At 33.5% G+C, this 72,089-nt stretch overlaps 3 protein-coding genes and 1 pseudogene across 3 annotated transcripts; 2 read left to right on the top strand and 2 right to left on the bottom strand.

Annotated features, from left to right (window-relative positions):
• Window positions 1–4,754: 4,754 nt before the first annotated feature.
• On the top strand, window positions 4,755–6,450 carry LOC120122649 (transcription factor HHO5-like). The gene is made up of 5 exons (XM_039141767.1): window positions 4,755–5,007; window positions 5,092–5,324; window positions 5,411–5,750; window positions 5,911–5,987; window positions 6,087–6,450. The coding sequence occupies exons 1-5, from the start codon at window positions 4,776–4,778 to the stop codon at window positions 6,315–6,317; spliced, it is 1,113 nt and encodes a 370-aa protein (XP_038997698.1). The 5' UTR covers window positions 4,755–4,775; the 3' UTR covers window positions 6,318–6,450.
• A 26,839-nt stretch (window positions 6,451–33,289) lies between these two features.
• On the bottom strand, window positions 33,290–37,338 carry LOC120122744 (annotated as a pseudogene).
• Window positions 37,339–53,861: 16,523 nt separating this feature from the next.
• On the top strand, window positions 53,862–54,776 carry LOC120122593 (cell number regulator 1-like). The gene is made up of 3 exons (XM_039141722.1): window positions 53,862–54,134; window positions 54,215–54,424; window positions 54,687–54,776. The coding sequence occupies exons 1-3, from the start codon at window positions 53,900–53,902 to the stop codon at window positions 54,758–54,760; spliced, it is 519 nt and encodes a 172-aa protein (XP_038997653.1). The 5' UTR covers window positions 53,862–53,899; the 3' UTR covers window positions 54,761–54,776.
• Window positions 54,777–54,845: 69 nt separating this feature from the next.
• Window positions 54,846–55,564, bottom strand: LOC120122592 (calmodulin-like protein 30). The gene has a single exon (XM_039141721.1). The coding sequence runs from the start codon at window positions 55,505–55,507 to the stop codon at window positions 54,944–54,946; it is 564 nt and encodes a 187-aa protein (XP_038997652.1). The 5' UTR covers window positions 55,508–55,564; the 3' UTR covers window positions 54,846–54,943.
• Between the last annotated feature and the right edge of the window lie 16,525 nt (window positions 55,565–72,089).

The following is a 72,089-nucleotide window of genomic DNA, read 5'->3' as shown; positions in this document are numbered from 1 at the left end:
GCTCCCGGTGATTGTTGTGGCGCGGTCTCGTCTCTGACAACTGTGACATTGAACTTCTTTGGCTTCTTGTGTCCAGAATGAGTCCAATAATTAATCACATCCAAGAATTTAGCCAAATGAGAACTCCATCCCTTGATAATATCTCTCAAATCAGACAGTGATATGTAATTTATCATGCTGTCATATACTATTATCTTCAGGGATGAGAGCTGAAGTTGGACGAGAAGCCAATGATGACGTTCCAAAATAGGGATAAACACCTACAATCATAAGTAATAATTCATTTATTTGCGCACTTATTTATGAACACCTTTAAAAAATTTTAAAAATAAACACTAACCTTATCGACCTCCCACCATGCAGGATAAAGTTTAGCTTGTCCATTGCCCGACGAAAATGATTCATCTCGTTGATTCTTCAAGTGAACTGCGTGAAAAGCCACCGGCATTATTGTATATCGCGAATTTTTTTTATTTTTCCTAAGCTTCCTTATTATTAGAAGACGTGACACCCACGCATCGATATGCTGTTTTACAAAAAAAGACATATATTAGTGAATTACATTAATTTTTAAAAAAATTAATCAAAATCATATATAAGACAAATATAAGACTTACCTCCCCATCGAAATAGCCACTGTCTTCAACCCCTAATAACACACCCCACTAAGATCGATTAAGCAACAAATACATCTCATCGTTGAGTTTGCTTATGTCAGTATAACACCCTTGGCTCCGCTCATGTAGATAAAAATCAACTGCGGTCTTAGCCCAAAGGGTATTATCCAGAATTGTTTCCGGTAGTTGTCTCCTCTCCACTTCAGATACCGGAAGGGTACTAGCCGGTAACTCATACGAGAGCCAACTCTCATCCATCATGTCCGGCAAAAGTAGGGGCTTCTCAATAATTCGATATATTACCCCATTTGAATCGGGCTCTGGAATGGTGGGAGGGACCTCTTCAACGATGACAGTGGCCTCTTGAACGGTGGGGGGGACTCTTGAGGGATGATAGGGGCCTCTTGAACGATTGGAGGGGACTCTTGAGGGATGACAGGTGAGTCGGGCTTCTTCTTGCGGAGTCTTCGCACCATTGGGGTGAACGGAGACGTAATAGCACGTGCACGCCGTCTGATACGTGAACTCCGTCGTGCAAAGAAAACCCGACGTAAAGCATCCACCTTATCGGGCCGCTAAAAAAAATTAATACATAAATCAGTAAATAAACATACATGATATTAAACAAAGACAAATATGTTTCAAACTTGAATTGTATTCACCCAAGTCATTATTCTATCATAGTTCACAAAATGCATCAGATAAGATTCCAGAAGTAAGCACTTATATAAACATTTAAAAGGACAACATATATAAACATTTCAGAAGAAGAATAGTTTACTTTTGCTACACGAAACTTACTTTCGCAACGTGAAAATGACTATCGCAACGCGGAAATGGCTATCGCAACGCAGAAATGGCTATCGCAATGCGAAATGAAAATCGCAAAGACAAAATCGCAACGCGAAACACAAATCGCATTGCGATTTTCATTTCGCGTTGCGATTTTGTCGTTGCGATTTTCATTTCGCATTGCGATTTTGTCGTTACGATTTTCATTTCGCATTGCGATAGCCATTTCCACTTTGCGATAGTCATTTTCGTGTTGCGAAAGTAAACTATTCTTCTTCTGCAAATTGAAACTTGAATGGATTGCATTACTTCAACCAAAAGACAAAAACAAATACTAACAAAAACAGTTTAGCAGTATTGGCAGCAACTGAATGAAATTATTAAGCAATCTAAGTGAAATGGTTAATCTAAGTGAAATTACGAGTAAATTTATCATCAAGTTAAATATGAAAAATCTTAAACTTACCTCGTTGCGTAGAGTATGAACCTCATTTTGCAACGATGCTACCATCTCACGTAGAGCGGCTACCTCACCGCGTAAAGTAGACACCTCAACACGCCATGCACCATCGTCTTTGCGTAAAGTACCGACCTCCTCACGCAAGGCATTAACCTCATCACGTAACTCCCCTAACTCATCCCGTGGAGGTGGAGGTGGAGAACAGGGAGATAAACGTCGTGGCTTCTTTGCCGGTCGCCTATCTTGCGGTGATGGTGGAGAAGAGGCTCGATGATGTGACAGAATAGGTGATGGCTGTCGTTGTGGAAATGTATAGTCGGGTCGATCAGGTGATGGCTCTGGGTGAGGTGATAGCTCTGGGTGAGGAGATGGCTCCCGAAGTGGAGGCTGCTCATCATCCGTGCCATCAAAAAAACGCTTACTAGCTTGCCACCAATCAGTGGCAAGCTCAGCTTCCGTGGGTGTCAGCCTCTGTAATGGAGTGTTGGCCTCCTAACAATATAAAAGCTCAAACAAAGTTAAACGTGTACTAATAATAACTTGTTTATAAACATATGGTAGTATTTATGTTAACTTACATTATTTATTGTCGTATACCGCAGTAAATCTTCCCATTGCAAGGTCCGTTTCCTCTTCCAGGAAATAGCCCTGGGAATATCATTTGAAGTTTTTATTGCATATGTCTTCATGGCGGGAAAAGCCTCAAATATCCAAATCTACAAACAATATAATAACAAACATTAGTAATTGTTAAATAATTACTTATAATTTTGGAAACATTATATAAAAATTCTTACCTTAAAGGCCCAAATAAAGCCTGTCAAAGTGTATTTGGAACCATCGCCATGCAAACTTTTTCGATCATCCAAGGCAGACGATAACTTATTCCATGTAGCTTTCCATAAATACGAGCCCCACGGAAACAGGTTCCACGCATTTAGGTCTTCTACCAATTTGATTAGATCATTCGGAATAGGTTGTCTGGTCTCTCTGCCTAAAAAGCCGGCATGCAAAAGTATTAGAAGGCATACTCGGACAACATCGACGTCATCCATCTGAGTAAAACCATCTTTCTTATTCAATAATCTCGTCAGGTCTTCCACGTGTAGATTCGGCCTCTCCAGCTCAGGAAAAACCCAGGATAACCATGATGGGTGGGTAATGTGTCTAGTGTACCGACCTACATCATCGTGTCCTAAGCGTAGACCGGTGATTAAGCAAAACTCCTCCCGCCCAAAACATGTATACGCCGGTAGAAAATCAAACCATATCTCTTCATCACGACGTTGTATAGTATATGGTAGATCGCTAGTCATGGTTTGAAGAAACAGGTGTGTCAACATCGCATCTCCACCGGGATGTTGTACTTTCAGCCATGGCCCGAAGCAAGTATCCTCAAACATTTTTCTTTATGCAGGTGAAAGCTTCGACACAATTGTTTTGGCCAGGCTGACTTTATTTCTTAAGGTCAATTGAGCCGAATAAAAGTTCTACAAAAACAATAAACATACTAAGTTAGATATACCAAAAACTACACTGTGAAGATATACCAAAAACAATAATAAACATAAAGAGTAGTAGTTTATTCTTCAAACTTAAATTTGCAACACTGTGAATTTCTTATTTGTATTTGTTTTTTGGTTGAAGTAATGCAATTCATTCAAGTTTCAATTTGCAGAAGAAGAATAATTTCTGAAAATGAAAATCGCAACACGAAAATGACAATCGCAACGCGAATTTGACTATCGCAACGAGAGAATAAAATCGCGTTGCGATTTTGTCGTTGCGATTTTCATTTCGCGTTGCAATTCTCGGTTGATTTAATAAGCAATCTAAGTGAAATGGTTAATCTATTATTGAAATTACCAGTAAAGTTATCATCAATTTCAATATGAAAAACCTAATAATAATGCAAAAATTTCAAAAAGAAAATAATTAAAAAAACTAACCCTCGGTGGTTGATTTGGTTGATTTTCCATTTCTGATTGTGAGGGTGGCTCTGAGAGATGGAGATAGACGGATTTCGCCGGAGATGGGGACGGATTTCGTCGGAGATGGGTGAGAGAGTGAGAGATGGAGATGGGACTGAGTTGTGATTTTAGGTTTTAGGTTATGTGTTGCGATTACGGGATATACTGTGGACGGTTCAGTGTTCCAATATATTAATATTCGTGTTTAGAATTTGAAAATAAAATACGCTTTGCGATACTAATGGCGCTTTGAAAATCGCATTGCGATTATGTATTATCTCGTTGCGAAAGTCAGTATTGCGTTGCGAAATTAAGTATCGCGTTGCGAAAGTCAGTATCGCGTTGTGATTTTGTATTATCGCGTTGCGATAGTCAGTATCGCGTTGCGATTTTCCAAATTCGCATTGCGATTTTCCAAATTCGCATTGCGATTTTCCAAATTCGCATTGCGATTTTCCAAATTCGCATTGCGATTTACTTATTCGCATTGTAAATTGGGAAAATCGCAACGCGAAATTGGAAAATCGCATTACGATAGTCATAATCGCGTTGCGAATCTGGAAACTGATTTGCGATAATGGAGATCGCGTTGCGAATTAGCGATCGCATTGCGATTTTGTTGGTCATTTTAGAAAATCCGAAAAAAATTAATTAAAATCGTATATTATATGAGATTTTTAGTCACTGAAATTATTTTCTCATAATTTAATTGCCACAAAATAATATTCATTTTAACCAGAAAAGTTTTCTTTTTCAACAATTTGCCGCGCGTGGGTGTACGAAACCTAAAAATCTTTACAAATATCGTTGAGTTACACTGTCGAGTCAGTCACGAGTTTTTAGCCTTACAAGTTTAAAATACGCGAGGATCCGTTCGCGAAACAGGCAGCGAATCTTGAATCTCTTTTACACATCCAAACATATGACTGGTCTGCTATGTTAAAAAAACAGAAAAAAGAGAGAAAAATAATGGACTTGAGCTTGGATTTAAGCTTTGTTTATGTACCAGCAAGCATATCTGAGTTTTTGAAAGAAGTTTCAAATATAAAAAATGGGTTCCAAAGATTATTGAAGATTAGTGATTTTGTTAAAAGATTGGAAGATGAGATGAAGAAAATCGACGCATTTAAACGCGAACTTCCCCTTTGCATGCTTCTCTTGAAAGATGGTATTTTTTTTTAATTTTCGTGTTGAATTTTGATATTTCCCCCTTTTTCTGGGATTTAATTTGATTATTTTTATGGGATGTTAGGGATTGAGAGGTTGAAGAAGGAAGAAATGCAGTGCAAGGAAATGGATGATGGATCAGTGCAGAAAGAGTTGATGCTTCCATTGAAGGAAAATACTGAGGAAAACGAAAGGGTAAATGTGGAAAAAGATTGCGGTGACAAGAAAAACTGGACGAGTTCTGTTCAACTCTGGAACTCTGATTCCGACAACGTTGATCACAGCAAGAAATCAAATGAATTTCCAGAACTGAAACTGGTAATTCCCAAACCAGCTGTCTGGTTTTCATCTTATTTTATAGAAAAGTATTACACTAATCTTTTTAAGGGGCATGGATTTGACAGAGAAGTGAAGAAGAAGAAGAAGAAGAGAACCCAATTGAACATTGCAATGACAAAATAGTTAAGCAGCAAGTGGATAAGGAAAATTTAGGGCTTTCTCTCATGTTCCCAAGTTCTGAATTGGGTTCTTGTAAGTCAATTTCTAAGAGCAATGGCAGCCGTGGAATTGGCTTTTGCCCTTCCTTGTATTCAGATCAAAACCAACTTGAGTTTCAGACCAAACATCAACAACAGCATGAATTGCTGCAGCATATGCAGAATTCTAGGAAACGAAGGCGGCGCTGGTCACCTGAGCTTCATAGACGATTTGTCGAAGCTCTTCAACAGCTTGGAGGTTCAAAAGGTTAGGCCTTTGCAAATAGAGTAATCAGATTTGATGAGTTCATTTTTAAAAGAACCTTTTCTTGGCAGCTTCTGTATGTTCTCAGTTTCATAGAATTATGTCTTTCTTAGGACCAAAAGATTGAAATCTTATTCTTTTTTGGTGTCTTAATGTTCCACAGTGGCAACTCCTAAACAGATTAGAGAACTGATGCAAGTTGATGGCCTCACTAATGATGAAGTGAAAAGCCATTTGCAGGTTAATGTTCAATTAACATAAGTAATCTATTCATGTTGTGTCTTGTTGATCTCCTTTATGTTCACTGAATTTATGTGTCGGATTTGGTTCTATGTGCAGAAATACAGACTTCATTTCCGAAAGCTTCCGGCTTCTTCAGCTGGGCAAGGAAACATGGGAGAGTCAACTCAAAATCAGTGCAATAATAAACACATGAAAGCAAACATTTCACAGTTAGTTTCCCCACAGGGTCCCTTCCTTGCCGGTGCTCGAGCAAAAGGCATGTCAAGTATCACCAGAGGCGACAGCATGGTCACCGAAGAAGATGAAAAATCAGATGGCCGTATTTGATGTATAGTCAGATAAGTTGTTCCATGAATTTTGCAATAACATGGGGAAACGGATCATAATTACAGTGACTTAGAAAGATTTTAAAGAGATTTTTGCAGATACCAATTGGACTGTCTGTTTCTCCATTGATCAAGATCCTTGTCTGAATGTTGGATATGTATGAACCAATATAACAATCTTTTGCAGAGTTGTTCCATTAATGTTAGGACTTAATGACAACTAATGTACTTGATATTTGGACATTCTCAACAGCCCAAACAGTCTGCATTTGCAATCATTGTCTTATGATGGATTCCGGTTTCAGTCGGGATTTCGGTTCATAATTTTTTTTCTGCAATAATGGTGACCCATTTAGATTAGTCATAGTCATCCTTGTAGCTTAGGCCCTTTCATTCGTCAGCCCACTTAGCTACGTTACCTTTTATTCATGGGCAAATCACATGTATGGCCATACTCACCAATATCTGCAAAGTAAATTGTACCATTAAAATTTAAAAAAGTTTATGTTGCATTCATTAACATTATCATTTATTTTTAAAATGATCATCGATGTTATTTTTTATAGAAAAAGTAGCAAATTTTATTAAGAAAAAATCCAAAATTACACATTAGGGTTTATAATTACAATTGTAAACTAAACCCATAATCAAGATATTTTTCTAGAACCATTAAGACCAAAAACAAAAAGCAACTTATGATCATATATGGACCATACGATGAAAAGGTGAAAAACTTATTCAAAAAACATTGAACAATATGGGGATATGAGCAGATCTGACTGTTACAGCAAACAAATCATAATAGGAGATTAAATTATTCACTTAAGATCATTGATGTTATTGTTTATCATAAAACGTGCATTTTATTATTATTTTTTTAAGAGTAAGATTGACGTCATCAAATAGAAAAAAAGACTACTATTCACTTAAGTGACAATAAGTTTAATTTTAAATTTTTTGTTTTTATCAGAATTTTCCTTGATTTTCTTAAAAATACTCCCCATCAGAGAAAAATCATCAGAATGAACAGATAATAGTTTCATTAAAAATATGTTATTGGTACATGAATCTCTTAGGAAAATAATCTGCTAGCTCTTATTTCATGACCAGTTGTATTCTGACTTCACCATCTGCATCATTCTTGTATTCTTCCATAGCAACTGAAATGGGTTTCGGCTCAACAAACAATACATTCTTATGACACTAAAAAGTCATGTAAATTATCATAAATAGTATTCAATAATTAGATATAATAATATAAATAAAAATAATAAAAAAGAATGGATATTTACTTTTATCTGACTAATTTCTAGGATTTCAACTGTTTTAACCCACCATTATCTAAATATTCATCACTACTTCCCAAGTTTTTGGACAAAAATCAAACCAATACATGCACAATTTTATAAGTAAATATTACAAACAAACTTCAAATATATTTTATTTTCTCATAAAAGACTATAGCATGAAGTTTTGAATGAATCCTTCTGAATGATTATAATTATTAAAATCCATGTAAATTCTCTATTAATTTGGTATTAAGAAGAATAATGTAAAAGAAACCATGTGATCAGAGAATCCGTCAAAGACACGAATAAGCTCTCATCGTTTTTCTTTAAATCCAACAAAAGCACAAATGAGATATTATATTTTCCATTTTCACCGATTAAAAGTTTAAACTTATTGACCGAACACATCAATTTGACAAATGAATATTGTTTCTACTATATATAAAAGAAGTTGCATGGGCATGCAAACTATTGATTCAAAAATCTCCCGGTTTCATAGAGAAGTAACTTTGACCATATGATCTCTTTACACGACTTACCTCTCCTTTCTCTACTTTGAACAAACGAACTGTTTTTCAACTAGATTTGATTTGCATTTCTTTTCTAACTAATGCGGTTGATTTTATTTATAATTTAATTTGGTGTTTGTTAAGTAAAGACAATGCCCTAGTTAAGTCATATGGTTCCTGGTGTGCTTACTGTTGATATATTCTTGTGCTTAAAAGAACGAAGCCGAAATTAATTGCAAACATTAATTTGACTAAAACTAGAGATACAAGTACAAGAAACAATGCAAGAATATGAAAGGAATACGAAACTGCATAAAACTAACAACTTCGTACGTACAACGCCTAGAATATGTTAATGGTGATCAATGGCCTGCTCCGGGGCTATGTCCGGGGGTTGTAGGTCAAAAAGCGTCTATGTATTCTTCTAAGGACCTGAAAACATGGTGGGTTGCCTACATTTTTGTTCTTCCTCGCACCGGGTCTTCCACCCAATACACCCACATTTTTCTTCAGTTCCAACCTCCTTCCCTCGATAAATTTAAGCGTTTCATGTGACAAAACGAACAACTACATCTCACATTAGCCATGCCTACGACGCTGAAGTTATAAAAAAAGGAAGTATTAAAGTTATATAGCGCTAGTCTTTGCAAGTAAACTACAAGTCTACAACGAAAGAAGCTATGGTTTAATTCAATACTCTACCTGTGTATTTATAGTGCATAAAAGGATTAAAATACTGTAGAAAGAAAGAGGAAAAAGGGGGGGGGGGGAGAAGTACGTGCAGTCATATGTCTTATGCAAAGTTTCAATGAACTCATAAAAGATACTATTATTCTCCCTAAAGATTTCATGTTCGAATAAGGTGTGTATTATCAATTAACTAAGAATATTCTGAACAATTACTACCATGTAATCACTCGAACTACAAAAATTAATTCCTGAGATGAAATGCTTTACTGCAAAATCATATTAAATTTGTTATGGACAGTTCGATGAAGTTGATAATAATAAAATAGGAAAACACGTGATCACGAGTGTTTTTTTTAAAAAAAATTCTTAAGCAAAAGAGGAAGTAATCTAACATCAAAGAAAATATATAAGATTTAAACATGGAAAATTCTGTAACGTGACTTCAACTATTTTTATTCCTGAGGAGCCCTTTGTGGAATTGTGAAGAAAAATGTGAAGGCATCCAACTATAGTTTAATCTGAAGTAAATCAATATTAAGTAGTTGCTAGAGCCTAATTTAAGGTTAAAGAAAGTCACAATAAAAAATATTAAAAAAATTAATATTTTTGAATGAGAACAATTACAAAAGTTAATATTTTCTTAATATTTTTTCTATTGCACGTCTTTTTTATAACATTTTACACGCACATGGATAAGTTTTTGCCATTCTTCTCCTTGTAGTGCCATTGACCTTCTGACAAATTATCTGCAAAGAATAAAAAAAACCTTATCAGATGTCTCAAAGGGTGTATTTGGTTCACAGAATGTAAGATTACCAATGAGAATATAAGATCACCAATGGGAATGTAAGATTACCAGGGAATAAGATTACTGAGAATGTTGTATTTTGTGTTTGGTTGGCTTAGCAGGAATGTAAGATTACCGTGTTTGATTAAAGGAATAAAAGATTATTGGAATATATATTTGACCAAATTGTCCTTATTATATATTTGTTTTTTTAACAATTTGGAAAATATTTATATATTTTCTTTAAAAAATTTAAATTCATAAAATTTATATAATTTTTTTTACAAAATTGAAAATATAAAAAGGTTTAATGAAAGGGTAAAATTTTATTTTAACCCCTGAACTTCATATAAAATTTTAATTATAGATTTTTTTTGTAAATATAAATAGTTTAAGGATAAATTTGTAATTTAACATTCTTAGAATTTTTATTATTCAATAACAGAAGAAGGATATTTTTGAAAGAAAAAAAATTAAGGGCATTTTAGTCCAAAACGCTGGTAATCCAACAATACCTAAGAAAAGGGAGGTAATGACATTCCTGGTAATATACCCAAAAAATCTACTATTGCTAATCTTACATTACCGGGAATGAGATTCTCGGGCTAACCAAACGAGGAAATGTGAATTTCATTCCCATGGGAATCCCACATTCCCCCATCCAAACACCCCTGAGTTAAGGACGATAACATTTATTATTGATTTCTTTGCTCAAATATCAACGAATCTTTGGAAACAAACGGTTATTAGTACAAGATTCCATTGGAATATTCTCTTTAAAAGATTTGCGGCCCACTTAAACTAAATTTACTTTTGGGGCTACCACTAGCTGTTACGCATGCGAGGCTTTATTGGTTGTCGCAAATAAGCCATTTTCTGCCTCCCAGAAAACAAAGAGGTTTGTATATATATCTACAGTAACACTTTCCAAATATGTATATATATACAGTAAGAGTAAAAAAATTGTTTGATATTTAAAAATTAGTCAGTTAAGTGATATTTAAAAATAGTCGAAACGGGCTTATATCAGAAAGAATTGTCCAATATAAAATAATTACGAAAATATCTTTGATATATTTATAGATTAAGAGTAGGATACTTATCAAGTTAATCGATCATGAGTTATATAGTGATCGCCACTATCGTTTGTCAAGTCACTAGAGAATGGTGTCCAAATGTAGAAAGTTTCACCATAAGAGTTTTCACCAAGCTATATTCAAATAATTTCAATCACATAAAATAGTGTATATTCAAGCAAACCTATAATTAAAGATGATAATATCTTGTCATATCATACCAGTATAAGGATTAAGGACTAGTTAATGATGAATTAGAAAATGCATGAAACAATTGAAGATAAACGATCCTAAACCCAAAAACATGATAATCGATAACCCAAAACCAAGTTAATTTCAACAGACTAAAATAAAGAAAATGCAGTTAAATGAGAACGAAAACAATGAATTTTAGAACAAAATTATTTAAATAAAATGAGAAGAACGACGAGATAGGTAAACGAATCTGTCATGGTTGTCGAATTAGAGATGGAATCGTCATAGATAAGAAACAGTTTAGTATATGAGTCGTGAGGGGGGCGGGGCTGGTGGTTTGAAGAGTGAAGTTGGATATAATATTTTTATTGTTAAGAAATAGTTTTAAGGTAATATTAAAAAATATTTTGAAAAATTAATGAGTTTATCGCGAACTTATCGAGTCGAGTTAGATTTTGTTCGACTTATTTTTTAAGTTCTTGAGTCGATTTTGAGTTCGAATCGAGTCAACCCGATTCGAACGTTGACCGAATTTTGACTGCATCGAGTTCAAGCATTTCACTAGTTGCTCAACTCATTAAACATCCTTAGCTAAAAGTTAAGTTTTGATAAAAATATGTGTAAAAAATTAGTATATATATTGTGACAATTATGTTATTAAATTAAATTTTACTTTAATTTTATGTTATTAACTCAAATAGTTAATATTTTATTAAAAAAATTGTAAAAATTTGAAAATCATGTTAAATTGAGTAAGAATAAAGTTTTCAATTAAATTTTTGATTGGATTCATATGAGAAAAATTATGTTTAAATTCCAACTGAGTCAAATTTTATTATGATCATTTCGTGTCTTGTTTGATTCAGCCAAAAAAAATTCTCACTCCATTGTCTATATATATATATATATATTCTTAAATTCTTAATATTTTTACTTAAATAATAAATAAATCTTTAAACTTCCTATAGAAATAAATTGAACTTTAAATCGATAAAAGAAAATCAATAAAACCCTTTACCAAGTTGTCATCCACTTTGGACCGTCACTTCTGTATCATGGACTGCTATATTAGTAAAATAACCCACCACATCAATACTATAACAAAAGATGATAGTTTTCATTGGTCAAAAGGTTACATCAATTTTTCCCCTAAATTTATTGATTTCCAAAAAAAAAAAATCCATGGATGATATTAATTTCCTTAAAGAGTTCAAAGGAATCAAATACAATAACCTGATTTTAAAAGTAATTTTAGAATGTTCATTAGAAAACTTATAAACCCACCAACATCAATTCCTTTACTCTTCAAAACAATGCAGTTCATTTAATTGAACTAAATAACTAATGAGTTTGAGTTACCCAAAAAAAGAGCACTACTTTATTGTATTTGACTCTAAAAGTTATGCTCTCTTTCTTCAATCCATTATATATGTTTAATTTTTTATTAGCATTATATAATCAAATATACATAAATGTACCTGAAAAAAATTAAAAAAAATCATTTCCAAATGATAATACATATTATTATGATAACATTTTTATTTTTTATTTAATATTTAAATAAAAGAACTAAAACTTAATGTTTAAAAATTGAATACATGAATGACAAAGATTTACATACAATTCCTTTATTATTTTACCTATAATTATTCATTAAATAAACTTTTATGATTTTTTTACCTAAAACATTTTTTCCACCCATACCATAAATATTTAAGGCATTATAATGAAAGTTTACAACCACAATCATAAACTAAACACATAATAAAACATTTTCCTATAATCATTAACACTAGAAACTAGTCATGTGAGATCAAACAAGTATAATACAAGGAAAATGTTAAAAAATATAACCAAATAAATTCGAACAAAAGATAGATACGAACATATTTGACCGCATCGAAAAAAGAACCATAAAAGGAAATCAAACTATTGAAAGATCATTGACAAACTGCAAATCAGAATCGAGCGACATGAGAAAAATTATCTATGAACGCAAATTATATATCCAAATCCAATCAGAGAGTTTAAAGCAAGGAAGATCAACATGATAATAAATAAGCGTCATCTTAATTAGTCGTGACAATGTAAAATCCAACTATAAGAAAAATGATAAACAAAAAACAATGGTCAAACGACTGAAAACATGTCAAAAAACAAAAGAAAATGTATCATTAAAGTAGAGAAAAATGTTACAAAAAGATAAAGTTATTAAAAATTAAAAACATAGATACAATATAATAAAATAAAATAAAAATAATGAATCCTGACGATAGACGATCACAAAGATAAAGAAAAAAAATGAACTAACGAAAATAAAAAGAAAAAAAACTAGTATTATTTGCCTCTCTTGAACATTATCTCTCCCCATATATAGTTTTTATATCTTTCTATGTATACTTCTCGACGCCCCATTAGTCTTTTTCCTTAAGAAAAATGGTATTCTAACAAGAACCACAGACCAAGTTATAAGCTAACTGTGTTGGTTTATAAACCCAATTTCCCAGTGATAGGAAATAATGGAGTTTCCCCCACCATCGAAAAGGTAAAGGATTCTCCTGTAGTTCTCCACTTGCAAATGCATATATATAAATACTAGTATTATTATATACCGATGGCTGTTGTGCAAGCTTAGGACCTTTTTGGTGGACAAGTTATAGTGATATGTCCTATGGTTCTTTTGCTAAAACTCCATTGTTTATGATAGTTGCAAACTTTCAAGTGTCAAATAAATGCTTGGCTGCTGAATGTGGAAAGGTTGGCTGGTGGGAATCATAAATAATTAACTAAATTACAAGACCTCTCTTTGGAGCTGAATGAAATTGAGTCCAATGGTTGACAGGCTGCCTTTGATTAAGTGCTTTGAAAATTGTTGAATCTAGTAATAGTTTTAATGGAGTTGTTAGTATTGTTCATTACTGATGAAAATGTTTTAATTAAGAAAACTAGGTTGAGTTAAGCTTCCACTAATGGGAGAAAAGAAAAGGAAAGTATGATCACCGGTCATAATGGATGGTTCATAGGACAACCGGAATTTGACCAAATATCAGTGTTATAGGTGATATGGATATGAATCTTGCTTTTACTTTTTGCAGGTTTTTGAATGCAAAAAGAATGAGTCTTCAATGCTACATTATGGAATTTGAAGTAAAATTGAGGCCACGTCACATCAACAATCAAGATTCTTCCACTATACCAGAAAAGTTTACATAGATTACTGGGCGACTTGAACAAATTTGAGACTATATTTTTTCTATTGTCTGATTACATTAATTTAATACTCCACTACAATCAAACAGTGGAGCCTGCTGGCTGCTGCAATTGATCTTAAATAATAACTATTTCAGTTTAACTGTAAACATATAAAACTTATTTTTGTCAACCTAGTTAGTCATGCAATCAAAATTCAAGAATTTGAAGTCGTAGTTCTCTAATGTTGAATGTTCAAAGCAAAGTTGGCACCAAACTTTGAAAATGATTTTCAAAGTTGGGTAAATGATGGTTTTCAAAGGTAGGCACCGAAAATGGGGAAGTCAAAAAGAGGCTGATATTGTTGATTTTTGGTAATGGTTAAATCATACAATTAGTCATTGTACTTTAGGGTATTTACAATATTAGTCCGTAAGCTTCAACTATAAATACCCTAACCCATTTAGCTTCAAAATCATCCCAAATCATTTCTTTCTCCCAATACTAGAGAGTTTTCTTGTGAGTAGTGAGTGTTTTGTAAACACTTGTAAATTTTCTCTCTAGTAAAAGATCTACAGCATTCCGAAGACGTAAGCAAAATTGGCTGAACTCCGTTATCAATTTCGGATATTATTTTTCAGCTTTTATTTCGCATTCTCACTAATTTGGTTATAGAGAAATTACTCGTTTTATTTCCCAACAACTGGTATTAAGCTTTTGGTTGTGAATTTTGTCAATTTTTTTGTGAGGTTACTATTCATTACTATTCACGTGAATAGTAAAATTTTGTCGGCGATACGAATTTATCGACGGAGGTGTTCTAATACACAGTGGTTCACAAGAATTGTCAGAAACGATCAAAGAAGCCAGATTCGAGTGAGATCGATGGCTGCAGACGAAGGGAATATGAAAATTGAAAAGTTCGATAGTGCGGATTTTGGCTTTTGGAAGATGCAGATTGAGGATTTTCTGTACCAGAAATATCTATATCAACCTCTCTCAGGAAAGCAACCATAGGGCATGAAGAATGAAGACTGTGCTCTTCTCGACAGACAAGCCCTCGGAGTTATCCGACTGACGTTGTCCCGAAATGTTGCTTTCAACATAGCAAAGGAAAAGACCACAGCGGGTCTTATGGCGGCTCTCTCCAGTATGTATGAGAAGCCATCAACCTCAAATAAAGTTCACTTGATGAAGCGATTATTCAATTTGCGGATAGCGAAAGGGGCATCAGTGGCTCAACACCTAAATGAACTCAACATGATCACAACACAGTTGAGTTCCGTGGAAATTGAATTTGATGATGAAGGTCGAGCTTTAATTCTCTTATCATCTCTACAAGACAGTTGTAATTCTACTGTTACAACAGTCAGCAGCTCATCGGGAAACATCAAATTAAAATTCGACGATGTTCGAGATCTGATATTGAGTGAAGAAATTTGACGGAGAGAATCGAGTGAAGCATCAAGCTCCTCAGCCTTGCACACGGAGTCTAGAGGGAGAACTTCATAAAAAAATTCAAATCGTGGCAGATCGAAATCCAGAACGGGAAAATCAAGAACGGGAAAGAAAGATTTTACCTGTTATAATTGTGGCAAGAAGAGTCACTTTAAAAGAGATTGCCGAGCACTGAAGAAAGATATCGGCGCACAAAAATCTGCCAAAATGACAGAGGAGACAAGTGATGCCATGGTTCTAAGCGTCAATAATCCAATTAAATCATGGATCTTGGATTCAGGGGCATCTTTCCACTCCACCCCATGCCAAGAAATCATAGAGAACTATGTTAGTGGTGATTTTGGGAAGGTTCATCTAGCTGATGATGAAACCTTGAAGATCGTCGGAAAAGGAGACATCCGATTAAAGTTTCCAAACCAGACCACCTGGAAACTGAAATGAGTGAGACATATTCCTGGCCTCAAAAGAAATTTGATTTCTGTAGGATAGCTTGATGGAGAAGGATATAGTGCAACCTTTTCAGGTTGTGAATGGAAGATTACCAAAGGAGAACTCGTCATTGCTCGTGGTAAGAAGAATGATACTCTCTATGTAACCTCAAATTTAGAGAATATCATTGCTGTAGCAGATGCTGATGGAAAATCAAACCTATGGCACCAAAGGCTTGGCCATATGAGCGAGAAAGGGATGAAGACACTTTTTTCAAAAGGGAAGCTGCCGGATCTAAAAAGTGTAGATGTTAGACTATGTGAGGATTATATCTTTTGCAAAAAAAAAAGAAAGTCAGCTTTGCAAAGATTGGCAAGACACCCAAGAAAGAAAAGTTAGAGTTGGTTCATACTGATGTATGGGACCATCTTCAGTTCCATCCCTTGCAGGCTCACTATATTATGTCACCTTCATCGATGATTCTACAAGGAAGGTGTGGGTTTATTTTCTGAAGAAGAAACCACAATTCATTGATACCTTCAGAAAATGAAAGGCCATGGTGGAAAATGAGACTGGTTTGAAAGTCAAGCGGTTGAGGTTTGACAATGGAGAAGAATACAGAAACAGTAGATTCAGAGATTTCTGCGCAAACAATGGAATCAAGATGAAGACAATAGTTCCCAAGACACTGCAGCAGAATGGCATAGCAGAGCGCATGAACAGAACTCTGAATGAACGTGCCAGAAGCATGAGGATACATGTAACACCCCAACCCGTACCCGATCCGGATACGAGTTCGAGATGTCACACTGACTTTTTAAAACAATTTCTTTACAAAATAATTGAACATTTGAACTTATATTAAGAAAATACAATAAATACTATTAAATTATGCTTCATTATAAATTTTTAAGAAAAAATATGTATTTTTGAGCAGTATTATACGGTATGAACAATACCGTGGTGAACAGTACCATGAACAGTGAATAATTTTGAATATAAATTGTGTATCGATGCACTTCTACAGTACTTTCGTAAAAATACATATAATCTCGTAAAAATCTAAGCTTTCATCTGTATAAAAATTATCAATTACATATATGCATTTAAAACATTACAAAACTCAATCGTATGACTTTTCAAAACCAATTAGAACTTATTGGATTTAATCCTTTATTTACATGCCAACCACTATCATTATTATAAAATACATACTATTTAATTCTTTTCTGATATGATCTTTGGAAAGGCGAACTGACCTGTCTTGCTTAGCTTTTATCATTCTTCCTCTTATTGGAACCTACGTGTGAAACAATCACACGCTAAGTCTATGACTTAGTGAGGCATATAAACATATAATAAAAATCATAAAACATTTCATATATTAAATTATATACATGCACATATATTATCATATTTCTATTCATATATCAAATCCATACATGTACATATATGATTATCTTCTTTCTTATCATTATCCTATTATTATCATTAATACATTTTATCATATAATTATATACTTATCATTTATACACATCATATATCATTTCATAAAGAAATACACTTAACACCCTATACTTCATGTAATACAGTTCATATAACTAAAACATATATGCTTTCATATAACAATACATGAATTCTATAATTTATTTCATATAATAAATCACATATACACATCACCTTCAGTATATTTGTTTAATCTCTTTATTAGCCCATGTACACCAGTGAGAACTTGAGGTATGTGAGTACATTGAGGTTGTGCACCACTATGCTGTCACCACAGCTCGTATAAATGTCCCGAAGGACCTATCCAGAGGTCATAAAGAACCTCTGCAACTGTCCATAGGACCCGAAGAACCTAGGTAAACTATCCATATGTTCCTTAGAACATATGTATACTATCCATATGTCTCGAAAGACATAGGTAATTATGTTCATATGTTCCATAGAACATAGGTAAACCCTGGACTCTTGACATGCCAACTATACCACTAGCTCTCATATCACATAACATGGGCATTATCATTTATAACATTTTTGTATTCATATCATTTCTCTTATAATTACATGTTCCTTCTCTTCTGTCACATACCACATGTATGTGTAAACATATATCTCATATGCATATAACTCATAACTCTTTTATTTCATATCATGTATTTCATGTCACATGTTCTTGCTTTCATATAGTCACATTTCATATGAAACTTATATTACATATTCCTATAATTACTTATATCAATATCACATATATCACAAGTGCATGTTTTCACGCAGATCATTTCATATGGCTTATATCATTTCCCATTTGTTCATGTAAACTCGCATGTTATATCATGTAACCTATATCACATGTTGCATTTTCACATAAGCATGTAAATCATGTAACATATAAGAACATACATCCATTTCTATGTACTAATGCACACATAATAATCACATAACATTTTAGAAGTTACTTCTTACTATAGTAACTCCGTCACTGACTCATCGTAAGCCAATGTTTGATCAATAACATAAGTACAATTTAAATTGCACTCACCTTAGCCTTGCTTTGATTCGATCCTAATTCTTTGATTGTTTCAGAACTTGTTTAGGCTCAACATCTATATAAACATAATTTCCAATACAATTATCAAAAGCCTAAACCTTATAACTTGATGTTAATAACTCAGGCTAATTTAATAAACCAAATTTCAACTTTTTCTTTAGGAGTGTACCGATGCACTATGGGTGCATCGGTACCCAAAATAGCTTCAAAATTTCCATACATCGATGCACCCCTTAATGCATCGATTCACCTTCAAAATTGGCTTAGTGCATCGGTGCCTATTCATAGTGCATTGATGCACTTATATAGAATAGTTTATTTTCACCCGAAATTCATCAATACTTCACCCAAATTTTCATGTATAAAATCCTTATTATGCTTCTAAACTCATGTATAACAACTTTAACTAATTTCTATCATTCCAACACTTTATAATCTCCAATATTTCATCCAAATTCTTAAGGCTAAGAACCGTACCAAATTTTCCATGTTATCCAAACTTAATTCTAACTTCTTATTCTCATAGATGACAAATCAAATTCATCCTCCAAATTCATTTAAACCTTCTTATTCAAAATTCCACCTAAAAACTCATTTTCTTTAATCTTTCACAACTTCTTCATCTTTTGATTTTAAGACAAATTAAGCTTTCCTTAAGCTTAATTATCATCTAAGGATCAAAATTTAACTTAAATTTTAGCTAAATCTTACCTTTGCTTGAGCTCTCACGTGGAGGAAGAAGAAGAAAGAAGATGAAGAAGAGAAGTGGAGAAAATATCTCTTTCATCTTATCCCCACCTACATATATATCATTTTTTTATCATTTCCAAGTCAAATGACCATTTCATTCTTTTAATAATTACTAACAGCTTTCAAGAAATATCTCCATATAAATCATTGAACTATTCAACTATTCTACTTTTATCCTCGAATTCTAAAATTTTACAATTTAGTCACTAACCCGGTATTAAGGATGTTACAATACATGCCGGATTACCCAAATTTCTATGGGTTGAAGCTATCAACACTGCAGTTTACCTGATCAACCGTGGGCCCTCAATTCCTTTGGATGGCGGTATACCAGAGGAAGTTTGGAGCAGAAAAGAAATAAACCTTTCACACTTAAGAGTGTTTGGTTTTATTTCTTATGTACACATAAATTCTGCTGAAAGAAGTAAACTTGATGCCAAGTCCAACAAATGTGTCTTTGTTGGTTTGGTGGTGATGAGTTCGGTTACCGGTTTTGGGACTATGAAAATCAAAAGATCATCAGAAGCAGAGATGTCATTTTTAATGAGAATGTGGTGTACAAAGACAAGTCAACCATAGAATCAAGTAGCTCCAATACCGAAGCTGAAACAAAGGAATTTGCTGAGTTTGAGGAGATTTTTGGAAATGATGTTTAGATCAGTCCTGAAGCAGTTCAAGAAGAACCAGACACACTAGAACTAAGATGTTCATCCACAATTCATAAACCATCCCAGCGTTATTCGCCTTCTTTACACTACTTGTTACTGACTGGCAATGGTGAACCAGAGTGCTATGATGAAGGAATGCAGGTGGAGGATTCAGTCAAGTGGGAGTATTCCATGAAAGATGAGATGGACTCGCTTATGTCAAATCAGACATGGCAATTAGCTGAATTACCACCAGGAAAGAAAACACTCCATAACAAGTGGATTTACAAGATCAAAGAAGAGCACGATGGGAGCAAACGCTACAAAGCAAGATTGGTTATCAAAGGCCTTCAGCAAAAAAAAGGTATTGACTACAATGAAATTTTCTCTCTAGTCGTAAAACTGTCTACAATCAGACTGATGTTAAAAATTGTAGCTGCAGAGAATTTACATCTTGAGCAGTTAGATATAAAGACAGTTTTCCTTCATGGTGATTTGGAGGAAGAAATCTATATGAGGCAGCCAGAAGGCTTCATAGAGGAAGGCAAGAAAAACCTAGTATGCAGGTTGAAGAAGAGCTTGTATGGTTTAAAACAAGCTCCTAGACAGTGGTACAAGAAGTTCGATAGCTTCATGAGTAGCAGTGGTTTTACCAGATGCCAAACAGATCATTGTTTCTATATTACGAGGTTCGATAACATCTTCATTATTTTATTATTGTACGTTGATGACATGCTCGTTGCAGGCTCAGACATGCAAGAGATTATACACTTGAAAAAAAATTATCGAAGCAGTTTGCTATGAAGGATCTGGGCGCTGCAAAGCAGATTCTTGGGATGAGGATTAAGAGAAACACAAAGTCGGGGACTTTGATGTTATCACAGGCTGAGTACATCAACAAAGTACTCTCCAGGTTAAACATGCAATATGTTAAACCAGTAAGTACACATTTTGGTGTTCATTTTAGACTCTCCAAAGAACAATCACCAAAGATGGAGGAAGAACGTGCACACATGGTAAATGTGTTGTATGCCTCAATAATTGGAAGTCTGGTGTATGTCATGGTTTGTACTACACCAGATATTGCTCATGCAGTGGGAGCTTTTAGCAGGTACATGAATAATCCGGGCAAGGTACACTGGGAAGCAGTCAAATGGATCCTCAGATATCTGTGGAGTACCACAAACAAAGCATTTTGTTTCAAAGGTGGAGATACGATACTGACAGGCTATGTAGATGTTGACTTAGCCGGAAATGTTGACATCAGAATGAGCACTACAGGGTATGTCTATACTCTAGAAGGTACTGCAGTGAGTTGGGTTTCTCAACTACAGAAGATAGTTACTCTCTCCACAACTGAAGTAGAATATGTCGCTGTTACGGAAGCCAGCAAGGAGATGGTTTGGCTCCAAAGTTTCTTGGAAGAGTTTGGCAAGAAACAAGAGAACAACGTCTTGTATTGCGACAGTCAAAGTGATATCCATCTAGCAAAGAATTTGTCTTTTCATTCCAGGACGAAGCACATACAATTGCGATATCATTTTATTTAGTCTCTTCTGGAAGATGGGATTTTGAAACTTGAAAAGATTAGTGGAGCTCAAAATCCGGCAGACATATTGACAAAGACGGTGACCACAAACAAACTGAAGTTGTGTTCAACTTCAGTTGGCATGCTAGAATAATAAGACTAGAAATGTTGTTGCATCGATCGAGGTATGAAGACAGATTAAAACCAATCTTCAAGTAGGAGATTGTTGAATGTTCAAAGCAAAGTTGGCACCGAACTTTGAAAATGGTTTTCAAAGTTTGGTAAATGTTGGTTTTCAAATGTAGGCACCGAAAATGGGGAAGTCAAAAGGGGGCTGATATTGTTGATTTTTGGTAATGGTTAAATCATATAATTAGTCATTATACTTTAGGGTATTTACAAGATTAGTCTTTAAGCTTCAAATATAAATACCCTAACCCATTTAGCTTCAAAATTATCCCAAATCATTTCTTTCTCCTAATACTAGAGAGTTTTCTTGTGAGTAGTGAGTGTTTTGTAAACACCTCTCTAGTAAAAGATCTGCAACAGTCCGGAGATATAAGCGAAATTGGTTGAACTTCGTTATCAATTTCGGGTATTATTTTTCCGCTTTTATTTCGCATTCTCACTAATCTGGTTATAGGGAAATTACTCGTTTTATTTCCCAACATTGACTGCTGCAATTGATCTTAAATAATAACTATTTCAGTTTAACTGTAAACATATAAAACCTATTTTTGTCAACCTAGTTAGTCATGCAATCAAAATGCAAGAATTTGAATTCGTAGTTCTCTAATTTGCAGAAAAATAAAATCATGAAACTCTTCAATATAGGTTAACATAAACTCGCATATATAGTCTCATGCATGCTTGCCTTTATCATTTCATTGGTTTGATTGATTGTTTGATTTTACCTATATGAACATGGTTATAGTTGTTGCGGAATACGACTATTGGATAGAGCAAAATCGCAACTGATAATTTGAGAAAATAAAAATGAAGATAAAGAAGACACAAATTTTACGTGGAAAACCCCTAAATAATATAGGATAAAAACCATGGGTAATGGTAGAAGAATTTCACTATGAGAAAATAGGAATTACAACTTCTCTCGATCTAACAAGAAGAAAACAATGACAATTCTCTCTTGATAAAAAGAAGAAAACAATTCTCAAGAAAACTGTCTAATTTCTCTAGTATTGGGAGAAAGCTAGAATGATATGGGATGATTTTGAAGCTAAATGGGTTAGGGTATTTATAGTTGAAGCTTAAGGACTAATTTTGTAAATACCCTAAAGTATAGAGACTAAATTTATGATTTTACCTTTCCAAAATTCATCATTTTCAGTGCTTGCAACTTTCAGTGCAACAACTTGCACCGAAAAACCAATTTTCAACAATTTCCCACTTGAAGATTTAATTGGAACAATCATATCTTCACACCATTCTTTCTACCTTGTACCATTATGTTGCTTACGTCTCTGACAGGCCACAAGAGGATCGACACCAAGTAAATTTATCAACATTAATCGCCTTCATCATGAAATATGCTATGTTATCTTTGTTATGGATCTTCTGCATATCTATCGTTCCTTCTTCCACCTTTTCATGAATGAAATGGTATTAAACTCGTATGTGTTTTGTACTTGAATGAAATGTTGGATTCCTTGCTAGATACAAGGCGCTATGACTTTCACAAAATAGAGAGACATACTATTGATTGTACCCAAGCTCCTCTAATAGCATCTTCAACCAGATTGCTTCTTTACTGGCTTGTGTAGCTGCTACATATTTTGCCTCTGTTATGGATGTAGCTATAACTGACTGCAATTTTGAAACCAAACTTACAGCTCCACCAGTAACTTTGAACACATATCCTGTAACACCCTCAACCCGTACCCGACCCGGATACGAGTCCGAGGTGTCACATTGACTTTTCAAACTTTGACTATTGACGAAATAATCAAGGAAATTTAAAACTTTCATTAAAATAACATTGTTACTTTACACAAGTTAACCAAAACAAGACAAAACTAATCAGAGCATTTGTAACAGACACTTTTCTTACATGCCAACCATATACACGACAAAAGACATACTTTATATGTTACTTCTGATCTGATCTTCTAGCAGTGTTGCTGTTCTTGCAACCCTATTTCCACTCTTCCTGATTCTTGGTACCTACGTGTAAATCACTTACACGCTAAGTCATAGACTTAGTGAAACATATAAATATAACAATAATGCATTCAGTATGAATATGAACATGCAATCTATCAATTCAATCCTGTTGTATACAATTCAATGTAAATAATAATAATATGATAACATATAACTATAATAATGTAATTGCCTTTGATAACCTTTTATAGGCCCATATACATTTTTGAGAACTCAAGGTATTCGAGTACATTGAGGTTGTGCACTATGATGTCACCACAGCTCGTATGTGTCCCACTAGGGGCTATGAAATTTGTCCCGAAGGACCTATGACTGTATTTTTCCTGAAGGACCACTCCTTAAGAACTATATACATATTCCAGTGGATCAGATCTGTCTCAAAAGACACTGTAAATGTTCTAAATGATACATATACGTCCCGAAGGACCACGTAGAACCCTTGACTCTTGGCATGCCAACTATACCTATAGCTCTCATATCGTATACCATGGGCATTATTCTTATGTTTCATGTGTTCATGTGTTCATGTCATTTCTCTTGTGATCACATAGCTCATATCACTTGTGCATTTGGGTCTTTTCACATATATCATTTATCAAATCATATGAACATATATACTTTATTCATTTATCATAATAATTATCATGTATGCATGTTCATAACTATTGTGCTATGAAAATCAACATAGGAATTAGACTTATCACAAGTCTTATTCCCTTGTACCATACTTCTAATATGTACTCACCTTAGCCTTGCTTCACTCGATTCTATTCCTTCAATTGTTCCGGAACGAGATCACGTTCTAAATCTACATATTAATACATTTATATATATTAGTATACTAATTGATATATTCTAAGCTATCATTCATTAGGCTAATAAGAAAGCTATTTTTATCTTTTAATGAAGGCATACATCGATGCACTACACCATGCATCGATGCATCCCTTGACAGGTGCATCGATGCACTATTCATGCATCGGTGCATAAAATCCTACTCGATGTTTGTATTTGAAGCAGGTGCATCGATGCACTCCTTATGCATCAATGCACTGATTGCATTCGATGTTCATTTATTTGAGAGTGCATCGATGCACATTGAAGATGCATCGATGCACACAACCCATAATTTACATTTAAAACACGAATTCACTCTCTTTTAGCTTAATTCTTCATCTTTCACCTCCTTTAATATTCCTAACTTTCATATACATACTTAAACTCACTTCTACTCCATAATCACTTCTTTAAACTCAAAATTCTATCTTCCATATGAAATCCAATAATCATACTAAATTTTCTACTTGTTCTAAATTCAATTCCATCACTTCATATCCCTTAATTAAGTGGATGACAAGTCAAATTTGTCTTCCAATATGAGTAATGAACTCTATTCCAAGATTTCATTCAAGAACTCAAAATCTTTAATCTCTCATATATCTTTCATCTTGTTGTTTAAGAACAAATTAAACTTTCCTTAAGATTAATTATCATCTAGTGATCATAACTCAACCTTTAAATCAACAAATAATCAAGAAATCACAAACTTACCTTTGAGCTTGGAGATACGGGAGGAAGAAGAAGAAGAGAGTTTCCCAGATAACTCTTTCTTTTCCCCCACGTGTTTCATTCTTATAAAAGGGGAAAAATATCATTCTTATCAAATGACCAATTTGCCCTTTAATTCATTCAATAATTACCAAACAACCTTAAACTATATTTCTAATAAGTCTTTAAACTATTAAACTATTTTACTTTTATCACCAAATTTCAAAAATTCTCATTTTAGTCACTGACTCGGATTTCGGGATATTACAAATCTCCCATCCTTTAAAGAAAATCTCGAATTTTCACTGAACATATTAATAAGAATATATATCTTTTAATGTTCTCGTGCTGCTGTCTCCACTTTATTCCTTACGCAATTGCAACTAATGATTTGCCTTCAATTTCCAAGTAACTCAATCTATTTCAATAATTTCTCTTCTTTGGTTATACACCTACTTTTGACCGTTGAAAATCAATTTCCAACCAATGACTTACTTTTGCCTCTATTCTCATCACTTTATATCATAAATCAATCTATTTCTTCATTAATCTCTAATTACCTTATAACAATAACTCAAACTCTTATTCCATCATCATTTGACCAAAGCACAACCTTAACTCTTCTTCAAATTTGATTAAACATACATTTTACATAATCAAACAATCTTTTCATAACACCGTCTACCATTTCCTTACTTTCATAACCACTTATAATTCACACTTATCCATAATACAATTTCCTTGGTTTGCATTCAAACATTCCATTTAAATTTGTCTTATAAACTGATTACTGATGCACATATTTTCCAATTTTCCCAAAATAATAGTATCCATCACTTATTCTTTTAATATTCCCCTAATAACATCCATTCCTTCTACCTTATCTTGTCACTGAAGTAATGAAACTACTTTATTTCAGAACGATAAAGATCCTCTAGTTCTACAGTTTCCAATCTTACTTCAAATCATTTGAATAGTAATTCCATCAATTAACAGGGAATTCATTTCTCTAAATTCTAATGGAACATTCTCAACATATCTTATTTATCCCAACACTATACCCTAATAAATTTGTCACTTCCACATCACTATAAAAAACTTCTAACTGAATTCTCCATTCTCACATCAATTCACTACTAATATATAAATATAAAAGTCCATATCAATCAATATCATAACATATCTATTACATAATAAAAAGTACCTCTTATAATCTCTGGATCATCAAAATCTTCATTAGTATTCATATTATACACTCGAGCAGTGGAGCATATTTCCTGTTGAGTAGAGGATTCAGGTTGACTTCTACCTCTTCCTCTACCTCTTCTCCTTTGAGACATCGAAGCAGATTGCTCCGACTGTACTGGTTCTCCTGTCCCCAATGGACAATCTCTCATGAAATGTCCCACTTCACCACATCGGAAACAAGCTCCAGTAACTACATTACACGTTCCACTATGGCTTCTTCCATAAATTTCACATTGTCTAATTTGACTCTGTTGTGCTCGTCCATCACCAGACCCTACAGATTGAGTCTGTCTAGCTCTCATCTGATTTGATTCCCTTGCAACAGATGCCATCGACTCTGATTGTGCTTGAGATCGGAAATCAAAATCTCTACTTCTCTTAGGTGGTGCAAAACTTGATGAAGCCGTAGTTCTTTTAGATGGTTGGGTTCTTTGATTCCCAAACCTTTCATTTTGAGCTTTTCTAAGGCTTTAGCACGATTTACTACCTCTTGAAATGAGGATAAGTTCAACACTATCAGAATCTCTTTTAAACTTGGGCGTAAGCCCTCAACAAACCACTCGCAAGCATCTTTCTCTGCTGCAAAGTGACTTAATTTATTAAATTCGCACTCATACTCATATACAGTGCGATCCACTTGCTTCAAGTTCAAAAATTCTTGTTTCATTTTCCTGATAAACTGGTATCCTATATATTTGTTTTTGAACTCTTTTAAAAACAAGGACCAGGTCACTTCATCACTTGTCATTCTCAGAGTGACGTTTGTCTACCAGACTCTCACTTGCCCAGGAAGCAAAGAGATCACTCCATCTAACTTCTCTACATTAGAACAGTGGATACCATCTAACATAATTTTTACATAATTAAGACAAAGGTCCGCAACAACAGGACCTTCCTCAGCTTCGCCTTTAAACTCTGGAGCTCCTAAATCCTTCAACTCCTTTGCAATATTCATTCTCAGAGTTGAAGTAATAGGAGGTTGGAAACGTGTCAATATTGCATCTAATGTTCTAAAGAACACATCTTGATCAGTTACAAGCACTCCATAAGGTGCCTGTTCTTCACCTTGCCTGGCCAGGGCAGGTGAATTACTACTTTCAGCGGGCCTATTATCTCCCGCTTCACTTCTAGAGCTACCATGTCCGGACATCTATAAGAACATAACCATATCGTTCTATTAGAAAAACAACATATTTACTATTTATATCAGATCAGAAGTTTTCACTATTTTGTTGGCATGAATACTTTATAAGACACTCTAGACTCCGGTTTATGCCGAGAATCGACTAAATCGTAGATCTGATACCATTAAATGTAATACCCTCAACCCGTACCCGACCCGGATACGAGTCTGAGGTGTCACATTGACTTTTCAAACTTTGACTATTGACGAAAAAATCAAGAAAATTTAAAACTTTCATTAAAATAACATTGTTACTTTATACAAGTTAACCAAAACAAGACAAAACTGATCAGAGCATTTGTAACAGACACTTTTCTTACATGTCAACCATATACACGACAAAAGACATACTTTATCCGTTTCTTCTGTTCTGATCTTCTAGCAGTGCTGCTGTTCTTGCAACCCTATTTCCACTCTTTCTTATTCTTGGTGCCTACGTGTAAATCACTTACACGTTAAGTCATAGACTTAGTGAGACATATAAATATAACAATAATGCATTCAGTATGAATATGAATATGCAATCTATCCATTCAATCATGTCGTATACAATTCAATGTAAACAATAATAATATGATAACATATAACTATAACAATGTAATTACCTTTGATAACCTTTTATAGGCCCATGTACATTTTTGAGAACTCAAGGTATTCGAGTACATTGAGGTTGTGCACTATGCTATCACCACAGCTCGTATGGGTCTCACTAGGGGCTATGAAATTTTTCCCGAAGAACCTATGACTGTATTTGTCCCGAAGGACCACTCTTTAAGAACCATATACATATTCCAGTGGATCAGATCTGTCTCAAAAGACACTGTAAATGTTCCAAAAGATACATATACATCCCGAAGAACCACGTAGTACCCTCGACTCTTGGCATGCCAACTATACCTATAGCTCTCATATCGTATACCATGGGCATTATTCTTATGTTTCATGTGTTCATGTCATTTCTCTTGTGATCACATAGCTCATATCACTTATCATATCACATGTGCATTTGGGTCTTTTCACATATATCATTTATCAAATCATATGAACATATATACTTTATGCATTTATCATAATAATTATCATGTATGCATGTTCATAACTATTGTGCTATGAAAATCAACATAGCAATTAGACTTATCACAAGTCTTATTCCCTTGTACCATACTTCTAATATGTACTCACCTTAGCCTTGCTTGACTCGATTCTAATCCTTCAATTGTTCCGGAATGAGATCACATTCTAAATCTACATATTAATACATTTATACATATAAGTATATTAATTGATATATTCTAAACTATTATTCTTTAGGTTAATAAGAAAGCTATTTTTATCTTTTAATGAATGCATGCATCGATGCATCCCTTGACAGGTGCATCGATGCATTGTTCATGCATCGGTGCATAAATCCTATTCGATGTTTGTATTTTAAGCAGGTGCATCGATGCACTCCTTATGTATCGATGCACTGATTGCATTCGATGTTCATTTATTTGAGAGTGTATCGATGCACATTGAAGATGCATCGATGCACACAACCCATAATTTACATTTTAAACACGAATTCACTCTCTTTTAGCTTAATTCTTCATCTTTCACCTCCTTTAATATTCCTACCTTTCATATACATACTTAAACTCACTTCTAATCCATAATCACTTCTTTAAACTCAAAATTCTATCTTCCATATGAAATCCAAGAATCATACTAAATTTTCTACTTGTTCTAAATTCAATTCTATCACTTCATATCCCTTAATTAAGTGGATGACAAGTCAAATTTGTCTTCCAATATGAGTAATGAACTCTATTCCAAGATTTCATTCAAGAACTCAAAATCTTTAATCTCTCATATATCTTTCATCTTGTTGTTTAAGAACAAATTAAACTTTCCTTAAGATTAATTATCATCTAGTGATTATAACCCAACCTTTAAATCAACAAATAATCAAGAAATCACAAACTTACCTTTGAGCTTGGAGATACGGGAGGAAGAAGAATAAGAGAGTTTCCCAGATAACTCTTTCTTTTCCCCTACGTGTTTCATTCTTATAAAAGGGGGAAAATATCTTTCTTATCAAATGACCAATTTGCCCTTTAATTCATTCAATAATTACCAAACAACCTTCAACTATATTTCCAATAAGTCATTAAACTATTAAACTATTTTACTTTTATCACCAAATTTCAAAAATTCTCATTTTAGTCACTGACTCGAATTTTGGGATGTTACATATCCTGTAGTAGATTTGATTTTATCCAAATCCACTGCATAGTCAGAATCGACATACACATTGATAAGTAAGTTTGATCATCCGTAACATAATGCAATATTTGAGGTCTCTTTGATGTATCTTAGGATCATCTTTACTATATTCCAATGCTCTTTGCCTGGATTCGCCATGTACTGACTAACCACTCCCACTGCTTGTGCAATGTATGGTCTTGTGCATATCATAGTGAACATTAAACTTTCCACTGTCGATACATACGACACTCGAGACATCTCTATCATCTCTTCTTCACTGCTAGGACTCATACTGGAGGATAATTTCAAGTTAATAGGAAGAGGGTAGAAATTGTCTTACAATCTTGCATGTTGAATCTTGACAAGATCTTCTTCAAGTAATTCTTTTGTGAAAGCCAATCTTCCTATTACTTATGTCTTGGTGAATTTGCATCCCTAGAATCTTGTTTGCTGATCCCAAGTCCTTCATTTCAAATTCTCTAGCCAATTGTGCCTTCAATTCTTCAATATGATCTTTGTTGGGTCCTGCAACCAACATGTCATCCATATACAACAACAATATAACAAAATCGTTATCACCAAACCTCTTGAAATAATTACAGGGGTCTACATTAAGTCTGTTGTATCCAAGGCACATAATGAAGGAATCAAATCTCTTATACCAACATCTTGGCGCCTGCTTTAGACCGTACAGAGATTTGTTCAACCTGCAAACCAAGTTCTTCTTTTCTTATTCTTCAAAACCTTCAGGTTGGAGCATATAAATCTCTTCTTCCAAATTTCCATGAAGAAAAGTTATTTTAACATCTAGCTGCTCTAGATGTAAGTTCAATATAGCACATATTGCCAAGACTACTCGAACTGTTGTTAGTCAAACCATAGGAAAAAATATTTTATTGAAATCAATACCTTATTTTTTAGCATATCTTTTGACCACCAGTCTTGCATGATACCTCTCAACTTGATTGTTACCATTTCGCATGATTTTAAAGACCCATTTGTTACCAACTGGCTTCCTTCCTTGTGGTAGTGGCACAAAGTCCCATGTATTATTTTTATAAAGGGCTTCTATTTCTTCTTGCATCGCCATCATCCATAGTGAAACATCTGAGCTGTTTATTGCCTCCTGGTATGTTGATGGCTCACCGTTCTCTGTTAAAAGGCAGTATGCAATATTTCCTTCTATAACATAATATGAGTGCCAATTGGGACGTCTTCTCACACGATCTGATTGACGAGTTGTTGGAGCTTCAAAACTCTCTGGTTCTTGTTCATCATGTGCTGGTTCTGCTTCAGGAGAATCTACTTGTTCAAGTTCCTTTTCCACATGTATCTTTGTAGTCTTTGACTTTTCAGTGCTATCATCTTCTTCTTTTCTACAAAGATAACATCCATTCTGATGATCACTTTGCGGGCAGTGAAATCCCACAAGCGATACCCCTTTAGACCATTAGCATATCCAAAGAATTTGCATTTCTTGGATTTTTTTATCTCATATCTCCTTAGCTGTCTTCTTCTACTCAATGCTTGACAATAATTCATCTCCTCGGGATGGCCTTCATCTTCAATTTCCACAATGAGAAATTTCTCCCATTGAACTTTTCAATATCAAATTTCGTTGTCATAGCTTCTATTACGGATAGCTCCCACTATTTCACTGTCGTGAATATTCTCTGGAACCTTCAAAGAATGTGTAATACCTTCTTACTTTCTTATGTTGGAGGATCCACCTTTTGGTGGCAACCACAAAGATAATAAGTAGATATTACACACTCAAATCTGATTCTGATACCAATTGTTGCGGAATACGGCTATCGGATAGAGCAAAATCACAACTGATAATTTGAGAAAATAAAAATAAAGATAAAAAATACACAAATTTTACGTGGAAAACCCCTAAATAATATAGGTAAAAACCACGTGCAACGGTATAAGAATTTCACTATGAGAAAATAGGAATTACAATTTCTCTAGATCTAACAAGAAGAAAACAATGACAATTCTCTCTTGATAAAAAAGAGAAAAAAATTCTCAAGAAAACTCTCTAATTTCTCTAGTATTGGGAAAAAGCTAGAATGATATGTGGTGGTTTTAAAGCTAAATGGGTTAGGGTATTTATAGTTGAAGCTTAAGGATTAAATTTATAAATATCTTAAAGTACAGAGACTAAATTTATGATTTTACCATGCAAAATTCAAGAGGTGCTTGCAACTTTTGGTGCAACAGCTTGCAACTTTCTGTGCAACAACTTGCACCGAAAAACCAATTTTCAACAATATTTACTATGTGTAAATCTCGTAATTAGTGAAGAGGCTCCACTTGCGTTTGTCATGGTTGATCAAGTCAAAACTCAAAACCAAGAGCACCAATTCAGTCTTAGAGCCGCCTTTTTAAAACTCTCCACTCAGAGAAGAATAATTTAGTATATATGAAGAATCTTGCAAAAGTGCTTTATACATACATACATACATATATATATATATATATAAAGTGGCTCCTACATCTGAGGAAGTCCCCATCCTCTGGCAAACCTTGAAAGATTGCTAGTGATTTTTTTAACCCTCTGCAAAGTCGCAAATAGCAAGTGGACAAAACTCATTTGATTCCCTGCCATGCTAAGTTGTAAAATATAAGTGCCCCTGCGCCGTTGGTATTAAAAATAATTAAACTACATCTGGGGAGGGTTGTTTCATCCCTATGTGATAGATTCTAATCTGATTTGATAAAATCAATTTTTAAATTCAAGTTCAAATTAGGTTATATCAACTTTTTTGTGATTGAATCGGGTGTAATATTATAATTGCTCTTCATATATTTAGAAATAATTATAATATTTTTTTCATTTAAGTTCTTGTTTTATCTAATAAAAAGTATATACATAAATATTTAAATCGAATCAGGAAAGACTCTTTTAAACCCAAATCGGGTGCAGTAGAGGACTTCAGTTTTCTGCCAACTTACATTGAATACAAAGTCGACTTGTAGAAGAAAGAATTTGAGTTTGACGGGGAAGAAGACGAAGTTTAGGTGATTGAAGGTATTTTTTCACCTTTTACTAACAACTTTCTAATTTTAAAAAATGCTGCGGACAATTTATAAAATGCTGAAATCCAATACTAAACACCTCGAAAGAAATAGACAACTTTCACCAATCACCAAAATCAATCAAGTGTTAATACGACTTGCATGCTATTGTACATTTTTTGTTAGAAGGTTAAATAATTTCGAAGCTGGGATATTTTACTATTTTTTTCAACTTTTGGCATGTACGGATGTAACAATTAAAAAAACCAACAATCAACACCTTTTTTCCTGTAAAGAAATGCGGACTCTGTAAATGAGTAATCTTTTGAAGTTTAATTTTTTTTAAAATATCTACAACCGATATATAAATTGAATAAAATAATATCATTTCTCAACAACAGCAAAAAAATCATCAGACTTCTTACCATAACAAATGTGTTTTTCTACATTGCATGTAAATATCTATGCAAATATTTGCTGGATTACTGTCTCAGCATTTCCTTTGTATTGTGCAAGGAGATGGATTGCATCAGCCCTTGGCAATGCCAGGAATTCCTGCGTATACCCAAAACTCACATAATATCAGCATAATACTTATCGACTATTGTCTAACGTCTAACTGTAAACCAATGCAAATTTGATGAGCTAATTATGCAACTAGCTTTGAGAAGAAGAGGATATCATGTGGGTTGAGTTTGTAACATGATAAAACAAATGCTCACCAGATGAGGCTCCTCGATACCAAGCCTCTTCCCGAAAGCAACCTAACCAAGATAGAAAACCGTATACTCAAGTAGCAAAAATAAAGAAGAAAATATCTGTATATATATATTGAGAGTTACAAATTTTAGTGTACTTGAAGTGCAGTAGCAAGAGCATGTAAAGGCAAGCCTGTCACAAGTGTATCTTCACTTGGTCGAAGCAGTGATACCAAAGTCTCCTTCAAGGGATTCGGCAAAGTGGGGTCACAAGCGGCTAAGGGGCCTAATGGGAGCATGCAACCCTTAGAGCACCAGAATGATCACCCAATCCAACCAGTTTCAGAAATTCAACCTAAAACAGAAAGAATGGTCAAGCTAACATTCTTCGGAAGTTATCGGCAATTTAGACAGAAATTTAGCCGGAATTTTTAATAATGAAGCCACTTCCAGTACAAACTCAACTAACCTATTTGAGTTGGAACAACAAAACACGATTTTGCTCAAAGAAGTTTGGATCCAATGCATTAATTTCCTCCACGACCTCAGCAGCCATTCCTATGCTAGATAGCTCCTTCATCCGAAGAACAATTTCATATTTGTCTTCCACATTGGTATTTTCCACTCCCTGCATGATAAAATTATGCTATTATCCATCAATTATCATAAAACACAAACAGCAACAAAAATCTAAAATGTAACTTTTATGCCTTTGATATAGTTGTGCTGGGAACTTGTAATGCAGTGTTAACCTCTTCTTTTCCATATTGATCAAAATGATTAACAGAAATAAAATCCAGTTCATCACATCTTCCCCTCCACTGCTTACATTTACTTCTTTCACCAGCTCCATGACTTCTGTTTCTTAAGAGACTTGAATTTTCAGAATGATGTGACCCACTGGGGCTACAATCTTCGAGATTGTTGCTGGGCTCAGAAGCAAATCTTAATTCCGAATCAGTTCCTTGCATGCTGCTCAGATCAGTATTAGCAGAAGTTTCACTATTTGAACGCTTAGCACCTCTATGATCCACATCAATGGAAGATTCTAGTGATGAATAACACCCAGACTCAGGTGGATTACCTTTCAGAGGTTCAGAAAGTGTTTTCATTCCTGAGAAAGGACAAGTTGATCACCATTTCAATGATGACAGATACAGTGAGAATAATTGATATTAAGAGTTATACTAGAAGGAATGAAATACCAGATCCACAATTCCCCTGTAAACACAGTAATCACGAACAAGTTCATCAAGCATTGCATCATCCAATCTCATTCGACATATTTCATTCTGCATGCGAAGTCGTAACTTATCAACCAGTAACCCAAAACCACCAATTAGAGATTCTAGGCCCAGGGCCAGATAGATTAAGTGATGCATGTGAGAGATCTTTAGAATTTGAAATATTAAGTGAACATCATCATGTCCAGTGTAAATCTGAAGATGATTACTCAAAGTCATTTTCAAACTTTTATCTGACAAAAAAACTTAGTACTCTGTAGGCGTTCATCATAATTAGACAATCACTGAAAGTCATTTTTAAACTTTTGTCCGACAAAAAGCCTTAATACTCAGTCGACTTTCATCTTTGAGTTTAAGGGAAATAGTATCACAATTGATTCAGTAAAGACAACAAAAAAACCTGAATTTCCAAAAAAAATAAGGTCGGGAGAAGGTATTAGATCGGTAAAAGTTTCAACAACCTGAAATGCCTCAAACAGATCACCCTTGGAAAATCTCAAGCTATCAATAGCCCCTTGTCTTGTAAGCTCTACAGCATGTGCAAGAGCTTGTATATCCACCTGAATTTCAAAATCAACACACAATTATAAAAGGAATCCATACAACCTAACACATAAGCACACAGGACAGCAAATTCATGCATCAAACCAGACTAATATATGACTCATTTTCTCCCCAAGGAACACCTGAAAACACTCTAGCCATGAAAAAAAATCACCTCGTCCAACACTTGTGCCTCATACAAACTCTCTGGAGGTATTGCAGGGAAGTCACATTCCTCAAGGAGCAATCTCTCAGTAAGATTTGAAATGGGTGATACAATTCCTTGTCTAAAGCAAAATCCTTTATGTATGCTGACAAAGGCAGGGAAATCATTGCAAATTTATCGGAATCAATACAAATGGGCACAAATATCGACAGAGTACTCAATAAAATTATATCTATCAAAAGTTGTAGTCGTACCTCATCAGATATCTCAATGTGATTGAAAAGATGGGATTATATGCATGAAAATGAGCTCTTAAAACAGAAGACAGTAATCCAGCAATATCATACCTCCTCTTCTCAGCCCACTGTACACAAAAAACGACAAGATTCCTCTTCTTCAGCAATCATATCATACAATAAGTTGTTTATAAGGCCAAACTCCCAACTCACCTCATTAGCCACAGGGGAAGTTAGATCATATTTGTTATATAAAGGCAAGAAGAACATGCTTGAATTCCTCATACGCTTCCTATATGGATGCACAAATCGATCAGCAACCCCATGAACAGCACATATCTGAACTGAATTGACTATTTTCTAGGTATCTTTTAAAAGCATTAATTCTATTCTTAAAAAATGATCCTATAATCAGCAGGTAAAGTGCCAAAACCCAAAAAGAAGTTACCATCATCTACTTGTAACAGAATGACCAGATTTGGATATCCTTTTCCCACCAGATAGTACAAATCAAAATTTTCAGGTTCGCGTTGACACAACATCCAAGTCTTAGCACATTAGCATACAGTAATTTTTATTAATATATAGCACATTCCATATGGTCAATAACATAGACACTTATCTTGGAAGTTATTCATCTTCCAATCCATTGTCTGAAGGTTTGGGTAAATTAAGCGCCAAAATCTCAATTAGGTATTCAGTAAAACACAAACATATAAGGTGACAGGAAGACAATTTAGGACAGCTACTAGAAGAAAGGCTTCTTTAGTAGATGTCACTTAAGAAAGGAGTTCTCAACACATATAATAACAGCACAGAAATCGGGAAGCATGGTAACACATTACTCCTATCTCTTCATAATATCTCCAAAATAACCCTTTTTTCCAAAAATTTTATTACAAACTACACATTCAACTATTCCCATAACATCAATTCAAATAAAAATGGCAACGAATAAGTGCATGATAATAATAACTCACACAATTCAAAAATTAGTATCACCGGTGTCAAAATAGTGGGCATTAGTATGATATTAAATTCCAAACACAAACATTAATTATCAGAAAGAAGAATATATTTACTAAAAGAGGAAGAAAAAATTACCGGATAGGCATTGAGAGCACAAGGAGCAAGAGACTTTCTTAAGTAATCAACTGCAAAGGCATGATAGTCCCTTGTTCCTTTCCTCAATAACTCAATAAATTTCTTCAAAAAGAAAAAGGAACTGCAATCAACGATAAAAAATCCAAACTCGGAAAAAAAAAACTAATTCCGCCCAAACACATTTTTAGTAACTTAAGAAAAATGATAAGACTAAGAGATTAACCAGTTTCTGTAACCGAGAGAGAAGGCGCTGATCTTCTAGGACAAAAGGAGCGTGAACTCGGAGCAGATCAATGGCAGTGTCAATGTTACCGACATGTAAAGACCGTCTGATCTGGCGAATGATTAACCTCGAATGATAAGAAGAGGAGAGAGAAGGAGAAGAAGGTGGGGAAGAGTCGTCGATCAAGTTTTCTGATTTGGCGAAGTCGATAATGAGAGCGTCGAGTGCTTCCCAGTTAACAGGCCAAGAGTTCATGTGTTCTGTTAAATTTTCTCAGGGAAGTTTTTGATAAAATAATAAACAGAATGTGATGGAACGTGTAAAATATAAATTCTGGATTTTATTTTTTTTTCCTTTCCTTTTTCTAATTTTCGCCTCTAAGAAGGGGAGGTTTCATGGTGACGGACTAATATACGATTTAAAAATTAGTGTGATTAATTGAATAGGTGATCGATTAAAAGTGTTATCGGAAATGTCATATGTTTTCACTGTAAATTTAATTTGTGTTGGTAATAATAATGATAATAACCAGGAATATTATCGTCGTATATGAAATGAGCCAACAAAATATTGATTTTAACATAACCGATTAATTATTGAAAACATTATCAATCATAATAACATAACAAGTAGCGCTTATGTAACGTAATAGGTAGCGCTTTTTTAAAGTTGATGGGTCTTAGAAATTCGACGATAACAAAATAGGTTAATTATTTGATTTGTTGTCAATATTATTAATATATTAAGTAGCATTTAAAATATTACCAAAGTTTAAGCTGATGGAGCCTTAGAAATCCGACAATAATAATATGTTAATTATTGGAAATATTATTAATCATACTAACATAACAATTAACATTTATTTAATGTAATAGGTAACACATTTTTAAAGTTGATGGGACCTTCGAAATATGACGATAATAAAATATGTTAATTACCTAATTTGTTATCAATATTTTCAACATATTAGTTATCGCCTAAAATATTATCAAAGTTTAAGTTGATGGTGCTTAGAAATTCGACGATAACAAAATAAGTTAATTACTTATTTTGTTATTAATATTATCAACATATTATGTAGCGCCTAAAATGTTATCAAAGTTTAAGCTGGTGGGATCTTCGAAATCTCACGAGAACAAAATATGTTAATTTCTTATTTTGTTATAAATAAATATTAACATACTAGGTTGCACCCAATAATGTTATTTTAAATAAAGAAGTAGGTTGTAATCTGTAATATTAAATTTATATTTAATGATATCGACATGATTTAATATATTATGTATCTTTGGATGACAATTATTTTTAAAATAAATATTGATACTACTATAATATGATGGTCGATACTTTAACAAATATCAATACTTTTATAATAAGTATGGATACATTATTATTATGGATACATTATTATTATGGATACATTATTATTATTGTTGTTATTATTATTGTTGAATTAATCACTGGTATCTGATATATTGACCTACTAATCCAGATCGGGTACTGCAGAGGCGAGGGCGACCCTCCCAACCCAGTTTGCTCTATTCGCAAATGTCATGATTCAATCTCTGACATTGCTTAAGGGACCTAGTGCCTTATCCTACTAGACCAACTGGTTGTTGGTAAGTATATATTATTATTAACCTATAGAGTATCTATACTTTTAGAGTAAGTATTTATACTTTCAAATTTTAAAAAAATATTTCAAACGGTTAAGTTGTATATATTTTACCATTTACATTATTGTCGAAATAGTATACATATTTTTAGAGTAAGTATAAATACATTATTATTAACATTTAGAGTATCCATATTTTTAGAGTAATTATTCATACTTTCGAATTTAAAAAAAATTCAAACGGTTATGTTGTATATATTTTAACGTTTACATTATTATTAACTTTTAAACAAATCGGTAGTTAGTTTAACGTAATAGATAGCGTTTATTTAACGTAATAGGTAGCACCTATTTAACGTAATAGGTAACGCATATTTAACATAATAGATAGCACATATTTTATTTTACCATTTACGTTATTAGTAACCTTTAAACAAACCAGTAGATATTTTAACGTAATAGGTAGCGCCTATTTTATTTTACCGTTTACATTATTATTAATCTTTAAACAAACCGATAGCTATTTTAACATAATAGGTAACGTTTATTTAACCTAATAGGTAGCGTCTATTTAACGTAATAGGTACCGTCTATTTTATTTTACCTTTTACATTATTAGTAACCTTTAAACAAACTGGTACGCATTTTAACGTAATATATATCGCCTATTTTATTTTACTTTTTATATTATTAGTAACCTTCAAATAAATCAGTAGGTAGTTCAACATAATAGATAGTGTTTATTTTATTTTAACCGTTTAAGTTTTAAATATAAGTATATATACATACAATATAAGTATAAATAATTTTTCAAGACAATAGTTGGACATAACTTACTATCGAAACAATATTCATACTTTTAGAGTAAGTATAAATACATAAACTATGCAATTTATGTTTCAAAATTTTTTATTAGTTCTTCATATTTTCTACCTACAACATTAATTTAATAATTTCATTTACACAAAAAAAATATTTGATTGTTTAGATTTTTTTATAAAATATTATTTATAATTTAATTTTAACAATTTTAACTAAAGATAATAATAAATATGTAATATCTATGTTTATTATTTTTAATTTAATAATAATATATATCGTAACATAAAAATAAGTCATTAGACGTTTATAATTACTAAATTAATATCTTAAAACTCATTCAAAAAATAACCCTAAATTATTATTTTCGACAGTGAAGTATGTATATTTATATATATGTATCGATACCTATCAATAACCAAAATTTATTAATTACTAAATTTTTTAATAATTTTTCATATTTTTCACCTACAACATTATGAACATGTCAATATTTATAATAACATTTTACCAAATTTATTAATTATCTTATTAAATTTTCGATTACGTCATTTATTTAATATATTAATCCGCATTTTCGAAGACAAACAAAAAGGTTAAAAAACAAAAGAGAAATAAAGGATGGAATTTGGGGGTTATATAGGTGCCACGTGTCAGGTAACCTGATGAGCACTAGTGTTATCCCGTTGAGTTTAAATGGCACGTCACTTACGCACTTATGTCGTTCAACCTATTTTTTAATATTATAAAAATAATGATATTTTCAATCTAATTTTTTCTTTATTAAAATTTAAGGTGAAGTACACATATGGTCTTTGATTATGAAATCTTACTATATTAAGTTTCTCAACTATTAAAATTATAAAATAATTATTAGAAGAGAAAATAATTTCAGTGATCGAAAATGCATTATAATATACGATTTTAACCAACTTTTTTTGGATTTGTGAAAATGACCAACAAATTCGCAACGCGATCTCGAATTCGCAACGCGAACTCCAATTTCGCAACTTAGTTTCCAAATTCGCAATGCGAATATGTAAATCGCAATGCGAATCTGTAAATCGCAACGCGAATCTGTAAATCGCAACACATAAGTCAAATTCGCAAAGCGCGTTTATTTTCGCAACGAGAATTTTATTTTCGAATTCGAAACACAATATTAATTTCGCAACACAAATGTAAACAGTATAATCGTAAATCATAACCTAAAACCCTAAATCACAACTCAATCTCATCTCCATCTCTCACCTCTCTACGGCGACATCCGTCCCTATCTCCGACGAAATCCGTCCCCATCTCCGGCGAAATCCGTCTATCTCCATCTTTCAGAGCCACCCTCACAACCATTCACGGTCAGAAATGGAAAATCAACCACCTAGGGTTAGTTTTTTTAATTATTTTTATTTTGAAAATTTTGTATTATTATTAGATTTTTCATATTTAAATTGATGATAAATTTACTGGTAATTTCAATAATAGATTAACCATTTCACTTAGATTGCTTAGTAAATTCATTCGGTTGCTGTCAATACTGCTAAACTGTTTAGTATTTAACCCTGTGAAGTTAGTATTTGTCTTTGTTTTGTCTTTTGGTTGAAGTAATACAATTCATTCAAGTTTCAATTTGCAGAAGACTATTTGAAACTTAAATTCGCAACACGAAAATGAAAATCGCAACACGATTTTAGTTTCGCGTTGCGATTTTCATTTCGCGTTGCGATTTTCATTTTCGTGTTGCGATTTTAAGTTTCAGAAACTATTCTTCTTCTGCAAATTGAAACTTGAATGAATTGCATTACTTCAACAAAAAAACAAAGACAAATACTAACTTCACAGTGTTGCGAATTTAAGTTTCAAGAATAAACTACTACTCTTTATGTTGTCCTTGAACCTGCACTAAACCTATATGTCGTCCTTTTAAATGTTTATATAAGTGTTTACTTCTGGAATGTTATCTGATGCATTTTGTGAACTATGATAGAATAATGACTTAGGTGAATACCGTGCAAGTTTGAAACATATTTGGCTTTGTTTTCACTGTTTAATATCATGTCTGTTTATAGTGTATAATTTGTAGTTTTTGGTATATCTAACTTTGTATGTTTATTGTTTTTGTAGATTTTTTTTTCGGCTTCATTGACCTTAAGGAATAAATTAAGCCTAGCCACTACATTGCGTCGACGCTTACACCTGTACAAAGAAAATTGTTTGAGGATACTTGCTTCGGGTCATGGCTAAAAGTACAACATCCAAGTGGAGATGCTATGTTGACCCATTTGTTTCTTCAGACAATGACTAACGATCTACCCGAGAGGATACAACGTGGTGATTAAGAGATATGGTTTCATTTTCCTCCGGCGTATACTTGTTTTGGGGGGGGAGGAGTTTTGCTTAATCACTGGTCTACGCTTCGGACACAATGATGTAGGTCGGTATACTAGTCATATCGCCCACCCATCATGGTTATCTCGGGTTTTTCCTAAGCTGGCAAAGGCGAAGCTTAGTTTATACGTCAACGACTTGAAAAGATTATTTGTTAAAGATGGTTTTACTCGGATGAATGACCTCGATGTTGTCCGAGTATGCCATTTATTACTTTTGTATGCCGGCTTTTTAGGCAAAGAGGCCAAAAAACCTATTTCTGAGGACCTAATATTATTGGTAAAGGACCTAAATGCATGGAACATGTTTCTGTGGGGTTCATATCTATGGAAAGCTACCTGGAAAAAGTTGTCGTCTTCCTTTGAGGACCGAAAAAGTTTACGTGGACATGGTTTCAAATACACTTTGACAGGCTTTATTTGGGCCTTTAAGGTAAGAATTTCTATATAATGTTTTCAAAATTATATTATTTAACAATTACTAATGTTTGTGTATTATATTGTTTGTAGATTTGGATATTTTAGGCTTTTCTCAGCATGCGTACATATACAATCAAAAATTCAAATGATATTCCTAGGGCTATTTCTTGGAGGAGGATCCGGCTGTTGGATTGGGAAGAGTTACTACCATATACGACGATGAATGATGTAAGTTAACATAAATACTACCATATGTAAACAAGTTATTACTAGTAGACATTTAACTTTGTTTGAGCTTTTATATTGTTAGGAGGCCAACTATCCATTACAGAGGCTGACACCCACAGAGGCTGAGCTTGTCACTGATTGGTGGCAAGCTAGTAAGGGTTTTTTTTATGGCACAAATGATGAGTAGCCCCCACTTTGAGAGCCATCACCTCACCCAGAGCCATTACCTGATCGAGTCGATTATACACATCCACAATGAGAGCCATCACCTATTCTGTCACATCATCGAGCCTCTTCTCCACCATCACCTCATGATAGGCAACCGGCAAAGATGCCACGACATTTATCTCCCTGTTCTCCACCTCCACGGGATGAGTTAGGGGAGTTACGTGATGAGATCAATGCTTTGTGTGAGAAGGTCGATACTTTACGTGAAGACAATGGTGCATGGCGTGATGAGGTACAGTCTTTACGTGGTGAGGTAGAGGTTTTATGCGATGACAATGGTGCTTTACATGGTAAGGTATCTACTTTACGTGATGAGGTAGCCGCTCTACGTGAGATTGTTGCATCGTTGTAGAATGAGATAAGTTTGTTTAATACTATATGCAAATAACCTTTTTCGGCATTATTTATTTGTTTATTTACTAATTTATGTATTAATTTATTTTTAGCGGTCCGATAAGGTAGATGCTTTATGTCGGGTTTTTCTTGCATGACGGGGTTCACGCATCAGACGTCGTGCACATGCCATTACGTCTTCGTTCACCCCAATAGTGCCAAGACTCCGTAAGAAGAAGCCCGATTCACCTGTCATCGTTCAAGAGGCCTCTCTTATCGTTCAAGAGGCCCTTATCATCATTCAAGAGGCCCCTCCCATCGTTCAAGAGGCCCCTGTCATCGTTTAAGAGGTCACTCCCACCGTTCGAGAGCCCGATTCACATGGCATAATATGTCGACATATTAATAAACCCCCTCAAGTGCCCGACATGATGGATGAGAGTTGGCTTTCGTATGAGTTACCGGTCATTACCATTCCGGTATCTGAAGTGGAGAGGAGAACAATACCAGACACAATTCTGAATAATACCCTTTGGGCTAAAACCGCTGTTGATTTTTATCTACATGAGCGGAGCCAGGGGTGTTACGCTGACATATGAAAACTCGACGATGATATGCATTTGTTTCTTGATCGGTTTTGGTGGGGTGTGTTATTAGGGGTTGAAGACAATGGCTATTTCGACGGGGGGGGGGGGTAAGTCTTATATTCTTCTTATATTGCATTTTGATCATTTTTTTTTAAATTTATGAAATTCACTAATATATGTATTTTTTTTATAAAACAGCATATTGATGCATGGGTGTCACGTCTTCTGATAATAAGGAAATTGAAGAAAATAAAAAATACGCGATGGACTATTATGCCGACGTCTTTTCACGTAGCTCACTTGAAGGATCAGAGAGACACTTCATATGTGTTGGGTAATGGAAAAGCTAAACTTTATCCTGCGTGGTTGGAGGTCGATAAGGTTATTATTTATTTTTGAATATTTTAAAGGTGTTCATAAATAAAAATTTGATGTGCGCAATTGAATTATTATTTATGATTGCAGGTGTTTATCCCTGTTTTGGAACGTCGTCATTGGCTTCTCATCGATCTTCAACTCCCATCCCTAAAGACAATGGTATATGACAGCATGTTGAATTACATACCATTGTCTGATTTGAGAGGTATTATTTGTAAGGGATGGAGTGCTCATTTGGCTAAATACTTGGATGTGATTGATTATTGGACTAATTCTGGAAACAAGAAGCCAAAAAAAGTTCAAAGTTACAATGATCAGAGACGAGACCGCGCCACAACAAACGTAGGGAGCCAGAGGGGATTGTGGTCCCCTCGTATGCATGTGCTTGGAACGTTTGACGACAGGAAGTAAACAGTTTCTACCTCCCACAGATAGAGATAGAGGTGCAGTAGGCTTGTGATTTCAGTATTTTATGGCTAGAGCGATATATACGAGACGCTGCCTACCTGCATCTGCGTACTGAAAGTGTGCATAAACAATTGGTAAGTTTGAGCAAGTGTTGTTAACATATATACTCTTTGTTGGTTTGAAAATGTTTGGTTAAGTACCTAGAATTCAATAATTTGTTGTTTGTTGGTTTTAGATGTGTAGAAAGTGTTGTTTGAGCAAATGTTTGGTTTCTGCAAGTTAATCCTGAAGTGAGTTGCGTGAAATTGATGTATTTGTGCATAAACAACTGTCTGCGTGAAATTGATGTATTTGTAAAAGTTGATTTGTAAAAGTTGATTTGTTTAATTTATGAGAAAATAAGAATTATTTTTTGCTTGTTTAATTGATTTGTAAAAGTTGATTTGTTGTTTTAAAATTCAATCTGCATTATGTTGAAGGCAAAAAAAGACCTGTTGAAGGTACACTTTCGCAACGTGAAAGTCAAATTCACAGCGCGAAAGTCAAATTCGCGTTGCGATTTTCATGTTGCGATTTCGCGTTTCGAATTTGACTTTCGCAACAATCGCAACAAAAAATCTGATAACTGATAACAACTAAACATATCATAGCAATGTTCAAACTCAAGTTACTAATGAATGTCTAACTGAAATATATGAATTCACACATAAAATACACATAATACAACGTTTGCATTTAAAAATCACCTAAGTTAATAAGTCCCAAAAGGTGAAGCCGGTTGTGATTGGGATTTTGATTGCGATTTTGATTTCCTTTTGCTTGGCACCATATGAACATTCTCCCATGACCCTCCAAAACACAAATCTATCCAAACATGATCAACATTAGATGATTTCATTCTACAAATTGTAAATTAATTTACTAAACAAACGAGCTATAAACTACATATCATCACTAACTCATTCTACAAATAGTTGATAATTTGGGAGAGAAATCATTGAAAAATTATATAGAAATAAAATTATGTAAAAAAAAATACCTTCTGAATATTATCCATTTCATCCAGCTCATGAAGATAGGATAACCGTTAACCGAAACAGTCTGAGAGAAACATAGCTGATGTAGAAGCAGCTGCATATTTAAAATCTTGAAGGCGATCTATTTGGTTCTCAAACATTTAAAGCATCGGAAGCATTTCGGACTTATGATTTGGGTGGTTCACAGGTAATGCAACAAAATGCATCTAAAAATTCTCAAGAATTAAACGCTAGATCTTTTAATAATAATGTTGAAATAATGGAAGATACACACGTAAAGCATAAGTACCGGTACAATTAACAGTGTAAACGGATAAAAGTTCTCCGGTATAATGAAAATAGCCGTAAATAACAAGTTGAGACGCTTGTCATGTACGCCTATTACCATTGCACCGGTAGAATTTTACCGTTTACATTGTTAATTTAGCAAAGTATCGATAGTTTATACACGTGTACCCTTCAATTATTTTTGTTATTATTACAAGTTGTAGCCCTCAATTATTGGGATTTTTAGTTGCCATTTGTTGCATTTCCCGTATACCACCCAGATCATACGTCTAAAACGTTTCTGATGCTTTAACTGTTTGAGAACCAAATGCATCACCATTGAGATTTTATATCTACAGCTGCTTCTACATCAAGTATGTTTGGCTAAGACAGTTTCGGTTTAGGTTAACCTACCTCAGTGAGCTGACTGAAATGGATAGTATCCGAAAGGCATTCTTCGTATATCCAATCTTCCTGCTTGTTAACCAAAAATTACGATGGTTGGGATTTCCCTCGAGTTTAAAGTTGAAAAAAAACAATGGAAATTAGGAATACTCAATGATAACATGCATATTGGCTAAGTTATTCCATTGAGTAAGTTGTTGTTTGGATGGAACAAAGGCTCGGCCTAATATTTATAGTGGAGCCGAAATTTATATTGAAATTCAAACTCAAATTGAAATTTAAATTCAAACTCCAATTACATATGAAATGAATTTGAAATGCAGTGTTAAATTGAACATGAAAATTGAATAATTGATTCATATTGTTCAAGTAACATGCTTTATGAACCATCAAGCTAAAAGATAATATTGATTGAGTTCAAAGCTGAGTTGTGAGTTGATGGGGTTGTCACACTTGTCACATGGTGGGAATAAAGTACTCACATGGAATAGATAGATTGTTTTATTATGGACAACCCATCCCATCTGAATGAAAATATACATACAATATAATCAAACCAAAACATACATACACAACAAATTTATACATAACAATGTTCAAATAATGTACCCACAACGAAATTAATCCGATGAAAAAGGGTTATTTCTAACGAAGTCTGGAACATTATTTTCCAAATAATGTACCCATAACAATGATCAAATAATGTACCCACAACAATGTTTAATTGATTTGTTGTTTAATTTTCAATATGCATTATGTTGAAGGTAAAAAAGACCTGTTGAAGGTACACTTTCGTAACGTGAAAGTAAAATTCGCATTGCGATTTTTGCGTTGCGATTGTTGCGAAAGTCAAATTCGCATTGCGTTTTTTGCGTTGCGAATTTGATTTTCACGTTGCATATTTGACTATATAAAATACAACTGAAAAAGATAAAAGACAACAATCTGATAAGTGATAACAACTGAACAGATCATAGCAATGTTCAAACTCAAGTTACTAATGCATGTCTAACTGAAAATGTATGCATTCACACATAAAATACACATAATACAAAGTTTGCATTTAAAAATCACCTAAGTTAATAAGTCCCAAAAGATGAAGCCCCCTACATGTTGATATCCTCTTCTCTTCACCCTTAGACGGTATACAATCATGATTTTTTGGTCGGTCAGGTAGCCTGCTGTCCATGACTGGTGGCAAAATTGTTTGTAAGTCATCTGGTATGTCCCACTCAGAAGGATGTGGAATAGGGTAGACAATCTCGGCATAAGTCTGTTGATATACTTCTGTAGTGTAGCAATCCATAGTGTATGCGCTTGAATCATATTGGTTTAGATGAAGAGCAACTTTTATAACATGGCCCACGAATAACCAGATGTTTGCCATTTCATACAACTACATTTTTTTTGCATTTAGATCGACAAGCCCATTTAATTTATTATCTAATACTTCAAACAAAGTGTTTGAACATGGTTCAACTCTCCATGACGTTGACTTCACAACACATTTCGTTATTTTTTTTTGTAGTCCACAGTGTAACACGACGTTCCAATGTTCCTGTAAATTTAAATAAATAATACTTAGTAAAATATATATTAAATATGATAAGTTACGAATTTAAAGAAATAATACATGCATGGTTTCTTTTCTTGTAGTACCACTGTTGAATAGAGGCTCGAAAAAACTCCATTAACATAGTAATGGGTAATTTTCGGGAATGACGACTTAGAGCGTTGATTGATTCTGCACTATTAGACGTTATGAAACCATATCTTGCTCCAAGTTGATGTACTCTTGATCATCTTTCAAACCCGACAGCTTCTAGTGTTTGAGCACATTGAGGCAAAACACGTCTTAAACAATTTATATGCTTATTAAAATCCACTTCCCGATAAGCTTTTACAGCCTTCCAATATGTCCATTTGTGATTTTTTATACCAGCATGCCTTGATTTTAGATTTCTGTACAAATGAACACCACAAAGTCCATGAAAAGCATCTGGGAAACACCTTCTAACAGCGTTGTTAATTGAGTTTGCCCTATCGGATATGATTGTCAGATTGCTAATAGGACCTATGCAATCCCTAAGATGCCCCATAAACCATGTCTATGAAACAGAGGTTTCAGATTTGCCAACCCCGTAAGCTATTGGCAATATCCCATTGTTAGCATCCATGGCTACTACTAATAAGTTTACTCCAAGGTATCAACCTTTCAAATGTGCTCCGTTAACTATAATAATTGGGTGCATGCAAGTAATAAGCGAACGAATCTACAAAATAATATACATAAGAAATATAATCATTTAAATGTGAAATGCATGTAACTAACAAAAATGAGTCAAAAAAATTATATTGATTTACTAACCGCAACACCAATGGCGATAAACAGCAACTCAAAGCGTCCATCTCTATCTGTTTTGATATGAGTTACCGACCCAGGATTTTTCAGCTTTAAATTGTGACAATAAGCCGACAGTTGGGCAAACGATGCTTCTGGCGACCCCCTCAACAATTCCAAGGCATAACATTTGGCTCTCCAAGCTTGAGAATATGAAATACTAATCTTGAACCGAGCATTCATGTTAGTCATAATTTCATGTCCCCGATATACCCTGCCATTCAAAAACATTAACTCAGCCAAAAAACCACTCAACACCTTTTTGTTTGCCTGTCTATGGTGAAGAAAAACTTGGGTTCTTGAACATGTATGTTTATCAATAAAAGTCCTAACTTGAAACATTTCGCAATCTTTTATCCTCTTTGCAATCATACGCCACATACATTTTTTGTCAATCATAGACATTGTTTCGAAACGATATTTGCTTGATTTGTTAACTTTTAGTTGATAGCCATCTTCCACACATTTCGTATACAAAGCTATCTTCAAGTCTTCCTTTGTATCAAAACAATCATCTTTCTTGATACGAATAACTTTTTTTGTGACAATCAACTACTATCTTTACCAACTCTTCTTCCGGTATCTGAAGTAATTCTAGTATATTCCAGTTATACTCCCGTGGCATTTTCTTCTTTTTCTTTTCTTCGGGGACTTCTTCTTCTTCTTTTTCTTAAAGGTTATATGAATTACAGAATGGATGTTCAACATGTTCATTCACAGTCGTAACTTCCTCCTCATTATCATCAACAACATCTTCCTCGGCAGCAGCTGTTTTATCATCAAAATTCGGGTATTGACCAATATCAAAATCATTACACGCAAGGTTTGTTTCTTCTTTTGAAACATCATCAAAATCCGAGTATTTACGAAGATCAAAGTCCGGGTATTGACCAAGATCAAATTTCAAATACTGACTAGTACTCACAATTTTTTCTGTTGGCTCATCATCGTCTAACTGGTCAATACGAAAACTGAAATTTGGTGCTGAAAGTTGATTGAGATTTGAATTAGGAAAAGGTTGTGGGTTTTGAGATTGTGTTTGATATTGTGTTTGGTATTGGAAATGTGGTGAAACAAAATTTTCTTGGTGATAAAATTATGGTAGAACCATTAAATTTTGAGGTTGATAATAACGTTGTACATTGTGAGCACCATAAACTGGGGTTGAAGAACTTAGTTGATTACTACCCAGTAGTGACCCAACTTCACTACTTCTAGATTCAACAACATACAATGTAACATCATCTTCTTGCGAAACATTAATGTAAGCAATGAATCGTTCAACATCTTCATTGTCGGTTAACAAATAAACTTTACCTTTTCTCTGATAAGATAGCCTAAATTCACTTAGAGGCTCTAAATTCAATTTCTTTGCAACACGTAACATTAGAGTTTCATAAGTTAACTTTTTTAATGACAGTTTTAGTTGAAGATTCATAGGTAAAGACATATATCGTAAAACACCATGAACATTCTCCCATGACCCTCCAAAACACAAATCTATCCAAACATGATCAACATTAAATGATTTCATTCTACAAATTGTAAATTAATTTACTAAACAAACGAGCTATAAACTACATATCATCACTAACTTAGAGAAGAACATACCTTTATTAAGTTGATAGTTGATAATTTGGGAGAGAAATAATTGAAAAATTATATAGAAATAAAATTATGTAAAAAAAATAGAGATGGGGAAGGATGTCGTTGGATATAGGAACGGATGTCGCCGAAGAGAGTGATAGATGGAGATGGAATGAGTTGCGATTTAGGGATTTAGGTTATGAGTTGCTGCTGCTGCGTAGTTATATACCCAAAATATGTGTGTTGTGAAAATAAAACCTTTTGCGAAATTAAAATTCGTGTTACGAATTCGAAAATTGAGTTGCGAATTCAGAAATCGAGTTGCGAATTTGAAATTCAGTGTTGCGAATTTGTAAATCACGTTGCGAATTTGGAAATCGCGTTGCGAATTTGACTTTTGTGTTGCGATTTACAGATTCGCGTTGCGATTTACATATTCGCATTGCGAATTTGAAAATCATGTTGCAAATTTGAAAAATCGCAACGCGAATTCGTAAAATCGCAATGCGATTTACATATTCGCGTTGCGAATTCGAGATCGCGTTGCGAATTTGTTGGTCATTTTCGCAAATATAAAAAAAGTTGGTTAAAATCGTATATTATAAGGCATTTTCGGTCACTGAAGTTATTTTCTCTTATTAGAATATGTATTATTGTTTTATTGAGTCTTCGACTATTAAAAATTACAAAATGATCACTTGATTATTTATATGTTATAAAATTGCCATTTTCTATTAAAAAAATTATGGTTATTTGAGTTGTACGTTAACCTATTGATTGAAATATGATAAAATTATATTTTAATAATGTTTATGGCATCGTCGTTACTTTTAAGCATTAGTTCAACGGTATAATATTTCAAGTACTGACTCAACGACATAATGTAAACGAAGACTCGATCCATAAAATACACCTCAAATGATTATAGAATTATATTTTATCATATCTCAGTCAACAAGTTAACATCAAGCTCAAAAGACCATCAATATTTTTATGAAAAAGGAGAGTTTGAAACATATAAATAGTCAGATGATCATTTTATAACTTTTAATAGTAAGAGGACTCAACAAGTAACACCCTATAGTTGAAGACCATTTTATAACTTTTAATAATCGTGAGACTCAATAAAATAGTACCTATAATTGGGAACCATTCTTGTACTTTACCCTAAAATTCAAATCTTTAATTTTAAATTAAAAATCTAATACATCACCTCTTGAATCAATAAGTAATTTTGAATAATTTAAAATATTTATAAGATAATATATATTCAAAACAAATTAACGGCACACTCTTTTTTTTTATAAATATTTGAAGTTAATTTTTTTTGAGAAAATAACATTATCTTATACTATTAAAAACACTCAAAAAATTTAAATCAATGTAATTAATAAAAATAAATCAATCTTTAATAATTATAAAAATAAAATCTTTCTCTATTCTTTCCTTTATTATTTTATTTTCTCAAGTCACAATATATAAACTTTAGTTTTATATTTTAATATTTTTTATATAGAATACTTTTTGTTTACTTGTGATTGGTTTTCATCAATATTATTTTTATTTGTCTAAGATAATTATAATATAATATATGTTTAAAATTTTTCTTAACGATTGACAATATATATACACACACAAACACAATTACTTGAATTCATGACCTTTAAAATAATAATGTTCTCTTTAACTACTAAAGTCACTTAAAGATTGTTTTCATTAATAGTTAACGTTGTATTATCTCGTAAGATTAACTTATGAAAATATTTAATTTACCAATAAAAAATATATCGTTTTAATTAATTATTGCTGTTCTTCTTTATTTTTATATAATATATATTAAAGTACTCATAATTTTTGAAAACTTCAAATTGAAAACAATTATGTATATACAAACCCAAATTCATTATTCTTTTTAAAATAATCAAACTATTTCTTAGTTGACTCCTTCCTTACCTTATTTTCTTCCCATCCCTCTTCGAAATTTTTGAATCAGTGATAACAATTACCGTCGTTGAATGAATAAAGAAGAAATGTGACAAAAATCTTAATTTCAAAAAAATAAATGTCTATAAAAAATTAAAGCAGATTGATAATATTAATCAATCATTTTTTAAGATCATCAAAAAGCATAAACTAATCATTAAATAACGTAAAGATTTAATATTAAAATTCATCCTTAATGTTTACTTGAATAGTCATTTTGATACTTATTTTGTAAGCATTTTATTCCTCGACATCTTTTTTTTTCTTTGTTGAAATGATCCTTTTTAGAAAGAAATTGTTAGTTCATTAACAGTCAATACTTGTTGTTAACCCAACATTTTCACAATTGCTTAATTATTGGTATAATATATGTCACATCAATAATTAAATATATACGAAAATATATTGTTAGGAATACACAATGAATATTAGTCAAATAACCATTTTCATTAGAAAAAGATTATTTTAACTAAAAATGAAATGTTAAGAGTTAGGGTAAATTACACAAATAGTTCCTCGACTATAGAATGACGCTTTTTTGAGTATCTCGACTATTAAAAGTTATAAAATGGTCATTCGATTATAGGGTGTTACTTTGTTGAGTCCTCCGACTATTAAAAGTTACAAAATGGTCGCCCGACTATTGAGTATGTTCCAAACTCGTCTTTTTTCATAAAAAAAGTTGACAATAATCTGAGCTAGATGTTAACCTGTTGACTGAGATATAATAGTTTTTTTTAGATTATGCGATCAAATTCTATCATATCTCAATCATCAAGTTAACATCCAACTCAGTCTGTTGTCAATTTTTTAACAGAAAATGATGAGTTTGGGACATACTAAATAGTTGGGTGACCATTTTATAACTTTTAATAATTGAGAGACTCAACAAAGCAACACCCTATAGTCGAAGGACCGTTTTATAATTTTATTCGGGACCATTTTGCGTACTTTATTTACCTAAGAGTTAATATAATTAAAAATAGAGGCTAAATTGACTAATTTATTGATCCTTTAGAATACTATTATAACTAATTTCTAATTTTCATAAAATTCTAATATATGGTTTGTTGACAGATATCCATATATTCCAACAAACCCACTAAATTGGTCTTTAGGGAGAACTAACTATGCAGATCTCTAACTTTCTTTTGTTTTACAAATCAGTCCTTCAATTTTCATTTCACTTATCGATTATCATTTAAATTTTTTGATCAAATTCCCTTTCAATCAAACGAACCAAAATGAATGGCACACAAATCCCAATATTTAATTTAATAGTTTATTCAATAAAAATAATTTTTCGATCATCAAACTAAAAAAATTTCGAAAATACAAGGATATTACAACACCAATGCTTTGTTGATGATTTGCTTATCTTTACAAAGGGCACACTTGATTCAATTATTGGTGTTTGGATTGCTTGGCATCATGTTTATTAACTTAATGGTGAGGATTTCTAGCAAGCCGAATCGAGGTTAATTGAGGATTTGATAAGAAATTAGTAAGCAGTAACCAACCTAGATTTTTGCAACCATGTAAGGCCCCCCCCCCTCCCCATCTCGCTAGGGATACTTCACATGGGGAAGGTTCAACTTACTTGCATCGGGACCATCGTTTTCAAAGCCTTTGATTTTGAACTCTGGAGCAGTACTTTCTTGGAAACGGGGTTTAAAATCTGAGAACCAATGTCTTCTTTTTTAGCTACAAGTTTCCTTTTTTTTCCTTGCCACAAACTCCAAGCTGATCACAAGAAAGAAATGTATTCTTCAGCTCATGGCAATGCAAAATATGCACCAACAGGGTTCCCAACTGCCCCCATGAACATGCCTCCTTCCCATGTCTCACACTTCCGTGGAATAGCAAGTGCTGCTACAACGTGGTCTACTGGCCTTTGCCATTGTTGTGATGACCCTGCCAATTGTTTCATCACTTGTTTCTGTCCCTGTGTTACCTTTGGACAACTTGCTGAAATCGTTAACAAAGGCTCTATCTGTAAGCTTCTGAAATACCCAATTTAAGACCATTTTTTAAACCTGCAGGAACTAAATTGTGTGAACAATTTGTGTTTGCAGCTTGTGCAGCAAGTGGTGGGGTTTATGGATTGCTGGCTCTTACAGGGTTTTCCTGCTTGTATTCATGTGTTTATAGGTCGAGATTGAGAGGACAATATGATTTGGAAGAGGCTCCTTGTGCTGATTGCTTGGTTCATTTCTGCTGCGAGACTTGCTCACTTTGTCAAGAATATAGAGAGCTCAAGAACCGTGGATTTGATATGGGGATCGGTAAGTTGGCTGCGCTTTGCATGTTGATTCATTCATGTCTTAAATATTCTCTAAATTATATTTGAACCAGCATTTAATGCTTAGAATTGACAGAAAGATTTAATTTATATGACATTAATACTTAAACTCCATTATAATATTTTGGTAAAGTTAAATATAATCATAATTTGAATGTCTCGCACTTGATAAGAAACTAGTAGGACTGGTTAGAGTTTTTATTTTGTCATTGCTTTTCATTCCTAAATAAAATTTTGGGTTCAAGGTTGGCAAGCAAACGTGGATCGACAAAGCAGAGGGATTACAGCTGCTCCCGTCGTAGGACCTATGACAAGATGATTATACTCAGACCTCCGCAACAGTTTCAACTCGTTGTTCTTTGTTTATCTGTTCTATTTTATGAACCATATTTCGTTTTGTTGTATGCTATTGATTTATGCTCTTTATTCTGAAAACTGCAAATATTTATTACAAATCTAGAAAAAAGAAGAAGATGTATTTAAAATAACACCAGATCGATTATTAGAGGGGCTTCATGGTGCGAGTCATCATGGTCATAAACTCATTCATGTCAATTAAACCATCCCCGTCAACATCCACACCTCTTATCATTTTACGACAAGCTTCCAAGCTACATCTCTCTCCCATCTTCCTCATCACCGCCATTAATTCTTCTGCACTTATTTTCCCATCGCCATCTATATCATACACCTGAAACGCGCTTCGGATGTCCTTGCCGTTGATCCCTTCTCCCGTGTTATGCATCATCTGATTGAATTCCTTGTAGTCGATGTAGCCGTCCCCATCGGTGTCGATGGCAGCAAATGCTTTCTCCATCTCTCTTTCTGCAACTCCTTTCCCCATCACTCTCATAGCTGATTTGTACTCATCTTTCGAGATTTTGCCATCATTGTTGGCGTCGAATTTGTCGAATACCCACTTCATTTCCTTAATATTTGGCTGGTAACTCCTTGATGACACGTTCGAGCTTTGTCTTTCCCTGCTGATGCTCGAGTTACTTGGTTTTCTTGACAAGTTCCTCGGAAGAGCACCATAATTGAACTCGATGAAACTCAATTTCACCATCTCCTCGGATGTTTGGGTAAGAAATTGTGAAACTGTTTCTGATATGACCTTCTCTGTCGGGTGCCTCTATTTAATTATAACCTTGCTTGCCTAAGAAGGAATCAACTTGGAAGACGAAGTGAATATCACTTCTAATTGAATTCGTGGATCTAAACTAATAAAAGGAAGCCTCCCAACTTGGGTTTAATATTCTTATTCCAAGCAACCTAAGCGGCTAAAGCGATGGTTGTTATTCCTATAGATATTGGGTTCGAGCACGACGTCTGCAATGATGTTTGAATGTTCATTGTTAGATAATTCAAAATCTTTCGAACATATATTACATTGTAATCACCCATACTAATAAAAAAAATTCTTATTCCAAAACGTTCATATCCATCCTTTCAACTTGATATTCCACGCGGAGAATCATTGCATTACCATAAAAGAGATTCCAATTGGACTCCAAAAATTGATATTCCAGACTTTTAAGTAGACGTTGAAGAATTTAGCAGACGTGATGATAGCTGCAATCTTGGCAGCTGTGAATATTAGGTACAGAGAAGGAATCTAAGGGCACTTCATTCATCCATTGGTAATGTAATTAGAAAAGAAAGAGGAGACAACTGGTTACCGGAAACAATGGACTTTGTAGTGGTACAAGACATTGTTTGCATATTGGTTTTTTAAGGTTTTTAGTAACTATCTTGAATATAAATAATATTTTAAAGTTATTTTTAAAATATGAAATATTTATTTTTATATTATAAAAATTAATTATAAATTGTATAAAATTAAAATTTAATTTGATTTGAATAATTAAGCCATTAATTATCAGAATATTTCAATTTGATTTTTGATTCATTCCGTTCTTTGCTCATTCTACTTTTCACAGCTCTTACATGCCATTCGAGCAATCCACGTTACTTCATTCCTCAACAATTTGACAGCTACGGTATTATCCATCTCGAGTATGACGCATGAAATAAAAAAGCACCCATAATTTGGCCCCTCGATAGATTTATTTTCTTTAAAGTTATGTATCTAATATTAATATAAAATATATTATATATACTTTTTTTAAAAAATTGGAGGCTTATAAATAAGTACTCTTCTTGTACAATTGGGAGAGAAAAAAATAATATTAAGTTTCTCTTTTTAGAGTTTTTTTATGCATATAAACAAGTACTCTTCTTAGAATAGTTTTATTGTGCCACAACCTAATTTAAGGCGGTTTTCAACCTAAAATGTTATCATATTCAATCGAAAATATTATGAAAAATGTAATATTTTCGATTGTAATCGAAAAGTTATATTGCGAGAAGTTTACGGCTTATAAACGAAAATTTTATGTACTTTATCCAACCTAAAAGTTAGGTTCTTATTAAAATTCTCGATTATAACCGATTTATGTCGTTTTTTAACTTTATATTAACAAATATCTTCGAAGTAATCTTCTTTTAGGTTTTCGGGGAAAATCGATGTAAATCTAGAAAAAAGATGAAAATTTTTGTGGTTTTGTTTTTATCCAAAATTTTCAAAACGAAAGAAATAAAACTTATTTCTAATGTAACTCATTTCCCTTTATTTCTTTTTAATTTACTTCAATTTCAGCATTTGTTTCTATTTTTTCCAAATGTGATTATTTTTCCATTTTTTCTTATTATTGTAATTTTTTATTGTAATTTGATTTTCTTTCTATTTTAACTTAGTATTCTAAAATTTGTTTTTTAGAGTCTTAGTATTTATTATTCTTTTCCGTATTTATTTCATATACCTTTTAAATTTCGTATAGTATAACCTTTATTTATTTATTATCAAAGTTAATTTAATTTATATTTTATATTACTTTTTTGTTTTGATATTCGTGATCTTTTATTTTATTTTTTTGATTAGACACAATTTTAAGTTACTTTTTTATTTAAAATACGTTGTCTCTTTTTTATTTTGTTGTAGTAAACTCTCAAAATTAAGTAAAAGGACATTTTCTTTAAATTGTGGTTCAAACTTTTAATTTTCACTATTAAGATAATATATAATTGTGTTGGTATCAATTCTGGGTATTTTGGGGTACTTATCATTCCTTATACGTAATTGACTTTCGAATTATTCCAAGTGAATCTTTGATAAGATGTAGATGCGGTAAAAAGATAATATTAAGATATCTAACTCTACCTAACTCAAAAGGTCGGTAGCGACTCCAAAAAGATAAATTATTCACTTTAAGTCGAATTCCAATCTAGGTTTCTAAAGGAATGTTCTAACAATCTCCAATTGTAGCATCCAATATAGTACCATAACGATTTTTTTTGTCCGGTAAGATGAATTTATTAATAATTGAATAAAAGCTACCACGATTGTATGTCTAGTTAAAAACTTTCCTAATTCTAAATGAAGAAAAAGAGTACATAGAACTCGGATCAAACAGCACAAACAACAATCCACGGAATCTATCACCAAAATTACGACAAAACGATACTAAGAACAAGCTTAAACTAACATCAGCATCCGCAGCTACACGAGCAAAACTTCGATCCTCTGCTTTATGGAAGCTTCAATCTTCCGAATGAAATCCAAAGCTCCTTACATGGGCTTGGATAGTTCCTCTCAATATTACACCAGTCTGTCACAGTAAGCTTCTATAAACTTGTCCACCTTCGGTACTTTCGATGTGGCTCAAGATGTCACTTAAGATCAATACCTCGCAACAAACTCCTAACGAGCCGCAGTTAGTCGGGTCACAACTCCTGACGGAAGTATTTTACAGAGAATACACGTGCAATCAAGCTATCAAAAGACTCTATGGAATGCCAGACCTGATTACCAACCCGCTTCGATTACAAAGAATAGACCAAACAAGGAGCAGTCAACCACGCTCATACCACTGATAATCTCAAAGGATAATAACAGTTTCGTCGAACAACTCCTCAAGTATTAAATAACAACCCATGACATAAGTTAGTAATGCCTACCAGACGAACTTAATGAAGACTTCTCTGTCACCCTAAGAAAGTAGGTTCTTCATCCATCCACGAATTCAGGCGACCACCTTATCACGAAGGAAACCAAACACAAATTTGTTGTGCCCAATGAGTAAAGGCATACCCATATATTTACTAGGGTTGTCCACGATACTAATACCAAGAATACCAAAAATAATGGTTATTTCCACCATTGTAGCAGGAGAGCCGAAACAAATATTAGATTTCACATTATTAACATTTTGCCCCGAAACTAAGTCATATATGTCAAATACTTCCCATAAATGTCGTACTTTAGACTCCGAATTCCAGAAAAATAGCAAGTTGTTGTCCGTATAGCACAAATGGGTTACTCGAGGGCCATTTTGATAAGTCCGAATGCCCCAAATACAACTCCCCCACAGTTCAAAATGTGGGATAGCGAAGAGATATTGCATGCGAAAGAGAAACAAAAACGAAGACAAAGGATCCCCTTGACGAAGGCTCTGTCCCGATTGAAATTGTTCCGTAAGCGATCCATTGATCCGAACAAAAATGAGACCGATGTCACGTAGAACATTATAAGTGTGACCCAAGGAGGATCGAACCAAGCTTGAGTATCATCGCCTGCAGAAAAGGCCACTCGACATTATCATACGTCTTTTGTATATCTAACTTCAGTGCAGCACCGCATGAGGAAACTCGCGTAGCAGATTTCAGATAGTAAATAATTTAATGTGCAACTAAAATATTGTCATAAATTTACGCCCTGACACAAAAGCTACTTGATTGTCGTTAATACATGCAGGCATCAAATGTTTAAGTCGAATAACCAACACTTTAGAAACTATCTTATAAATGACAGTACACAAAGCAATTGGGATGAAGTGCTTCATCCATGTCGGATAATCGATCTTGGGAATCAAAACTAGAATAGTTTGGTTGACAGCAACCGTTGGCACCCGCCCAGAAAGAAGGTCAAGACAAAGCGAAATAACATCCAGGGGTAACACAATCTAGTATGGCGTCTGCTTGCAAGAAGATAGAAGAACGGTAGAGAGACTCGAAATACGTGACAGCCACACGGTGAAGGTCGTCCAAATCATCAACCCAAGTTCTCGTCTCAAAAGTAAGTCCCTGAATCAAACTTTTCCTACGTCGACCCGTGGCTCTGGCATGGAATTAAGTACGAAGTATTCTTATCACCTCGTAACAACCAAAGAACACGTGACCTCTGCTACCAATATGTTTCACCTCGCACTTGCAGCTGGTTTAACTCCTCCTTGAGGGTAACAAATTCACACAAATCTGCATCCGATAGCTGACGCTAAAGTATTTGATCAATGCGTTGGCGTACAACGGTAAGACACCCTTGCTCTTGGGTACATTGACAGCGCTGCCAACTCTCCAAGCAATAACCCACAGTCGAGATTTTGTTAATGGGTTCTCCCGCTGTGCCAACCCTCACCTCTTGCACCTGTTGTTTGCAAGCCTCATCCGTGAACCAACAATTATTTTGATGAAAAACACGACAAGACAAAAATAATACAATGAAAAATTAAATTAATTTAGAACTAGATAATCATTATTTTGATTTGGACGCTCATTATCACACTGGAAAACTAAGCTATGATTCTTCTTAGATACCATCCAGCTCAGTTGGTAGAGCACAAGGTTCTAAACCTTGAGGTCGTGGGATCAAGTCCCACGGAGGGCATTTCATAATTTGGAGGTCTCCTACGGAAGCTGCTCTCAACCTGGTGTTGGGGGCAGCCTACTATCTTACCTCCCCCTTACCCCATACATATGGGAAAAAAAGGGACAGCCATTTTTTTGAGTTGGAAAACTTCTGAGATTTTTAAAATTGTGAATAAAAATATTATATTGTCTTAAATAATATCTTTTGTGCATCCTTTAAATGTATGAAACTATAAACTATATAAATTTAAATCATCATTGATAATGTTGAATTTTAATCTAAATTGGTGTTTTAGTTTTTAAAAAAAAACAAGTAATGACTATATTAACGAAAAAGTAGTTGGTTATATATTCCAAAAATAAAACGACCATATAAATTAGATAAGTACGTAGCCAGATCCATCCCTGGCAAGTGGGGCACTTGCTCAGGGCACCCTCTTGTCCGGGGTTTAAATTGTAAATTTATATACAATTAAAAAATGATAAATTATTTATTTAGTCACCTACCTATTATTTTATTTCTGTTTTGGTCATTCAATTATTATTTTTTTTCAAAATCATACTTAACGTTACATTTTGTTTCTATTTTATTATTTTCCCATTGAAAAAATAATTGCAATACTGATGTGGTATTTTTAAATTATTTTTCACTTCCACTTAATTATTCTTTTATTATTATTTTGACAAGATTGTGAATGTTAAAATCTAACATGTACCCTTTTAAAAGAGGATCATACATGTCTTGTGTGAGTACTTAGATATTTAATAATTTTTTTGATGTTTTCTATTAAAATTTAATGTATTTATTAGATAGTTTATTAACCGTAATAAAAAATAATTTACAATTAAATTTATTTAGTTTTGCTTGTCTTTATGATTCAATTTTTTCAATACTTATTATTAGGGGCCTAATTTTTATGTTCCCCTTGTCATAACCATTTTTTATAGGTAAAACAATTAAACATTATTTAAAACGATTATGACTTTAATTTGGAAAAATGAGTGATTTGGAATTAATTTGGAATAAATTGAATAGAGTCGCCATCGACCTTTGGGTTAGGTAGGTCGAATACCTAAAAACGCCTTTTAAAAATAATTTAAAGAAAAAATCATTTTTTTAAGACAAAATTTGGTCTGCGTTTACCAAAGATTCGTTTAAAACGGGTTCGAAAGTCGGTTACGCGTGGGGAATGATTTGCACCCCACAACGCCCAAAACTGATACTGTGTCGCTTACATATCGTCGTGATAGTGGAAAGTATGAATCGAATATAAAATTAAATTATGATCCATTTATTGAATATTAATTTTCTTCAAATAATTATTAGGGAAAATTCTTTAACTTGAAAAGAAATCTCGATATTAGCAATCCTCCGTCGGGAAAACTAACTCGAATATTTCTTATCAATTAAAGAATATTCATTCCTCATTTATATTAAAAACGCAAATCGAATATAAATGAAAAAAATGACATTTACATAAATTGATTAACTAAAAATGAATCGAATATAAATTAACAAAATTGAAATTTACATTAACATAAAATAAAGTAAATTGTCACTTAAAATAACACGAATTGCATCATTTGAACAAATTAATTAGTAAAATATACTCGACTTATTTCAAGTTCCTATGTCGTTAAAATGTCGTACCGGATCGCACCACTTCGTCCAAATGGTACTTTTCACGCTCATTCTACGCATACGTGTTCTTGAAAATAAAATCAAATATTTCGTACATACATAAGAATATAATGAGAATAAATGTAATTGGAAATACAAATATTTACATTAAGTGGGATTAAACACATTATTTACATTATACAAATAACCATGTAATATGTAAAATACATTCATACATAAATAAAAATAAATAAACATTACAAACCCAAAATAAAATACCAAAAATAAGCAATTAAGGGACTAAAACACGATTAACAGAAATTTAAAGGACTGAATAGTAAATGGCAAATAAAACAAAGTCCAGATTAATAATACAAGCATTATAAAAAGCCAATTACAATAAAACAGTAAAAATACAAATACAGAAAAAAAATAGAAAAAAATTTAGGGTCCAAAATAGGGAAAACAAAAACTTCAAAAACCAAAATAGATGATATAGAAACTAAAGGGACTAAAATGGATAAAACAAAAACTTATGGGGCTAAACAGAAATTAAACTAAATACTAATAGTGACTAAATTAATAAAGTTACAAATATTGCGACCAAATTCCAATATCCACAAAAATACACACAACGCCAAATCAGTGACCTAAATGAATAATTACAAATATGGTTCCTAAAGTCCAAACATTAATAAAAATAATATAACATATAATAATGGGACTAAAATAGAAATACGGAAATATAAGTGCTCAAAATAGAGTAAAGCAAACTTTCAGTATATGATTGAAATAGATAAATTACAACTGCGAGGGACCTAAGGTGCTATTTACCCTTTACACTTGAAAACATGGAAACCCTCCCCTTAATACGACGACGTTTTGGTTGGGATATAAGCCCAAAATGGGCTTTCTTTGCTTCCCCTCTCTCATTTGGTTTTGATTCAGAAAACAGAGGGATAGAGAGAGAGTTTCATAACTCTCTCAACTCCCTCATAAGAGAAAAGAAATACAGCCGTCGCCGGCGGTGACCAATGCCCAACAACCCTAAAAAAAACCTCTCAACCCCCTCTACTCAAAACCCCACTCCACTTTGCCTAAACACTACCCCAGTCTCCTAAATCTACCGATTTACCTCTCGAAACAACAAGAAACGGTGATCTTTGAACTCCCTGCATGCCTCCGCCTAACCTCCCTCCTCGGTAAGCTTTCTCTCTTCTCTCTCTTCTCTCTCTCTGTTTTCTTTATATTTTCTTTTTATTCTCAAAACTCCCTCTATCTCTCTCAGTTTTTTTTTTAAATTTTGGTTTGTGGTTCGAATGCTCTCCTTTTTTCTCCACTGGTTCCCTCTATTTTCTCTCTCTCACCCTCTCCGAATCTTTTTCTCTTTGGTTTTCTTTCCTCTCTCTTGGGTTTGATTCGAATATTATAGGGGTTTTCCCCTTTCTTTCTCTCGTTTTTTCTTTTTTCCCCCAAAACCCGAATGTCCCCCCTCTTCTGCGTGCTTTGCTTTATCTTTTATGTTGTATCCTTGATGGATGATTGATGAATGGTCCTTTGTGTAGGGAAATGATTCCCTATTTTCTAGGATATATTTTCTTTAGATTTTATTTTCTGCTTTTTTTGATTGATGGTTTTTTTGACACTGCTCGATGGATGGATCACTATTGTTGCAGAAGAGGAAGGCGGTGGTGACAGAAGGCTGTCGGGGAGGGAAGCTCGGCTTAAATGGGTCGGCAACTGAGAAGTGTGGCTGACTTTGTCTGGCGGCGGCGGTTGGATGATAGGGTTGAAGGTGGTAGTAGCTGAATTTTGGTTTAAGGTTTAAAACCCTAATTTGTTTTAGGGTTTGGGTTATATGTAAACGGGTATGGGTTAGTAGCTAGATTGGGCCAGTGATTTGGGTTCCAGTGGGCTTCTGGTTTGGGCCTCGGGATTGGCCTGCAAAATGTTGTAATATGTAATTAATAATAATAATAATAATAATTAATAAACAAAATAATAATAATAATAATAACATTAATAATAATAATAATAATAACAATAATAAAATTAAAATTAACTAGAAAAGACCCGGACAAAAACGGGTGTCTATAGCTGCCCCTCTTTGCACATTCTTGTGTTAACAAGAATAGGGCAAAGACGATATGACAACATGTTTTTGTCTGGTTCTCTCATTTTTGTCTATAAATTGGATATGTGGTTGTTGGGGACGACACTGCTCATACGTGATGAAGAGTTCGGGTCGTCTAAGGGTGACTCGGTTCCTACGTGATGAGGAGATTTGGTCGGGGATGACACTACTCATACGTGATGAAGAATTCTTGGCCATCTTTACGAAGGTGATAACACGGCTCATACGTGATGAAGAGTTCTGGTTATCAAAGGTTGACACGGCTCCCACGTGATGAGGAGATCAGGTCGATGATGACACGACTCATACTTGATGAAGAGTTATGGTCATCTAAAGGTGATAACACGGTTCCTAAGTGATGAGGACGACTGGTTATCTAAGGTTGACACGGCTCCTACGTGATGAGAAGATCTGGTCAGGGGATGACACGGTTCCTACGTGATGAGGAAGACTGGCCATCTTTAGGGATAATGGTTTCAAGGGAAACCGACTCAAAGATAGGATTTTGATAGAAACTGTCTCAAGGGAGACAAAATTCGTTTCAAGGGAAGTGATCTCAAAGATATTTGTTTTGTTTCAAGGGAAACAAACTCAAAGATGATTAATTTTGTTTTCAAAGAAACAGACTTAAAGATTTTTCTTAAAAGAAACTGTCTCAAGAGAGACAAAATTTTGTTTCCAAAGAAACAGACTCAAAGATAGGTTACGTCTTAAGTGAGACGAAATTTGTTTCAAATGAAACAATCTCAAAGGTTGGTTTTTCATTAGAAACTGGCTCAAGAGAGACAAAATTCATTTTAAGGGAAACAGATTCAAAGATTTTTTCTCAAAAGAAATTGTCTTAAGAGAGACAAAATTTTGTTTCAAAAGAAATAGACTCAAAGATTTTTCACGAAATTGTCTCAAGCTAGACAAAATTTTGTTTTAAAAGAAAAATAATCAAAGATGAGTTTTGTTTGAAGGGAAACAGACTCACATATGGTAAATGTTGTTTCCAAAGAAACAGACTCAAAGATTTTTCAAAAGAAACTTTCTCAAAAGAGACAAAATTTTGTTATCAAAGAAACATACTCAAAGATTTTTTTCATTTTGTTTCAAATGAAACAGACTCAAAGATCCTTTGTTTCAAAAGAAATGACTCAAAGATTATGTTTGTTTCCAGTGAAACAAATTAATAATTTGGAAAATTGCCTCAAGTGAGACAACATTTGTTTTTAGAGAAATTGTCTTAAACGAGACAAAAATTGTTTTAGAGAAATTGTCTCAAGAGAGACAAAGTTTGTTTTTGAGAAAACGATATCAAGTGAGATCAACTTTGTTTAATGTGAAACAAATTCGAAATTTGTATTCTCAAAGGAAAAATGTCTCAAACGAGATGAAATTCGTTTTGAAAGAAATAACAATATCAAGTGAGATTAATTTTTGTTTCAAGTGATTTAAATTCAAAATTTGTATATCAAAGGAAAAAAAATGTCTCAAGCAAGACGAAGTTTGTTTTAAGAGAAATTGTCTTAAATAAGACAAAATTTGTTTTAAAATTCTCAAAATTTATGAGAAATGTCTCAAGCGAGAAAGAATTTGTTTTTAGAGAAATTGTCTCAAGCGAGACAAAGTTTATTTTTTTGAGAAAACGATCTCAAGTGAGATCAACTTTGTTTAGTGTGAAACAAATTCAAAATTTGTATCTCAAGCGAGACGAAATTTGTTTTTCAAGAAATTTTCTCAAGCGAGACAAAATTTGTTTTGAGAGAAATTGTCTCAAGCGAGACAAAAATTTGTTTTAAAATTCTCAAAATTTGTGGAAAAATGTCTCAAGTGAGACAAAATTTTATTTTAAGAAAAAAAAAACCCTCAAAGGTGATAAAAAGACTGCTTGTTCATGCATATTGAGGAAATATCTTGATTGTTGACTTCAAGAAGTTAAATCATTGGTTCTTCAAGTTAGAGACATCTGGTCATTTCCGAGCTTTGATTTCCTGAGAGATCAAAATGATGCATTTTTGACTGACTATCTTGGATGTTATGATGGATGTTATGATGGATGTCAAGATGAAATTCATTTGATTTTTCCTCAAGTGAGGCGAAAAATATTTTTAATACACATGATGATAAATGTTTGATGCAACTTTTATATATAATGTATGTATGTGTATATATGTTTGTATGTATGTATGTATGTATGTATGTATGTATGTATGTATATATATATGTATATATGTATGTATTTATGTATGTATGTATGTATGTATGTATGTATGCTTTTCTCGATCTTGAAGGAGAATGGTTGTGAGAGCAGTCTTTATTATATCTTTGATTTAGTTTGTCTGCATTTCCACTAGGGTGTACTCTTTCAAACCTTGAACTGAGATAATTTGTTTCCTTGCCCCAGCAAATTTTGACTCGCAAATTTAGCTTCTCTTGCCCCAGCTTTGATCTTGAGCTTTAGAGAGATATTCGTTGAATTCCAAGATATGCATCCAGAGAGATTATCTTGTTTGAAAATGTTTTCCTTTTTCTTTTTATTTTCAAAGTCTGAAAATATCTATCAAAGAGTTTTAAAATGTTTAATCAAAGATTTTGAAAATATTACCCCTTTCAAGGTTTCACAATTGACAAATCATAAAACAAGAGTTCATTGTATATCATAGAATTAATTACACTGTTAATTCTTCAATAAATTATAGCTATTTGACAAATGTCAAGATCAATGCTATCTTTGAGGAATGGTTTAAGTGAGAAGAGGATAAAATGTCTCAGGTTGTTATTTTTAGTCAAAGGTATGGTGTCTCCTTTATTTTTGTTCACTAATCTGATAGAGTAGCTTTTGTACTCATTTATTGGTCCGACTCCCAGTTCTCGTGTTCTTATTCGGGTTGTGCGATGCCTTATCAAGGGACTTGTACGATCGCCTCATATGCAATAGTCTCCATATTCGAGCTGCATTTTCAGGTTTTCAACTCGAATCCTCTTTTGGTTTCAAGACGTTACTTAGAATTTACGTCTTGAACCCCCCTTTGTTATTTTTTTTCTATCATGCATTAAAGATTTTAGAAAACATTTTTTTTTGTAAATAAAATATTAATCCTGATGGGTGGAATGAAATCTGAAGAGTATCTTCTGCTTAGAAATCCATGTATGATTAGAAATGACTTTTTAGGAACGTAACGTAGGCCATGGTTCACGGTTATGAAAGAAATGGATAAATAAGCTCAAACAAGTGTTTAAGGGTAGTTAAACCAAGGATCAATTCCTTCTGATGCCTTCAATATTGTCTTGCTCAAATTTGAATATGCTCGTATGAGTTCTTTATTTTCTCTTAATGTTCCATGATCTTCGAGTGAAGTGATTCTGGAGTGATTATGCTTGATCAATCTCACGGTTTGAAGCTCGATGCATCATTTGAGTCGATAGACTCTTTGTTTGTGCTCTTTGTCCTCTTTTTATTCTTTGTTTTTTCTTTTCTTTTTCTCTTTGTTTTGATTTGATCTTCGCACTTGACATTTAGTTCACTTTCACTTTCGGTATATCATCTGAATCGATGTCTTCACTCATGTGAGTAGACTTCCTCCACCTTACCCCCCAATGTAGAGGGTGATCCTTGGTTAGGGTTGAATCAGAAGAAAATATCATTTAGGCTCAAATGGGGACGCAAGGGATATATATTTTCTCCTGTTGTGAAGGGATAAAGAAAGAAAGCCGTTCATCATCTCATACATAGAAATCCTTGCAAAAAAGGTATCCCCAAGGGGATAGATTTTCAGGATTAATTTTTATTCACATGAAAAAAATGTAATTAATGCATGATAAAATTATTTTGAAATAATTTCTTTTTCTGCTTCTTGCTCTCAGCATGCCTCAATTGTTCAAGCTTATCTTTAGAAAATTGATGCAAGATACCCCACGTTGTGTCTTCTTGTAAAAATGATCATGTACAAGCGAACATCTTGTACTCAATGTCTGTAGGTTTTATTGGTAGAAAAATATCGGTTTGACGTCTAAGAAGACGATGGTGTGACTTCATTGGTTGAAAGAAAGGTATGGGTATGACTTTTGTGTATCAAAAGGATAAATGCAATGTTTCAAGGCCACACAAAGAATGTTTCAAGGTCTCAAAGAATGTTTCAAGGTCTCAAAGAGAGGGAATGTCAAAAATTGGTTCTTTGGTGGTGACCAGGAATTATTCTGGGTAAAAATTGAGAGATTTTATTTTAGGGTTGGACATGATAAGAAAGGTATAATCTTGTCATATGTCAAAAATTTATAATTCTTGAAGAATTAAAAGAATATGTACTTCATTAGATATTGAAAGAACTAAAGATTAAAATTTGTTCAATTATTACACCTTAAAAGGTAGCATAAATTCAATCATTAAGATTTAAAAATATTTAAGCGCATATTAAAAATAGAACAAAATTGAGTTCAAATAAAATAAACTCTCTAGATGCAAATGGTAAGTGCAATAACTTCTCTTGCTTAGCATTAGGATGCCCCTGAATGAATCAGATTCTGGAGTTTGATCTTTAATTCCTTGCAGTTCTCAACAGAATGTCCGGAGCTTCTCAGGTGGTAATTGCGTGCTGGATCAATATCGTAGCCCTCAGGATATGGGACTCTTGTCTCAGATCACCATGGAAGGCTCAGTCCTATAACCAGCTGAACAAGCTTCCATCGTGCTGATTTATTCGAATCTTGCTTTTATTCTCAATGGCGTCACGTGATCATGATCATTTCCATCGAATTCTCCATGAACTAATTCCATGCATGTGAAAATGCTCAAAAATTGAAATACATATGCAAAATACAAAAAATGAAAACGCAAATGCAAAAATGTTGATCCCAACGATGAATATCTTAGAATAATTTTCATCAGAAATAAAAGCTTTCACATTACAAGACAGTCCACTTTACAGACAAGCCTTCGTTTATATGTTGACTCTGAAATAGATCACTACTTCATCTCAGATCTTCATTCTTGAAAATGATGCCTCTCAAGCGTTCTGTAACCTAACTCGGTTAATGCCCCTACGGTGGTGAAGTCAGTACGTCACTCCTTGATGGATAGCGATGAAATAATTGTAGATGAGGCTCTACTGCTGGATTACTCAGTGGATCAGGGGATCATCTCTCCAGTCTCGAATGTTGCACGATCTTTGAGCAAGTCTCATTCTTGTATTCTGAACTTTTTTAACCTTAGGTGCATGTCTGTGTTTGAGACTGCTTGATTGAAAACTTTTATCTCTTTTTGTGAAGATTTTCTCATGGATATCCCCTTGCGGATCAACACTTTCGCATTATGTTATGTCGATGCAATGCAATGCAAAGAATGATGAAAACAAAAATAAATAAGTTAGTGTGTAAAAACAAAAGAGAAAAACGAGTTAGTACATGTAAAATAATTGATATGGATAAAAATGTTATTCCAAGATGAATATAACACTTACCCCGTCATGATATCTACCCAAACATGCTTTCAATAGATAGCAATCCTACCCAGACATGATTTCTACCCAAAATTATCTATTTTCAAGAAATTGGTCCTAACCGCATGATATCTAGTTCGCATGCTTTTATTCAATAGAATTTAAAGTAAAAAGGAAAGGTTCAGAAATGCTCATCCTTTGTGTACACCTAAGTTAGGTACCTACTGACGGACAGAGGTTCGGTATGACTATACTTATGGTGACCGTTCTAAGGTTCACTATTGCATGGTTTCAGCTTTAACGGAAAAATGGTACCCGAATTGTCCTTGATGTCGGTGCCCCCTTGGGCTGCCAGACCCTTGATCCTCACCCATTACAGGTTTCGAACGGAACAAGTTCAATTCGAGGGGATTCACTGCTTTATACCCATACGAGGAATAAATCTCTACGAAGGTATAAGGTATGTATCCCATGGGTTATTTGCTAAAACTCATACGAAGAATAAATTCTTACGAGAGTAAAGCATTCACCCGAACTAATTTGGATCGAAGCTCGTGTCTAGAACTTATGTTATGCAAATGCTCGTGAGGTGTGTGAGGAGAAACGTACCTACCTTTAACTCAAAAACGAAAAAGAAATAAAACTCGACAAAACCTGGATCGATCTGAAAGCAAAAATTCAAATGTTAGTATGACGGTTAAAAATGAAGCAATTAAAAACTTCAATAAATGAATCATAAGTTAACTAAACACTCGAAATCATAATTTTCCACCAAGACGACACAATGTAAGCGACTTACAGCCTGACTCTCTAAAAAAAGGTCCCCAGCGGAGTCGCCAAGCTGTCATAACCATTTTTTTATAGGTAAAACAATTAAATATTATTTAAAACGATTATGACTTTAATTTGGAAAAATGAGTGATTTGGAATTAATTTGGAATAAATTGAATAGAGTCGCCATCGACCTTTGGGTTAGGTAGGTCGAATACCTAAACACGTCTTTTAAAAATAATTTAAAGAAAAAATCATTTTTAAGACAAAATTTGGTCTGCGTTTACCAAAGATTCGTTTAAAACAGGTTCGGAAGTCGGTTACGCGTGGGGAATGATTTGCACCCCACAGCGCCCAAAACTGGTACTGTGTCACTTACATATCGTCGTGATAGTGGAAAGTATGAATCGAATATAAAATTAAATTATGATCCATTTATTGAATATTAATTTTCTTCAAATAATTATTAGGGAAAATTCTTTAACTTGAAAAGAAATCTCGATATTAGCAATCTTCCGTCGGGAAAACTAACTCGAATATTTCTTATCAATTAAAGAATATTTCCTCCTCATTTATATTAAAAACGCAAATCGAATATAAATGAAAAAAACGACATTTACATAAATTGATTAACTAAAAATGAATCGATATAAATTCAAAATTGAAATTTACATTAACATAAAATAAAGTAAATTGTCACTTAAAATACACGAATTGCATCATTTGAACAAATTATTAGTAAAATATACTCGACTTATTTCAAGTTCCTATGTCGTTAAATGTCGTACTGGATCGCACCACTTCGTCCAAATGGTACTTTCCACGCTCATTCTACGCATACATGTTCTTGAAAATAAAATCAATATTTCGTACATACATAGAATATAATGAGAATAAATGTAATTGGAAATACAAATATTACATTAAGTGGGATTAAACACATTATTACATAATACAAATAACCATGTAATATGTAAATACATTCATACATAAATAAAAATAAATAAACATTACAAACCCAAAATAAAATACCCAAAATAAGCAATTAAGGGACTAAAATACGATTAACAGAAATTTAAAGGACTGAATAGTAAATGGCAAATAAAACAAAGTCCATATTACAAATATTAAATAATACAAGCATTAAAAATAAAAAAAGCCCAACAATAACAGTAAGGACTAAAATGAAAAAAATAGAAATGTAAGGACCAAAATACAAATACAGAAGCTTAAAAGGGCTAAAATAGAAGAGACGAAAATTTAGGGACCAAAATAGGGAAAACAGAAACTTCAAGAACCAAAATAGATGATATAGAAACTTAGGGGGGCTAAACAGAAATTAAACTAAATACTAACAGTGACTAAAATAATAAAGTTACAAATATTGCGACCAAATTCCAATATCCACAAAAATACACACAACACCAAATCAGTGACCTAAATGAAATAATTACAAATATGGTTCCTAAAGTAAAACATTAACAAAAATAATATAACATATAATAACGGGACTAAAATAGAAATACATAAACATAAGTGCTCAAAATAGAATAAAGAAAACTTTCAGTATATGATTAAAATAGATAAATTACAACTTCGAGGGACCTAAGGTGCTATTTACCCATTACACTTGAAAACACGAAAACCCTCCCCTTCATACGACGACGTTTTGGTTGGGATATAAGCTCAAAACGAGCTTTCTTTGTTTCCCCTCTCATTTGGTTTTGATTCAGAAAACAGAGGGAGAGAGAGAGAGTTTCATAACTCTCTCAATTCCCTCATAAGAAAAAAAGAAATACCACCGTCGCCGACGGCGACCATGGCGGCGCACGGCGGCTGGAGATGCCCAACAACCCTCAAAAGAAAACCTCTCAACCCCCTCTACTCAAAACCCCACTCCACTTTGCCTAAACACTACCCTAGTCTCCTAAATCTACCGATCTACCTCTCGAAACAACAAGAAACGGTGACCTTTGAACTCCCTGCATGCCTCCGCCGA

Source organism: Hibiscus syriacus, unplaced genomic scaffold (assembly GCF_006381635.1).
Source record: "Hibiscus syriacus cultivar Baekdansim isolate YM2019G1 unplaced genomic scaffold, ASM638163v2 tig00110387_pilon, whole genome shotgun sequence".
Taxonomy (NCBI): Eukaryota; Viridiplantae; Streptophyta; class Magnoliopsida; order Malvales; family Malvaceae; genus Hibiscus; species Hibiscus syriacus.
Note: the sequence above shows the minus strand (reverse complement) of the source record. Positions and strands in the feature narration are given on the sequence as shown.

What these genes read in the sequence shown, in the direction of transcription:
- LOC120122649 (XM_039141767.1), top strand. Translation starts at nt 4,776, where the DNA reads ATGTTAAAAAAACAGAAAAAAGAGAGAAAAATAATGGACTTGAGCTTG. An exon ending in AATTTCCAGAACTGAAACTG is followed by an intron (nt 5,325 to 5,410) that starts GTAATTCCCAAA and finishes TGGATTTGACAG; the next exon opens with AGAAGTGAAGAAGAAGAAGA. An exon ending in AAGTGAAAAGCCATTTGCAG is followed by an intron (nt 5,988 to 6,086) that starts GTTAATGTTCAA and finishes TTCTATGTGCAG; the next exon opens with AAATACAGACTTCATTTCCG.
- LOC120122593 (XM_039141722.1), top strand. Translation starts at nt 53,900, where the DNA reads ATGTATTCTTCAGCTCATGGCAATGCAAAATATGCACCAACAGGGTTC. An exon ending in CGTTAACAAAGGCTCTATCT is followed by an intron (nt 54,135 to 54,214) that starts GTAAGCTTCTGA and finishes TTGTGTTTGCAG; the next exon opens with CTTGTGCAGCAAGTGGTGGG. An exon ending in TGGATTTGATATGGGGATCG is followed by an intron (nt 54,425 to 54,686) that starts GTAAGTTGGCTG and finishes TTTGGGTTCAAG; the next exon opens with GTTGGCAAGCAAACGTGGAT.
- LOC120122592 (XM_039141721.1), bottom strand. Translation starts at nt 55,507, where the DNA reads ATGGTGAAATTGAGTTTCATCGAGTTCAATTATGGTGCTCTTCCGAGG.